Source organism: Mytilus edulis, chromosome 8 (assembly GCF_963676685.1).
Source record: "Mytilus edulis chromosome 8, xbMytEdul2.2, whole genome shotgun sequence".
Taxonomy (NCBI): domain Eukaryota; kingdom Metazoa; phylum Mollusca; class Bivalvia; order Mytilida; family Mytilidae; genus Mytilus; species Mytilus edulis.
Window position 1 is genome coordinate 44,287,185 of NC_092351.1, and position 68,481 is coordinate 44,355,665.

Consider the following 68,481-nt stretch of genomic DNA (forward strand, 5'->3'; position numbering starts at 1 on the left):
GTAAAATTATTTCATATTTTTCTACACCTGATTCATCCCTCAGTTTGGGAAAGTATGTTCAGTTGATACTGTATTTTTTGTCCAATCACACTGTTTAGATACATTTACCTAAGTAGGGTACACAAAAGAGCAACCTAAATTCTGGATTGCAAATACTACCGTGCCACCTTAACCAAGACATAACAAACTTGAAACCAGTCATGACACCTATGATTCATAGACTTCTTACTTTGGAACATATTACAATAAGGAATACTAGTCTGCACTCATTTCTTACCAAAAAAAATGAAACATTACATCCCTACCCCATCTGGCAGATTTTCACTTTTTTTTATTTTACCATTTTTACTTAAGGAGTGAACAAAACCCAAATATATTATGTTTCAAATCAACACAGAAGTCAAACATGGTGATTCAGGAGGAATTATTGGATTGCCAACTATGTTTATGGTTAATCTGACAAAAAGAAACAGTTTAAGCACCAAATCATGAAAACTGATATTAAAGTCCATTCCACATTTTACAGCATGCCTTATATTACTTTAAACATTTCCAAATTATGAGGGCAATACAACAAAAGTCTTTAGATTGCAGTTAACTATTATTCCAAAATCTGTTTGACAATACATGTACTAGAATACATCTCTAAGTTGACTGTTTGTCTATTTCTCATGTATGCATTAAGTTAAATTATGTCCCCTTACATAATCAATTTGCCTTTATTGTGCTTTTCACTGTCAGAAAATATTAACAACTAATGGTATTTGCATGGAAAATGAATAAACCATTTAATCTTGCTGATATAGCATCATAAATACATTCTTTGTAAAAAATAGTGTCTAGTTAATGTACAGAAACCCCTATTTCTATCTCTTTTTCAGACCAATATGAGAGATAAATGACTAAGAAAGAACCCCTTAACCACTTACTGGTTCCCCAAAAGCTCCTTCTGGTGTCATTTTACATTAGAACTACAAATTAAACCTCAAGAAAACTAGTATAGCTGTACTTGTGTTGAAAAAAATAAGAAATTATGCAATTTATTTATTTCGGTGAAAATAATAGGATGTACATGCAACCGAAGAATGTCGCGTCTCAAATTTCAGAGGTTGCACATGTGTCAGACACTGCGAAAAGTTAAAGCGAGCATTTATAATTAAAAATATTTTGCAAGTTACATAAAAATAATGAAGTTCTACTTTCTAGGTAAATGTTTACATTATAACCTACACATCAGCCAAAATTTGCTGAATCAGCAATTTTTACTCTCAGGGGTGGAATTTAAGGCTTGTTTTTATCATAGTTGCCCTTAATCAACTTTTTATTGATAAACTTACAAATTGCATGGGTAAAAAAAGTTCCTTTATTGATTTAGTGTAAAAATATATATCCCCCTTAAGGTGGCACGATAGTATTTCCTGGCCCATAAGGGATAATGATAGCCTTTTTAGAATTTTCACCACTTTCTAACACTGCAAAAAATTCTACATTCACAGTTAACTGAAGTACTTTCATTTTACTATTCAGAAATGAATTTGAATATGTATCATGACCGTTTACTTTTTTTGCTATTTTTAAAAACCTAAGGCCACTAGTACTTTTAGGTATTTTATGGTGCAGTGAATACAAAATTTAAAAAAATTTAAAAAAATTCATTTTCATCTGTATGTAAAATTATTTCATATTTTTCTACACCTGATTCATCCCTCAGTTTGGGAAAGTATGTTCAGTTGATACTGTATTTTTTGTCCAATCACACTGTTTAGATACATTTACCTAAGTAGGGTATACAAAAGAGCAACCTAAATTCTGGATTGCAAATACTACCGTGCCACCTGTAGCATATACATGTGCTTAATCAGACAACAAAAGATTTAATCTAAACAAAAATATGCATAATGAAATTATAAGAGAAATGTCTGCATTTCATCTCCATGTTTGGATTTTGATTTAACCTCTCTAGTTGTATTATGTTTTTAAATTTGTTTGACCTTTTATTACTTTCACAATTTTAGAAAAAAAGGGAATTGTCGTTTTTCATAAATTTCAAATCGAATTTATTGTTGAAGCATGATCTAGATAATCCAAAACATCTTATTGAGCTTAAGAATTGTGAAGTTACAAAGTAAGGAGATAGCTGCATTTTATCATACATATATATGTAATTTTGGCTTTTGATAATGTAGTTTTATTTTAAAATATTGGCCGTGTATTATTTCTCTTTTCATTGTTGTATTTCTTTTAAAGAAAATTACGATTTAACCAAAAACTGCTCATGACACAAGGTTTAGAACATGAATTATATTAGGTAATATCAAATTTTCAACCATGTGCTTCTATCTACGTTTTAATTTATAAAAAATGCAATTGCGCTAAAACTGCACAAATGTAAAGTTATTACTATATAAGTGTCCCCTCTTAGCAGGTATGTAACTTACAGATGTTTAAGCAAATCTGTGTAGGAGGATTTGCATTCAGAAGTTTTTATTGGATAACTATTTTACGAAAATAGTATAATAAACGCAACAGTAGTATACCGCTATTCGAAAGTCATAAATTGATTGAGAGAAAACACAACCGGGTTAAAAACTGAAAACTGAGGTAAACACATCAACTATTAAAGGAACACAACAAAACAACAGAAACACTGAAGTGCAATAAAGAACCAAAACGAAAATGCAACACACACAGAAAGATAACAACTCATATTCCTGACTTGGTACTGGACATTTTAAGAAAAAATGGTGGGTTGCACCTGGTTTTATGGCTAGACAAACCTCGCATTTTTATGGCAATGTTGAATATAACACTACAATGATACCATTACATGACAGAAATACAGTACAAATAAATGCAAGAACATCCAGGACAGAGAATCACGCAAATAAACAACACAATAAAGTACATTTAGACAACGGAACAACAGAAACACTGAAGTGAACAAAAAACAAACGACAATGCAACACACACAGAAACAAACTATACGATAACAATTGCCATTTTCTTGACTTGATACAAGACATTTGTTTTTAGAAGAAATGGTGAATTGAACCTGGTTTTGCGGCTAGGAAACAATGGTCAATATTTTAGATCGATAAAGAACAAACAATCAGGGTACAAAATCATAAACAAAAGGAATCGCGTGAACGTAAAAAGGAGCGAGACCAGTTGTAACATAAAATATTGTCCCCCATAAAATATTGTCTTTCAGACAAAATATCATATAAAATATTGTCCACTGACAGTATTTCATAATAAAATATTGTCCCTGACAATATTTCATTATGAAATAGTGTCCTTGTCCATGAAATTTTGTCACCTCCTTCTGGACAATATTTCACTATGAAATTCTGTTCTTGACAATACTACACTATGAAATACTGGCTTTGAAAATACTTTTTAATCAAATTAATACACAATTAGAAATAGTACACAAGCATGCAGCATGCACATTTTTAGATTTATAACTGAAATTGTTTTGAATAGCAAGGAATTTATATTATTACTAATAGTGAGTTTCAAATTTGCATATATATATAGATACATTACAAATGGTTTGCATGTATTAAAGATTTAAGAATTGTCTAACGTATGTTTAATTTTATTACAGTATACTGTACAAATATAAGTAATGAACTGACAATCACTTATTTTGTAAATATATATACACAGGCACGTGTCGAAGGGAAAAAAATCCTATATACCTTCTCTAACATGAATATATATTGATAACCTCCCCTTCTTGAAACAAAAATCCATAACAATCTGTCTATGAAATATAGTCTCAATACCCACAAAATATAACCAAAATATAACCTTCCTTTAATAGGACATAATTTCATAGTTATTTGTATTTATCTGTGAAATATTGCCTCAATTCACACAAAATATAACCTCTCTTATAAATAACAAAACAAAATTCCATAACATTCATCTGTGAAATATTGTCTTTATACAGACAAAATTTCGCTATGAACATTTGTCCTTCTCTGGACATTTTTCCATAGACGAGCACAATATTTCATGCTACATAGTTATGAAATATTGTCTTGTGGTACAATATTTCATAGGACAATATTTTGCTTTACACAGTTCCATCACAGAGTAAGCATCTACTGTTATGCATATATTGTCCTCCATTTTAATTTATACTCAGTCAAAATGTTATAAGCGCCATTAAGGTAAAAATACACAGTGAACGACTATTATTATATCTAAAGATATGAACACTAAAACATATAGCTAGTGAATTAAGATACAATAAGTATTGTACCGTTCAATAGATGCAAAAGAAACGTGTCAACTCGGCCAATATCGACTTTTTTCTGTATTGCCATTGGCCGAGTTCTGATTCGGCCAATACAGAATTTCGGAATGTCTGTAGTTTTTTGTCTAAAAGTCCTGATAAACACAAACTTAATGTAAACTGTCGTTTAGATAACTAAGAAGACTCTGTCTGTTTTAATTTATGTACTCGCCAGAAACATGCCACAACCTTCAGTGTTGCAAATGTTTTAGACTGTAGACGATCACACATCCATTTAAAAGAGCATTTTGTAAGCAGTCACTTGGATTATTTCAAGTTCGGTAATCGAGAACATTTGTAGATTATCACAACTATAAACAAGAAGATGTGGTATGACTAACAATGAGACAAGTATAAGCAGGAGACCAAATGACATGAAATTAACAACTATTGGTCACCGTACGGCCTACAACTATGATTAAAGCCCAAACCGCATAGTCAGCTATAAAAGGCCCCGAAATGACAAATGTAAAACAATAGACAACTTTCGAGTTCGATGCATTTCTGTCAAAAACTCTGGTTTTAGTGAACGTCATTTGTGCGTTTAGGGGCGTCGTCACTTCCATTCCAATGTTGAGCGAGTGGTTTGAAGAACGTAAATAGCTATAGTGCAGGGATAAAGGCGACCCCCTTTATCTGGTAAATGACGTCATAAAGGCGCGTTTAATTGACGAGTTTTTTCCGGTGACGGATGAACTCGAAAGTGGTCTATTCAAAGGAGAAAACTAACGGTATAATTTATGCAAAGCTCTTTTTTGTCGACCTCATATATAAAGTGCATTTCAAATTACTGTTTCCTTTCGCTTCTCATTCATTAGTTTTCTATTTAGTATTTTGTGAAGTTGTTTGTCTTTTCGTATTTAGTTTTTTGTTTTGCCATGGCATTATTGTCGGTTTTTGATTGATGCGTTATAAGATATACTGTTTACAAAATTACGAATTATTCTAAATAATAAAGATGTTCTTATCCCAGGCAGAAAACCTTAGCCGTATTGGTCTTTTTAACTTCTTTTGGCTTCCGAGCTTTTTTCATCTGAGCGTCACTGGTTAGTCTCGTGTGGACGAAACGCACGTATGGTGTATTAGAAATTAAACCTGCAGACACCTTTTGTTAGCTATTATTCGTGTGTTTCTCTCTCCTATATTTTATATCATTTATTTGTATTGTAGTCCGGTCATATAATGTTGTCATTTTAATCTGTTATATTTAACATTGTCATTAAAGCGAGACTGAGGTTTGGCATGCCACAAAACCAGGTTCAACCCACCATTTTTTCTTAAAATGTCCTGTACCAAGTCAGGAAAATGGAAATTGTTATATTATAGTTCGTTTCAGTGTGTGTTACATTTTAATGTTGTCTTTCTGTTGTGTCGTTGTTCTCCTCTTATATTTGATGCGTTTCCCTCAGTTGTACTTTGGAACCCGGATTTGGCCGGTTTTTTTCTCAATCGAGTAGATACTGTTGCCTTTATTTGATTGACTCTCTGAGTTTTTGAATGTTTCCTCGGTATCTCCTGTCTCTTAAAGACTCTTGAAAAAATAAATCATTACTTGGTGTAAAAATAAAGAAACGGTCGATTCTTATGAAAGATTTCATATGAAAATATTTATAAGAAAAGTATTGTAATTCATTTATCTATTTAAAGTATAAAAAGAACTAAATTAAAAAGGTCAAAAATATACTTTCTTCAGTTTACACTGATCTAATTATATACAAAATAGAAATTGGTGTAGAAATAATAGTATAATACACTGACTATCCGGCTATTGCCGGCAGATTAGAAAAACGAATGGTAGAAAAAAAAGCTCATTAAAAAAATAAACTCACGCGAAAATGTTAACCTGTAAATCGTTATAACGAATTTTTTTTTTCACAAATTTTGGAGTATTAACGGTTGAACCCTAACCTGTCTATATTAATGATGGCCTTTATATATAAGGAAGTTTGTTATTTGTGACGAAAGAATGGATGTTGGTTATTTGTGACGAAAGATTGTTGTCTCATTGACAAATACCCCACTTTTAATTCGTTTAATATACAGTGATTACAAACTATTATCAGTATCCTTTAAATATTTTATCGTCCTCAATTTTCGCGAAATATTTGTCACTGAACTTTAAGTGAACAAATCAAATCAAATCAAATAATTTTATTGGACAGGTGTAAATTCCTATACAGAAATGATACCAGCCGACATTTACATAATACAAATACAAAAAAAAATACAAAATAAACAAACAAACAAACAAAAACAAAAAACAACCAAACATATTTTCTCAATGATCATGATAAGAGATGCATATTTTATATTTACATTGCGTGCATGGAGGTGTTATTCATACAATATTATTAATTCAAGCTATAAAAGCTCTTAACAACATTATGAGGGGGGGCAAGGGGTTTAACTGTTATGCTGTTATGGGGCAATTTAATTCTTTGTTATCTGTTATTTTGAAAATATATTTGCTGTTAGCTGTTATTGTCTTATTCTTTGTTAGCTGTTATTGGGCTTTTAGTTTTTTTGTTATCTGTTATTGTGATATTTTATTTGCTGTTAACTGTTATTGAAAATTGGAATGTTAGCATTTTTTTGACAGTCAATTTTCGGTATAAATTGAAGATCATTGGCCATTGGGGTCTACCACTACTAATATGTTTGTCCCGTATTCAGAGAAGGATTCCATTAGCATATACCCATCACAGAAGTGAGGTCCAGGACAATTCAAGTATATCTTATGATTATCCTTTGTAATAAATTCCATTTTTTTTATGAATGTGTATTTAGAATTATCTTAATTTTTTGTATGAGAATAATGTTCCTTGTTTTCCGTACGAACATATTAAATTAAAACAATTCTTAATATGACAAAAAGGAAAACATATGGCCAGGAATATCTGACAAGGATCTCAATTAAGGACTAGGTTCTAACAACTACTTAACCTTTTATATAATATGGTACATAGACTCAGCTCTGAAATTCTTTTCAAAGCAGAACCGAATGCATTGTACAATGAAAGTTCCAACCATGTACTTGGGTCCGAAGCTGCACATAACTCATTACAAACAAAGATTTATTTCGTTTCAAGCCATTGTTTCCCTACTAAACTATGTATTCTACTTACTAGTACACTTGGTACAATCAAAAACCTCAGCTGATAAAAAATTGTTCAAATAAGGCCTTTGAAAATAGTGGAATAAATTGCTTTTAGAGTGTCAAAATTCGTTCGAAGTACTTGATAAATTGCTTATAATTGGTTCTTTTGATTTTTCTACCCTATATACCACTTTGCCTCATAGTTTTATTAAGAAAAATTCACACACCTCATTAAATGGTCATTTAGAAAAAGTCAGAATATTCAAACTCTTTTAGGTCACTTTTTTGATTAGCAACAAAGAGAGCTTCAGTCAATATATATAAACAATACACCAACGTTTCATGAGAACTGCTGAAAACATTTTTGTGTTAATGTCTGAAAACTGGAAAATCACCCCTTTTTAATTAATAAAATCCGTTAACTCGGAAACGTAAAATCTAAAATTTATAAAAATTGAAAGTTACCTCATGTTTATAGATATAAACAATTCACCAAAATTCCTTGCTTTGTGAAAGCATTTTTGAGATATTATCAGAAAACTGAAAAAAAAAACACCAATTTTATTGAATAAAAACCTATTACCCAGAAACTTAAAATCTAAAATTTATAAAAAAAAAAAGAAAAAAAAAAGGGAGAGCTCACGTCAATAGATATAAACAATTTCCCAAAGTTTAATGCAAATGGTTAAAGAGTTTTTGAGTTAATGTCCGACATGTTGACAACAGTATACCATAATACGTTCCGTACACGAGCGTATAAAAAATATTATAATATATTGAGTAGTAATTTAAACACATTCTAGATACATAAATTAATACTAAAAACATAGTCATAAAAAATGGAATGCATTACAAAGGATTATATCCGTAATAAGAAATACTGATTTGTCAAAGACCGAATTATTTTAATATTTCATTTACTGTTATCTGTTTTTGTCCATTTTCATTCCTTGTTATCTGTTATGAGCCAAATCAATTTGCTGTTTTGCTGTTATTGGGACCCCCCTTGCCCCCCTCATTATGTTTGCTTTAAATAAATGTTCAAATCTCCCAGCTACACTTACAGTACTAATGTCCGTATCATTACTTTTCAAAATGAAACTAAACTTATCTTGTTCACACATATTAACAAAAGATGGAACTATATCACTTAAATTACAAAAGAGTACATTTCTATTACGTTCTAATGCTTTACATTGAATGAGGAAATGGAACTCATCTTCAATTCCATCCTTACAAATTGGACAAATTCTCTGTTCTAAAGGTGTTTTAGTATATCTACCAACTTCTATTAGTAATTTACTATTACTAATTCTGATTTTTACCATTTTAGAAATAACACTTTTGTGAAGGTCCAGTAGAAGATATTTTTCTAATTCAAAATTATTTTTAACTTTGCGATATGTTCTTAGTTTATTACCATGACTATTACCATTATTAGAGTCACAAAAAAGAGCTTGTTTCCAGTATTTTATGAATTCCTCTTCTAATTTCGTTTGAAATGAAAAAAGTAATTTTTTCTTTGACATAGTGTTTTTATTTTCCCAGACATGCTGAAAACCAAGTTTACCTAATAACACTTTTAATTTACTACAAAAACCATTAGGAAAGTTTAAGTTTTCATTGTATGCTTTCTTTACCATACTCTCACTGTCCATATTAATGATATGAAGCCAGAAGTTAATTGTATTTTTAAGGGCTGACAATGAAAGTGGGAATAAACCTAATTCAGAAAGTACAGCATTATTAACAGCACCTTTATTTACACCCAATAAAAATTTAGCAAATCTTATTTGAATTTTATTTGGACTGAAGTTTGCATAGTTTGACTCGATGGTAGTATTTTGTTTCACTAAACTAATAGTAGCCCAAACTTCACTCTATATAACAGAATAGGTTTAACGCATTCATGAATCAAATTTTGCTTTAAATGTGGTAGTAAATTCATCTTTTCAGAAAATAACAGTTTTCAAATACAAAATAAAGCTTTGCTAGCCTTTTTAAATAACTGATCAATTGCTGTAGTAAAAGATCCAGATGGTTTAAAAATTATACCTAGATACTTGTATTTATTAGTTAACTCTAGTAATTTTCCATCATTATAATAGAATTTGTGCTTTTTAATAATTTTCCCTGCTTTATTGAATATTATAATTTTGGTTTTATCAGGTCTATATATATATGTTGTACAATTGATTTAAATATTAATATTGTATATTCAGGTCTCAGACAGGGTACAAACTGTGACATTCCCAGCGAAAGTCATGTATTGATTCTGTAAAGCTTGAACCAGTGGAAGTATAATACGGATATTCGGGACAATCCGGGAAGTTGTAACTTTTTACACCATTTAATCACTTCCGGTTTCATTTTCGAAAAGGGGAAGCTCGTCATCTAAATACTTTTTTAATTTAATCTTATATTATGCCAGATTTTCCCAGGAAGAATCTGTCATCAATATGAACGTTAAGCAACTGCATGCATTAACTTATATTTTCATTTTCCTCACAACTTGTCAAGCAATAGAACCTATCTCTGGTGTCGCTACAGTTGCAGCTGGAGTTGCAGCAGTTTTTTTTTCTAGCTTTAGGGCAATTAAATGTCAATTTAAAGAGTGCTGTACAAAGAGATGGATAAATTTAAATTCTACAGGTAACGATCAAAAGAATGAAAAAAAAACATCTGATCACATGCAGCATATACATAATTAATCCAAAATACTTTAACCGGAGAGCATGTATCTCTACAAAATTATATCGTCACGACAGAGATACAAACCCCAGTAGCCTGCGTGACAGTCAGTGCATAAACCCACTGAGCCAAAGAATCAATTCCCTAGCTCAGTTGATTAAGACTGGCTTTACATGTCCTACCTGTAGGTTGCAATTCTGTAAATATTGACAATGCAATTTCCCATAGGAACTCCTTTTACGGCTAAAACTGTACCACTTTTACTATGAAGTTTTGAAAAAAATCTAATCCTAGAATTGACATGATTGAAAGTTCATATGCACTATAATTTTTTTCAAAAGTCAAAATATAGGGCTGTGCGGCATATTTTCAACGTATTTATGCCCTGAACTTCTCATAGTTTAAACTAACACTAAATTTCTTAACTACCCCTACCTCGAATGAAAGGTTACCACAGATTTCAATGTAAACAATATGCACATGTATATTTACTGGTAACATTCCCAAGTTATGTCTCTGTGAGATGGAACACAGAGAGCATAACTGGGAACCAGTATGTAAACAAAATTAATTTTCTATGAATATTCAAGATCTCCCCAAAAGAGGCATGTTTTGAGAAACAGCTGTATTAACAAAGTGCAACCTGTACTAAGGAGGGGAAGCAACCCCGCTACACTATTCCCCCACCAAAAGAATCATCATATCTTTATATATATATGCTCTTACCAACACAAACCCTGCCTATACTCCAGATAACCATTGTGGATTTTTTTCGCCAGGCACCAAATGTAATAATTAAGAAAGCATGTATCTACTGTACAAATAAATTTTGTCACCTCTGGGATTCGAACCCCGGTCGCCTGTGTGACAGTTAGTGCTTAAACCCACTGAGCCAAAGAATCGCAGCTCAGTTGATTAAGACTGGCTTTATATGTTCTACCTGTACTTATGAGGAGAAGCATCCCCACTACGATACCCTCATTTTCATGTTGCAGTCCAAATTTTTCCTACCTTCTGGATTTCATCCTGGACACCTTCTATGTGTCTATTGAGTATTGTAAGACCAACCTATTTTTTACATAAATAAGGCCGTTAGTTTTCTCGTTTGAATTGTTTTACATTGTCTTATCAAGGCCTTTTATAGCTGACTATGCGGTATGGGCTTTACTCATTGTTGAAGGCTGTACGGTGACCTATAGTTGTTAATGTCTGTGTCATTTTGGTCTATTGTGGATAGTTGTCTCATTGGCAATCATACCACATCTTCTTTTTTATATACTATTGAAATTATTGTGAACTTGTTCTCGTCCTGAACATGCTTAAAATATTTGCTACTGGACACTCAGAATGCTCAGTAACCAACAATCTATTGGGACTATCAGTATGAAATGTTTTTTTCTTGGTCAATCAGTCAATTGAAATGAATTCTGATAAATTGATGTAAGAAACAAGTCTTTGTTTTCAATTTTAAAATATCTGATGGAACAAATTAGATTTCTGGAGCAATTATCCTTGTTCATGTTGATTATAAACAATAACATGAATATATACCACATCTCTATAACAATTATAGAAGCTAGGTTTAAAGCGAGAATCATTGCACAAATGATCAGAACAGGTAAACATGGATTTTAACCTTTTTGGGGGGCATCATTCAGTGGTGGATCCAGAAATTTTTAAAAGTGGGGCCCACTCCGGTCAAGCTTCATTGATTCCCTATATAATCAACCAAATTTTTCCCACAAAAGGGGTGGACCAGGCCCCCCGAAAAAACATCTAAATTCCCCCTAGAGCTGTTATTTGACTATTATCATGATCAGAGTTTGCAACAACTTTTTTGACCCATCGGTTCAGGAACCGACAAAGCATGATTATTTGTCAGTCCTAGTTACAAAATTTTAGTCAGTCCTACAAAATCTGTCAATTTTATCCTGAAATAATATTAATAACAGCAAATTAACAATGAAGGACCAGTTCAGGTCTTCTGATTGTTCTTATTTAGAGTCATCTTCACTATCCATTACATCATCTGAATTTCTTTCTCAGTTGTTACGGTATTTATTTACTCTATTGAAGGTGCCAGGGATGGCTCCATGAGCAAATTATACCAAGTGTAGATCGCTGCTTTGGTTTGTTTATGATAAATCAGTAAACCAGTACCAGAAATTGGCAGCCGGTACATCTGATAACCGATGTGAACACTTATTGGAAACAATTGCGGTACATCTAATAACCAATGTAAAAAAGTGCCGAAATATGCACTACAACGGCAGATTTTACATCAGTCATTAGGACCGACACTAGCCTTAAAAGTACTGGTCGCAGCCTCATTTTGACCGACATGACCAACCATTTTTCACAAACTCTGCATGATTAACTTATTATACAGCTATGACACTATATACATGTACATGATGTATGTGGTGTCATATAATCATGATTTTAAATGCAGAAGTCTGCATCTTTTACTAATATGAATAATATGTTTGTGTGTAGCAAAAAAATTGTAGCAAATAATGATTTTCTTTTTTCAGAACTGTCTTCAAGTCTTAGAGATCAAGTTTATGGACAACATCTGGTTATAAAAGCTGTAGTACGTCACATCAAAGCTCATTTATCAAACAACGATCCTTCCAAAGCTCTAGCTCTGTCATTCCACGGAGGAACGGGGACAGGGAAGAATTACGTCAGCAAAATTATCGCTGATCATTTATACAAGGAGGGAATGAAGAGTGGATTTGTTCATATGATTGCCTCAACTAAAGAATTTCCACATCGTGATATGGTTCCTCTTTATAAGGTAAACACTAAATGTAGTGTATTATTAAACTGAGTTAAATTTGAGTTGCCAACGGACCATTGAAATGACTTTTATTTTTCAAGCAGAATGTATTGAAAATCATGAAAGTCTATTGTATATATACATGACTTTTTTGTATAAATATATTATTTTTATTTCATCCCTACCATGCTTACCTGAGTATATAACATGACATGCTTTTTTATATTTGGTTTGAAATCTATTTTGTTTTGGTTTTCTTCAAATTTTCTGACATTTCTGTAAAAATCTAACGGAAATATTATGATTTATCCAGGACTTTTCTGTTTTCAGCATTATAATTCAATATTTTTTACATACCCTTCTAACACTTTTCAATGTCAACTTTCTTTAATGTATATCATGTTATTTATCCCTTTGGATAATATTTTGTAAGGATGACACATAATGTATTGCAATATATAGAAGTAATTCACCAATTACACTTTACTTTCAATATTTTTCAGGATAAGCTAAGAGAACTTATAGAGACAAGTGTGAAGAACTGTGATAGGTCTATGTTTATATTTGATGAGATAGATAAGATGCCACCAGGCCTGATTGATACTATAAAACCATACCTGGATTATTATGATAATCTAAGTGGTATAAACTATAGAAAAGCTATCTTCATTTTCCTAAGGTAAGCATTTGAATGATACAGATAGAACCAGAGAAACATTTTATGTTCCAAATAATTCATCTTTCTATATTGGTTTAAAATATATTTTTTAAATGAGAAATTGTATGATTCCAATGGAGACAGCTATCCATCAAGGATAAAAGGACAAAAATGTATAAGTTTGAACCCTGTTTGTTGCAAGTAACTTCAACTCCAATCTTAACATGCTTAATTTACTAGGATTGCCAGGTTGGTGGTTTTCCCAAGGCAACCTGACCTAATATGCCAATAAGATTTGACCATGAAAAACAACAAAGAGTGTTGAAAGTGGAATTAAACACAAGCATTCAATCACTGAAACCTGGACATTAAGCAAACAACAATCAATAATAAACATTTGAAATTGATTTTGGAAAAGAAGAAATGTATGTAAAATAGGAAAATTATTTTTTCTAAGTTGAAGAAATCATAACACTCTAAATGTATAATCATAGGCACTTAAATATATTAAAAAAAGGTGATAATTGCCAATGAGACCCAAACTTTACACAGATTCAAAATGTGGAACTGTAGGTCATCATATGGCCTTCAACAATGGGAAACATGAGAAGGCTAGCTCTAAAAGAAGGTGAAACATTTCAAACCAAAACAAAAAAGATAGCCTGATTTATAATAAAACAAATGACAACCACTGAATTAATAACAGGTACATATTTGATAGTTCCAAAGCCAAAAACTGAACTGTTTAAAAAATCTTTTGATTATTCTGGATCAGTTTTATGGTACGGACTACCATATGAAATGCATAAAGTGCAAAACACTTACTCTTTTAAACAAATTATAAAACAATACTTGAGACAGTCCCAATATTCAGTCTGAAATGATTGCAAATATTACTCTTTTTTTTTAGAATGTATGATTTTAATGTCAGATTTGTATATTATATCTATTTACTACTTGCAATCTGTTACACTGAAAACATCATGGCTAAACAAAAACAGACAAACACCAGTTCACAACACATTACGCAGAATCTTTATATTGATCATAAACAGCACATAACTGTTGATGAATCCTGATACACAACAAGTGGCACTTATATTGGTATGACTTTTTACAAGAATAACCTAAAACACCTTTAAGATAGAAATCACGATACAATATACACTTCATATAAAAGTTATACACAACAATAAAAATCATTTATCCAAAGTGCTTTTCTGGATTAAGCTTGATTGGGAACAGTCAAACCAAAATAAAATTGAAAGCCAGGTATGTTTAAATTTTTTGTATCTTTAAGAGCTACAATGCTAAAATGGACCTACAATCTGATAGTTTATATTTTTAGGTGAAAAAGCACAAAATTATAGATAATTCATTTCAAATTTTGACATATATATTGAAATAAAAAAGTTTCATAATGTACAATGTTCTAAATAGTAACACAGCAGGAACAGAGATACTACATCAAACATTACGTTTCTGGCATGAAGGGAAAGAAAGGGACACCATAGAACTAAAGGATATGGAAAAGTTAGTGACCACATCAGCTGTGAATACAAAAACAAGTATGTATAAGTGTTGTAATTCAGAAAACAAAATCTTGTCTAAACATGCTCAACAACTCTTTTTATGACTTCATAATCCTTGATTTCAGATATAGGGACCATAACAACAATAAGTATTTGTATAAAAATGGGGAATGTGTCAAAGAGACAACAACCTGACAAAAGAGCAGAAAACAGCCGAAGACCACCAATGGGTCTTCAATGCAGCGAGAAACTCCTGCACCCAGCATGCTTTACCTGGCCCCTAAACACAAATTTGTACGAGTTCAGTGGATGTCATACTAAACTTTGAAATATATAAATGAACTAAAATTAGAAATCATACATAACTAATAAAGACCAGAGGCTCCTGGCTTGGGACAGGCACAAAAATGTGGCAGGGTTAAACATTTTTTGTGTGATCTCAACCCTTGCACTATACCTCTAGGGTACAAAATTTGAACTTAAATAAATTAGCGGTACCTTTATTATACGATTGCAAAAGTTAAAATAATTTGGTCGTATATTGGTATCACGTTGTCATCGTCGTCGTCCGAAGACTGATCGTTTCCAGATACAAATGTAATAACTTTAGTATAAGTAAAAAGAAATCAATAAAATTAACACAAGGTTTATAACCACTAAAGGAAGGTTGGGATTGATTTTGGAGGTTTTAGTCCCAACAGTTTAGGAATTAGGGGTAAAAAAAGGACACAAACAAGCATTTTTCTTGGTTTTTGCACAAAAACTTTATTATAAGTATATAGAAATCTATAAAATTCAAACACAAGGTTAATGACCACAAAAGGAAGGTTGGGATTGATTTTGAGAGTTTTGGTCCCAACAGGTTAGGAATTAGGGGCCAGAAGGGTCCAAAATTAAACTTTGTTTGATTTCATCAAAAATTGAATTATTGGGATTATTTGAGAAGCTGAATCTAACTGTGTATTTCGATTCTAAATTTTGGTCCCGTTTTCAAATTTGTCTACATTAAGGTCCAAAGGGTCCAAAATTAAACTTAGTTTGATTTTAACAAAAATTGAATTATTAGGGTTCTTTGATATGCTGAATCTAAACATGTACTTAGATTTTTGATTTTGGACCCAGTTTTCAAGTTGGTCCAAATCGGGGTCCAAATTAAACTTTGTTTGATTTCTACAAAAATTGAATATATATATATCATGTATATGGGGTTATTTGATATGCTGAATCTAACCATGTATTTATATTTTTGATATTTGGGCCCCTTTATCAAATTGGTCCACATTGAGTTCTAAAGTGTCCAAAATTAAACTTTGTTTGATTTCATCAAAAATTGAATTCTTGGGGTTCTTTGAAATGCTGAATCTAACCATGTATTTAGGTTTTGGATATTGGACCATAATAGGTAAATGTCCAATTTAAATTTTTTAAGTTCTTAGACCACATTTATTCTGTGTCAGAAACCTATTCTGTGTCAACTGCAGTACGGGTAGGGACTTATTTTTATGGATGTCTTAATCCGTCTAGTCGGATATGAATAATCCGACATTTTTATGGTAGGTAGTATGGTCATTAATCAACAGGTCCAGGTGTGAATGGTCCTTTCATCTTAATCCGTGTTGCTAGAATTAAGGTTCACTGATTTCAGAATCAGGTTACCTGTAATTTTAACCTCTCAGTCACTTTATTGATTATACATTGTATTAGTTCTACATCGTATTTGACATAAAATATTTTTACAGGTGAAGTACTGGAGAAAACTTTGTTTTAATAAAAATAGCCTTTTTTTGTTAATTATGGTTTTTATATTTCAACTGCTATTTATTTTCTTTGTTCCTCAAAATTATTTTTATTTTATGTTCCTTTTCGTTTGTTTTTTTTGTGTATCTTTTTCTTATTTGTTTGCATAAATTTTTTAAACATATATATTGTTACATGTATTCTATTTCTTGAAGCTTACGGTTATTTTTGTTTTACCGATTTATTTTCCACGTAAACCCATTGATCAGACGAATGCTGTCTCAAGTGCTGCTGCATACGTTTTAGTTTGACGCGGTCACATGCAAAATATTTCTATAATTTGTATTTAATATTCAGTCTGTCACACAGTGTGTTGGGTCAGTTCCGAGATGAAAATAATTACTTTTTACTGTAAACAAATATTGTCCGAAAGTTGGAGATGTGTAACTAAAATATAACGCAAATAATAACACGAGAAGACAATATTGATTCTTCCCGGGCATAAGTTTATTTTAAGATTTCCGTGTTTGTTCATTATGCTAAATTAATATAATTGATCTGCATTTGGGGTAGGTGGTAAAAGGGGTCTGGATCTCGAAATCCCGGGCTTAAAAACACAAAGTCCCAAGGTCCGAATTTAAATAAATTTAAATCCCGACATCACGAAAAAGAATTCCCAGATCCCGAAAGGGTTAATCCCGAAATCCCGAACTTAATTGCATAATATTAATTTACGCACAATCCATGTAAAAAAGGAAACTTGTATGTTATATTTTTTTATAGCAATCTAAAAGAAAAAATTGCTGTGAAAAGACAATTCCATGATACACATATCAGTGATCAACAGCGTGTGCATGTGTTTGAACTTTAACTTGACTCCACTGACAATAATATTGAATGCTAATAAAAGATATAAAAGATAGATTTTGTCCACTGCACAAGATTTTTATATAGTGGGAAATGTCGTCACAGTAAACACAGGTGACCTTACTGAACGACCGTGGAGAAATCCATTCATGATTAAATTTGATGTGGAATGATTGACAGTATTGTGCTTTAGTTTTGAGGCTCTTGATCGATTTACCAGAATAGAAATTTAATCGATTTTACATACATGTATAATCAAAACAAGATTTAGTCTTCTTTAACTATTTTTTGTTTTATTTTTATCAGTCATTTCCCGGATTCCCATTTAAATAATCTATTTGGAGACCTCCTTTAAACTTCGGAAATAATACAACATCGATTTAAAAAATCTAACAGACTGCATGAGTTTAGAATGACAAGAAGTACGACGAAAAAGATCACGACTAGTACGAAGTCCTAGCCTTCAACCCCATTGGGGTATAAATGTGCATTTATTCAAAAACTATATAAGGTTAAACTTTGATTTTCGTGTATCGATTGATACAATTTGTAAAATATTATATTTATAACACCGGCGATTTTCATAAAAAATTTCAGACATGAAAATAGAAAGGCATTATCTCCGATCCAGTGTCAACAATTTAAAAAAAATTAAAAAATAGGAATCGAAATATGATCTCGGCGTTATAAATATTGTAGTTATATAAAACACATGTTGTGTTAGGCTCTGATCCTGTCCATAATGTTATAGTATGCTATTAGTTTTCTGTTTTGCTTTTTCTAATCATATTGTGTCAGGGGCGGATGCAGGAATTTTCGAAAGGGGGGGGTGCTAACCCAGGGCAAAGGGGGGGTGCAAAACATATGTCCCGATACAAATGCATTGATCGGCAAAAATAAAGGGGGGTGCGCACCCCCGGAACCCCCCCCCCTGGATCCGCCACTGTGTGTTGTAAAATGTTGCCCTTTATGGGTTCTTGATTAGATTAATAAAATTCTTCTTCTTCTATTGTATTAAAAAGAAACCAATTGTTTGACTTTCAAATAGATTAACGGGAAATATGTCAAAATAGAAAGCACGAGTGATCTGTCTGACCAAAATGTTTCACTTGCGAGAAATGATTGACAGGTGTAAATAGATGTAGAGGCTCCAACGGGGAAAGTTATATCAAAAGGAAAATAACTTAATTCACAATGCCTATACATATTTTATAAATACGATATGTTGGCCTTATACTTAAAATTGAGTTTCTAATAATAACATATGAAGGAAAAGGACGTAAAAAGGGGGAAATAATATAACCATCAACGAAAACTCGTATAATTTACGGGATTGAAGTCTCAACAATTTGATTTAAACTTCTATTGAAAACAGTCTTGGTTGTTATTAGGCTTATTATTGTGAATTAGATGAAATATTTACGGTTTACAAATACAAATACAAAATGGTTTATTGGCACAAAACTATTGAAATAATTGGCAACACAATATATTGTTAAAAATCGTCTTTATTTCATTTTCAAATTATAAAAAAAATAAAATTATATTTAATTTTAATTTTAATTCTTATATTTAATTTTAATTTTAATTCTTTAATATATTTAATTTCAATTTTAATTCTTTCTCTTTGAATACAAAACAATATTTTACATGTATCTATCCTCCATAAATACTAATAATTATATCTGTACAGGTAAAATGTAATTCTAATCAAGCTGGTACAGATTGATTTACGACCTTCCACTTGGATATTGCACAGCAGGTGATTATTACACTTGGACAACTGTCCGACCAGTCTGACATCTAGACGGATTAAGACATCCATAAAAATAAGTCCCTACCCGTACTGTATTTAATCACAATCCAAATTCAGAGCTGTATCAAGCTTGAATGTTGTGTCCATACTTGCCCAACTGTTCAGGGTTCGACCTCTGCATTCGTATAAAGCTGCACCTGTCAGAGCATCTGGTTGTAAGTCTATGAGAGAGTGCCATCTAAGTAACTAGTTGAAATATATATGTTAAAATATCAATTTGTTTCAACCACTCATAAATTTTGAATGGCATCAAAGAGCTTACTAAGAAAAAACATTTCAGAACTATGTCTGCCTAAAGAAACTCCTATTATATGGTTTCTTTTCATAGAGTCTGAAGTATTTTTCCGGAAATAATTTCATGCGGATCTCTCAAGCCTTAATTTCGGAAAGCCAAAATTGTAGTTAAAAGGAAAAAGTTTGGGGTTTGAATGACAAAAAAGACATATATTGAAAAGCCTAAATCATATAATGTCAACTTTGGGAAGGACTATGAATATAACCTTAATTTGTTGATAATTTCTTAATTTATCAAGGGGAAGTTAGGTTTCAAATCAGGTAAAATAAGTAATGAATTATAAACTTTTTATATTCAGGTGGCTTTTATCACAGTGATGTATTACTACGCCACATGATTACTGCCTATATTCCATTCCTACCATTAGAGAGGAAGCATGTCCGTCAGTGTATTAAAGACTATTTACTGGCAAAGAAATATTACACTAATTATGGGGATATTAAGGAGGAAAAAGTGCGAGAGATTGCAGAACAATTACAGTATTCTCCTGAGGAAGAACAACTGTTTTCTACAACAGGGTGTAAAAGAGTGCCAGAAAAGACTGGTTATGTTATGGAAGAGGACTGATGAACATGATTAACACAAAAACTGGTTGTGCATAATACTCTAATTGTTGATATCTGTTAGATTAGTGCTTTATGTAACTATTTATAAGTGCTAAAATTTTGTGTGTTTGAAACTTTAACAAGGAACATGATGCATTGGTATTGTGCAACTGTTTAAATTTGTTTTTGAACTTGCAACAAAAATATAAGTATTTTATGATGATGGCAAGAATTTTGTCCCATCTATTTCTTTTTTTGTCATTCTTTCATTGAATTTTTATATATATTAACTTCCTAGGATTAAATGAGATTAACAGTGGAAAAAAAGAAAAGTTCAGCATTGTTCAATAAATTTTTAATCACAGAATTATTGAATGTATTTCCAAATTTCCATTGTAAAAAATGCTAAGTTATTGTTTGTTTTATAATGAGCCCGTCCATGCTAAAAAGTACTCAACAGTAAAATTTGGGAAAGGTTTAAAAAATATGTTACTTATTCATGTTATTGGTAGCAGACCTGTGATCATTTTTCCTCATACGATATAAAAACTGTAAGAAGACTGTCCCTAGTTACTACCATGACTACAAACAACTGTTTAATACTTTAAATTGACAGAATATATATGTTATTGTGTTTCTGTATATCCCAGTGCATGTTATAATATGGTATAAGGGCTAGTAAATGTTTATTGAATAATGTTTCTACTATTCTTTTTTATTATCTGATTATATTTCAAATATATTTCTGATTAATTTTGATCAAGCATGTAATTAAAAATTTAATTGAAGAAATAAGAGCACATAAGATACTCTCCACCTCTGATGTCTATTTCAGTAGTCCTAGGCATTCAAAATCTCAAAACTTTTAGGCTTTTTAAAAATATTTAAGGATGTTAGCTTTTCATGTTTTGGAATTTTTGTCAGGTTTTGGAATCCTCTGGTTTTATCCATTTGAAATTGACCCCCTATTTTCTTTTTATTAATCTTTTACATGTACAATGATAAGCCATCTGTTGATGTCTTATAAAATTTTAATTATTTTTGATAGTTTTTGAGAACTTAAACTTGTCAATGATAAAGCTATGAAAAGTCAAGAGAAAACATTTTTCCACTAAAATTTCAATGGCTTATATCTAGAAAACAAGCACATTGGACCTATACATTTTTTGCTCTTTTGATTCCTTTATTAATCCTTATCAATATAAACTAGTGTTTTAAAAAGCTTATTATTTTGAAACTGAAAAGTGAACTCCCTTAAGCTAAGAGAAAATAATGAATTTTTTGCTTTATTTTTTATAAGATAAAATAAATGACTACTATGTCCACTCTGAAGTTCGGTCAAAGAGGACCATCTAGAGTAATGGCCAGTCTCTGTTCATTCATCAATGATGTGTATGCGGACATTGAGCTGTATTGAACAATATTGTATCATTGTGTTACATTTTATATTTGTATGAAGTTGTGTATAATTATTTACTTTGCTATGATCTCATTGATGTGTATTTCTACTAGTTTTGTTTTCATGATGATTTTGTGTATCATTTGGTTAATATACACAAAATCATCATGAAAACAAAACTAGTAGAAATACATTGATGAATGAACAGAGACTGGCCATTACTCTAGATGGTCCTCTTTGACCGAACTTCAGAGTGGACATAGTAGTCATTTATTTTATCTTATATATTTATATATACATGTATAATAGAAGGGTTGCACCTAAACATGTTAAAATTGATGTTGTAAAGGTTACCTCTTTTCATTTACTTCTAAAGTTATTGAGGTACAATATTGAAAAAATCAGTGCTTTCTATTATTATATGATTAATAAAATACACTTTTTAAAAATTAGAAAATCATGTTTCAACTCAATTAGCAAAGTTGACCTAAGATGTATTCCGCTATTCTGTTTTATGTCTTTTTATGCCCCTGTCATAGCGAAGGGGGTATTAAGTTTTACCATTGTAGCCACATACATTCTAGAGATGTCAATGAGTACTTGAATACTCAAGTATCTTCGGTAGTACCAAGTATTGATTAACAAAATGATACCCAACTAATCAGTTTCCATGTTGTTGCTTTCTTAAGTTTTAACAAAAAATATTTTTATTAAGAGCAATTCCTGGTAAATAATATATTATTGAAAATTAATAAAAATTAAAATATGATTCGAATGTTTGCTTTTAACTGTAAAATCCTCCATACAGATGTACATGTAGGATGTATGAACAAGATCACTTTTCAAAGTCTTATACTTTCAGCTAGTAACCTTAGTCACTACCCAACCTCTACCTTCAGAGCATATATTTTTCAGGACTCTTAAGTTTTGTTACAAATTTGATAAATCACCAAGGCCCAGAAAAAGTTGACTCCTTTGATAATCATTAAATGTGTTTTTTAACGGTTCCCAAAAACTGTTGATTGAATAATGAGTTTTCTATAGATATAAGTTAATTTCTTGATTAGAATAAAACCAGTTTACATAATAAGTACATGGAGTAATTGGGCTATTAATTATGGTATAAAATTCCTTGAACTATGATCTAGTCTGACATAATAATGTAGAGGTTTTATGATTACAAGACAAGTCCCCAAAATTCGTAAAATGGGTATAATGTTGTGTTTCTATTTTATAAACGTTTTACTGAACAAGTACTTTAGTATGGCTTGATTAATCAAACGAGTAATTGATTAGTAAATATGCACCGAGTTGACATTCCTAATTGGTTTAACTGTAGTTTGCCTCCACCAAATACTATGAAACGTAAACAAAATGTTTATTACCACATAAGGTGTAATACCACCATTGATTTTCCCCTATTAGTCTTTGTTAAATTGGCACTTTTAAAAAAAATTGTAAAGTATTTACCTTTATTTCAACCAAAGAAATACTTTGCATGTATAAAATTTAATCCTTTCCAGTGCTACAGTGAAAATTTCACACTACATTTCATTGCATATAAGAAAGTAACCATCACCGGAAGTAAACAACCCAATTTTTACACTGTTATTTACTGGGTACCTGCTTTGGTAACTATGTAACCTTAACTTTCCAAAATATTTTATAAGACCATCAAATCAAAAAGGAATGATGCTTTCAGACACTCAACATACATGTTTATGACTCAGAAAAATTTGAAATTGCAGGGTTAATTTTCTACTACTGTCAAATTCAAGGGAATATTTTTTTAGACCTACTTTCGTATACAATCGGATGTGACGTACCATGATTTGGTGGTATTACACCATAACACAGATCAAGATAGAATTTTGGTGATGTCACTTTTACCGTTAGATATATAGTTACAGCCCTGTTGAAATGGAAAAATTGCTGAATTTTTGTCACCATTCTCCAACTTTAGTTTTCCTCTACCAAATGTTATGAAACTCATACTCAATATTAATTACCCCATATCTCAGATCTCAGATCGAGTACAAATTTGGTAAGAATTATTTTTACCATTCTTCAGTTATGTCCCTTTATAACTTTATATGATACACAAGTGGGACATCATCTTTGTCTCATGGACACACTGCTAATTTATTTAATTCATATACCTCCTTATGTTCTGCTGGTTTATGCATCCCTGGCTTCAACATTTGAACATTTGGCCTGAAGTGTTCTGATGAAGGAAAATTCATGAAAGTGATTCATGTTCACGAACCTTTAAAAAAAATTATTTCAATCTTTAACTGCAAATGAAAACAACAAATGTGAACTTTTGTTATAAAAGCTTAAAGAAATGGTACACTTGAAATATTGATTGATTGGTTATTTGTTTGTGTTTCAACTCCACTTTCAGTATTAATGGCTTCAGTTGAAATGAATATGTTTTAAAATTGTAAAATGTCCCTAATAATTGAGAGATCTTTTTTAGATTTTCTGTGGTATATGCCACTTCGACATATTCTGTCATATATTGTTCCTTTTCAAGGTAATTGCACTAGAATTTTGAATGAAAGATTACACAAAAAAGAACATAAAAAAAATCATCCTTTAGAAATATATGCACTATACACAACAAACAACACATGGCACAGGCACAACATGGTTTGTGGTTTAATCAGTTGTACGTGTGCACAAACCTCCATCTTTGTCTTTTTAAGTCATGTGTTTTAATCTTTCAGTGATAACAAGGAATTGTATGTCTAAATATACAATTCCTTGGTGATATGCATGAAAATGCCAGCTACCAACAGAATGTTAAATGTCTAGGTAAGGGAAATAAAAGACAGCATTTATAAATTTTGAAAGCAGGTTCATATTACATTTTGTTGTTGGAATCATGTGGTGGACTGTTTTTAGCTCTCCTGATCTAAAAGGCCAAGTGATCTTTTTTCATTACTTTGTGTCTGTCGTCCGTCGTCGTCGCTAATTTTCTTTAAATCTTGAACTCCTTCTACAAAACAACTAAATGAAATAAAACCAAATATTACATGAGTATTCCTTACATATGAGGTGCTGAACAAGTTGTGTTACTAGGAAGCTGTTCCATCATCCAAGATAGCCGCCAGAGAGGGACTGAGTTTAACATACAACCCTGTATGAAATACGTACAAATGTCTATTTTTTTAGAGAACAACTTAATGGATAGATATTAAACATCACATGGATGTTCCTTCATATGAGTTGCTAAACAAGTGTTGAAATTTTGTAGGCGATCAGTCATCAAAGAATGCCGCCAGAGGGGCCTTGGTTTAACATATAAGACCCTATAGGAAATAAAGACAAATGTTTTCTTTGAGATAAAAGCTTAAAGAGATGGTACACTTGAAATATTGATTGATTGGTTAATTGTTTGTGTTTCAACTCCACTTTCAGTATTATTGGCTTCAGTTGAAATGAATATGTTTTAACATTGTAAAATGTCCCTAATAATCAAGAGATATCTTTTATATGGTCTGTGCTATATGCCACTTTAACAAATTCTATCATATATTGTTCCTTTTCAAGGTAGTTGCACTAGAATTTTGAATGAAAGATTACACAAAAAAGAACATAAAAAAATCATCCTTTAGAAATATATGCACTATACACAACAAACAACACATGGCACAGGCACAACATGGGTTGTGGTTTAATCAGTTGTACGTGTGCACAAACCTCCACCTTTGTTTTTTTAAGTCATGTATTTTAATCTTTCAGTGATAACAAGGAATTGTATGTTTAAATATTCAATTCCTTGGTGATATGCATGACCATGCCAGCTACCAATAGCATGTTGACTGTCTAAGTAAGGGAAATAAAAGACAGCATATATAAATTCGAAAGCAGGGTCAAATTACATTTTGTTGTTGGAATCATGTGGTGGACTGTTTTTAGCTCTCCTGATCTAAAAGGCCAAGTGATCTTTTTTCATTACTTTGTGTCTTTCGTCCGTCGTCCTCACTATTTTTTTTTAATTTTGAACTCCTTCTAGAAAACCACTAAATGGAATTAAACCAAATATTACATGAGAATTCCTTACATATGAGGTGCTGAACAAGTTGTGTTACTAGGAAGCCGTTCCATCATCCAAGATAGCGGCCAGAGAGGGACTGAGTTTAACATACGACCCTGTATGAAATACGTACAAATGTCTATTTTTTAGAGAACAACTTAATGGATAGATATTTAACATCACATAAATGTTCCTTCATATGAATTGCCGAACAAGTGTTGAAATTTTGTAGGCGATCAGTCATCAAAGAATGCCGCCAGATGGGACTTGGTTTAATATAGGACCCTATAGGAAATACAGACAGATGTTTTCTTTGAGAGAACCACTAAATAGAATGGACCAGACATGACATGAATGTTCCTAATGATGTGCGGACAGTGTTGTTACTCTATCATTCAAGATGGCTGCCAGCAGGGCACTTATTTTACCAAAAAAAAAACAACGAAACTACCGAATTTCGAGTAAAATTCTGAACGGAAAGTCCCCATGATATGGCAAATTCGAAAGCTCAAACACATTTACAACTGTTATTTTCCTGACTTGGTACGGGCATTTTCTTATGAAGAAAATGGTGGATGAAACCTGGTTTGTATGAAAGTCGCATAACATTGCATTATATTGACAATGATAGGTGAATAACACAAACAGGCCTGATAAGTAAAAATGTAACTTTTTGTTGTTGACATTTTTATTGCGACGTTTTTACCCTACACTAGATTATAAATGCACAACTATTTTGAAATATCATATTTTATGACTGATAAATATGTATGAAAAATGCGTTAGAATATGAAATCATATCAGATGATGTTTGAAATTGTAGCTGCATTTCGACATCATATATCTCTTACTGAACATTTTCTCTTGACAGTTACAAAATGCCAGTTCGTTATATTAACGAACACACGTTCACTTTTAATCTTTATACGACAGCTTTGTTTATTTTATTTTTCTATTTTGTGTAAAACGAGAAATGCGTTTGTAGATTTGCCTCTATATTTAATAGATATTTCCACCAGGTAAATTTATCCAGACGCTTTATCTTTATGTGTCCTCGATGCTCTTACAGAAAGGGGAGTATATATATTGACATCAAAGATAACAAATGTAAACACTATAATCTTTCATGGTGATCAAAACGAAACCAAAAAAGTTGAAATTAGTGAAAACCACCAGTATTTCATTGTTTATGTGCATCATGGCTGTAATGAAAGGTTTTTAATATACTATTTCTCCGACAAAACCGAAACATGTGTCTAATATGGTTTTGTTTTATTTTAATCGCCACATCTACTGTTAACGTGGACGCAAACTTGATATTGCCACATCTATGTTGGTTTTAAGAAGATTGGATTGCCGGAAAATCCAATGGTGAAGCAATGCAAATATGTACTTTATTTTGTAAAATGGTTGTTTTAAATGCATTTTTTATGTTTTTTGTTATACCCGCCATTGTTTTGTATTGTTTGTATATATGTAAATTTACACAAAAGGGGCACTATAGCTACGAGATATATACAAATTCTTCAATAGGATTTTTTTTGTTCAATCATTAAAGAAAAAATATCGTATTATAGTCATCTTTTTTTCTCTCTGTCTGTTAGGAAGTAAAAATATGGTAGATCATCAAATGTCGTGTTTTGAAGCCGTAGTTTGTCAATTTATAGTTAACAATCAACAAAAAAACATGGATATTGGGCACGTGTATAACATGTACTATCAGATAATAGTTTATTTCAGTGACATATCCATGCGTATTGCGATCACCGGATTTTTACGTGTAGAGTCACGCTAATGTCACTTTGTTATGAAACACATATGCATCATTTTTTTTTATTTGAGGTTTCATATGACTTTAATCCATAATAATTTGGAAAAATAGTTTACCTTGTTATGAATCAAATTCGAGAATTTGAGTCAAATCGGTGAATATAAATTTGACAGCTAGGTCACCCCTTTAAGCAAGGACTAAACCAATAATAACACTGTAAGAAAAAATCTAAAATCTTAAAAAGTCTTTTAAATAACCAACTGCTACCAACTTTTAATTTATGATCCTCTTTAACCTTTATATTCAATGATCTCACTACCTTTCAAAAAAAGTACAAACAAATTATCGAACTCCAAGTTAAATGCAAAATTTGACAAATATCTGTTTTGTTTGAAGAATCGCGGGAACGATTAATATCTACGAATCTTATGTTATGTTAGCTTCGGCCCTTATCATTTTCATTAAAACTTATTGTTAATGGCCTAGTTCGTTTCCAAACATGTCTGTCATTCTACAGCTTCAGGATTGTCAAAAGGTTTGCAAGATAAGATATACGGGCAACATATTGTTCTGAAAGCTGTCAGACGTCACATTAAGGCCAATATGACGAACGAGGATCCGTCCAAGGCAGTATCTTTATCATTACATGGTGGAACAGGCACTGGAAAGACTAACACAAGTTATATCATTGCACAAAGTATATATAAAAAAGGAATGCAAAGTAAATTTGTTCACCTCCTTTCATCAACGAAAGCATCTCCACACGAGATACACATAGACCAATATAAGGTAAATTAGTAATATTAAAACATAATTTTCACATTGTTAATTACCTTCAAATGGTCCTATAGGCTCCGTGTTGAAGGCCGTACATTGACCTATAATGGTTTACTTTTATAAATTGTTATTTGGATGGAGAGTTGTCTCATTGGCACTCACACCACATCTTCCTATATATCTATTCATTATGAAATGATATCAACTTTCCATTGAACCTAATTTCTTGGCTTTCCATTTCCATTTTTTGTTCAGTTCATAACACTTTTGTTAAATGATTACAAGAAATTAAAAACTGGAAGTGAACGTCATGTATTAGCCCATAATGCATTGGCCAGTACAGCTTTTTTCCCAACTAATTGGCCCTGTCTTTTTTCGTTTCAAAACTTTAAGACGTTACAAAACATTGCACATTATTTACTTAATGATCTTGATTTTAAAAGAAATAATACAAATGTTGTTTTATGCATAACGATACTTCCAAAGTTGAGTAATGGCGTAAGAAAATTGAAAACCGGAAGTGAACCATGGGCCAATACGGCTTTTTTCCCGATTTTGTACGTACTGGCCCTGTTTGTGCTGCATTCTCCCTTTAGAAGAGCAATATCAAATCTTGATTTATATCGACAGTGGAAAGTTTTCAGCATTGTACATGCTGAATGATCCGTATTAGGGCTTATTTGCTCATATCATTTTATAACAATATATATTTATCGCATTTTCTATTTTGATACTATACATGAACTTATCATTATAATCGTACAATTATCAATGTAGGTCAAAGTCCTAAACTGACATGAACTATTGCAATGAGATGAAGTCAATTGTCAAACAATGAAATATAATTAGTAACCGAGAACCATATTAGACGTTTTTATATTATAATTCTTACATGAATTGCATAAAAGGGCATACGTTGATATTGTTTGCCGAGAGAACTTCCGGTAGTTGGTCTTGACGTTGATTATGTTTCGATAGACGAAGTTGACCGAACTTGTTTTCGTAACCAATGTAAACAAGATGGCGGCGTTAATAACACTGACGTTAACAAAGTTTATTTTCACTGTACCATAATTATTAAATTAAATAATACACAAAAACGTTCGTTTTTATGATAGAAAGAGATTTGCAGTTTACTTTTTATCAGCCTTGCAAATTCATTCAGTACACATTTTGGCGTTAAACAACATATTTATTCATGTTCCAGACCTATTCAATGAAATAAATATACAAATTACGTGTGATAGAGGTAACGAGTGAGGAAAATATATTCCTTATCTCTAATTTTAAAGAATTATAAGAATAAAAACGCCTTTTTAAAAGAATTTATTGCTGTATAAAATGGAGCAAGTCACTCACAAACATATCATAAAAGTTCTTCGGAGTTTCTGAGTGCATAGGTCGAGTTTATACACCAATTAATTCCTTTAAAAAGGCGTATCATCCTGTGATAACCATGTGACGTTTCTTTTATTTATCAAATTTGTCTTTACCTTAAGCTTTGTGTCACTTTCTTAAAATTCTTGATTGATACTCTTAAAATCTTCTTAAAAACTTTTAAATAGTTTAAAACGTAACTCATTTTGCAGCCCATCTAATTCAGATCTTATTCTTAAAACATATCTCATATTACGTCTAGGTTATTTCAATATTCCGAATTATATATATCATATATTTTCTTTTTATTGGTGTACTCACATATTTGTTCCACCAAACAGAAGTTCCCCCTAACCATGTAGAAACCTTTTTTTACAAACAATGTCATAATATCTGTTCCTGATGGGACACATATTCTATATCCTTTATTCTGTAAAGAACAAATACTGTAACATGTGTTCTAATGGAAATTATATAACAGAATATTTCTACCGCATTGAATTTATATTATGAAGGAACTTCTATTGGTTGCTCAGTTACTTTGAATCACGATGTCACTACCTTGCAAAAGATGATTTGAATGAAATTATCAAGCGTGTAACCAGGACAACTATATATATACTTGTCTGGCGCAATTTTAAAATTCAATCGTAGTATCTATGATGAGCTAATTCACAACCACTGGGTCGTTGACAATGATGGTGGAGTTTTATTTCCCCGAGGGTATCACCAGCCCAGTGGTCATCCGTTCTGTGTTGCCAAGAATTATAATTGCCCTGGTTAAAATTATTAATCATCTGTTTACAAATCCTTTGAATATTTTAAATACTATGGCTTTTCTACCTCAGAATTAGTTGCCTTTGGCAAAACTTTAAGGAATTGTAGGTCCTCAATGCTTTTCAACTTTCAACTTTATTTGGCCCTTGTAACATTTGTTTTTTATTCGAGCGTCACTGCTCAGTCTTTTTTTAGACGAAACGCGCGTCTGACTCAAATACAAAATATTTCGTTGTTGCCTGTAAATCTGCAAAAAATGCTATGGTATTTATGTTCCCCGTTTCTATTCTCAATTTGATAAGTAGCTTACCAATCACTCTTTGGTTTCTTATTTTTTTAGGACGAACTGAAAGAACTTATAGAGACAAGTGTGAAGAACTGTGAGAGATCTATGTTTATATTTGATAAGTTTGATATGATACCTTCAGACCTGATCGATGCTATAATACCATACCTGGATGATCACGATAATCTTAATGGAATAAACTATAGAAAGCCTATCTTCATTTTCATAAGGTGAGAGGTAGAAATGAAAGAGCCAGATGAACTTAGTATTGTTACAGATTATATATATATATAAACTATATGGCACCCACAACTTTGCTGTGGGGCCATAAAAAATAAGTACGGTATATAAAGCTGATAAGTTTTTATTGTCGTATAGAACACATTGGGAGTCCGCATTACATACAGAAAGACCTCCCTACGATCTATCATTTATCTTGATAGGTGTGTTGTACAACAACCATAAAAAATACATATTGATATGTATTTCTTATGGTTGTTGTACAACAAATATGTATTTCTTATTGGAGGTCTTTCTGTAGGTAATGCTGACTCCCAATGTGTTCTATACGACATAAAAAAACTTATGAGCTTTATATACCGTACTTATTTTTAATGGCCCCACAGTAAAGTTGTGGATGCCGTATAGTTTTACCCTTTTCCGTCATTCCGTTATTCTGTCATTCCGTCATTCCCCAACAAATCATTATACGGACTTTTTTTTCTAAACGCCTTCAGATATTGAGCTGATGTTTGGTATGTGGGTTTACCATGAGGAGTTACAGATCAAGTTTAAATTTCGTTCCGCTCTGTTAATTTTTGTCGAAATAATGCTTTGGCCTGTTGGAAATTTCAGTTGAAGTTTTGATATGTGTGACTACAATTATGCTTGTGTCCGCATGTATTGTGGAAACTGCAGATTTTTCAACTTTTTGCGACGGGGCCATTCGTGTCGTTTCGACACATCTTGTTTTTGTAAAGATTGAAAGGATGTGTATCCTATTTTGATAAGGACAGTAAAGTGGTATATTCTCTTCTTATGCTTTAGCTTTTAATACGCTCTATATATATATATATATAGCTCATATATGTAATGTGTTATTATGAATCTGGAGTTGTCTCATTGGGGATCATACCACGTATTCTTATGTTCACATTTAGAAACCACTGTCCAGTTATGCTTAAAATATTTCTGGAATTCCAAGACGCAAGAACAAATGAATTGTTACAATGTATGAAATAGTTATATTTATAATAACGTCATAACAATAAAAAAAAAAAGAATACGTGGCTGTTTCCCTTTGGAAGTAAGAAATTTTTAAAATCATTTGAGAGAGTAAAATGTGTATGCAAATGAAGAAAATCACTTATACTACATGTGTTTCTCGAGTCTGTGTTAACTATTCGTTGAAAGTATGCAATAAAACATAAAAGTAAACTAGCAGGGAAATTTTCACTAAATAAACATTTTTTTGTCGATTATTTGTTATGGATTCGTAATAAGTCCATTATAGGGGACATACGTGGGAATTACTACATTTATTGTTTAACTTCTATAATATCATAGTTTCACGAAACTCGTTTCATAGGACTTCACCAAGTCAGGAGTATGGCAGTTGTGATCAAATATAGTCCGTGTTTATGAATGTTTGTGTTTGTTTTTTGTTTCATTTCAGTGTTTCTGTTGTTCTATTGTTTTCTCTTTTATCTTTCAATTGAATGTCCTACTATACAGATAAAGCCCTACCGATATCGCTATGCTATATCTGTATACTGTACAGATATCGCTTTAAAGCTCCGCCCACTGCCGGACTGAGTATGTATGAACATGTTTGACCTCAGAATGTGTATTGCAGTCGCATTCCAATGACGTATTATTTGATCTTATTCGAACTAACGATTACTTTTATACGGTCTGTTTGTTTTCAAACATTTCTTTAGAGCAATAAGAATAACACCTATTTTCTGACAACATACATACATGAACAGCAGTCTTTTCTACGATGACAATTGTCGATTTCAAAACTTGAATGTGTATAATTGAGTAACGAAATCAATCATGTCAATTGCAGCATGCATGTTTAGTCAATGTCAAGTCTGAAGCGTAGGACAACTCGTACACTTCTGTTTCAAATTGGACAACGTTTTGTTATTTGTTTTTACTATTGAAATAAGTTGTTATGTTGAAATAGATAATTATTCACCTTGTGCGATGTAAAATTATTGACCAATCGAGATTCTTTTTTTGCGAACCCGTCTTCAGCTGAATATGTGATTTTAATATTACTGCGTGGGCCTCAAAGGATTTCAAATCGAAAATAAATGAGTTTTTGTGTCTTTCAAAACACAAACAATATGCAGGACTAATTACATGATAAAGACAATATCTGAACAGTGTCTTTAGATATCAGCTGTATGTGTACTCAGCTCGAAACAGGAGTAATAGATCGCTATAGCTCGCATAACACCTGTTTCTTAGCATTGTACAAATACAGCTGATATTTAAAGACACTAAACAGTTATTGTCTATATAATGGATTTGTTTCCCTCGGTTTTCGTTTGTATTCCTGATTAGTTTTTCCTAAATCGATATATGACTTTTGAACAGCGATATACTTTTGTTGCCTTAATTAAGATGGGTATTAACGTTTACGATATTTCTTTGAACGATTTGTTTCTTCTAAAACCTATTGAAAATGAAAATAATGAAAAGCAAAACCGATATTTGCGACTACACAAACACAACTAATAATTTGAACTTTTAAGTATTAAACATTAGTTGGTATTTTAGTTAGGGAAAATGAAGACCTTACACATATCATATGGGTATGTCTTGAAGTGCATTTTAGTTAAACTTGGTATCGCTTGGGGTGTTTTCAACAGAAATAACTATCATTCTGAAAGAAATTTACTTCATATAGCTTTATAAGGAGATAACTGTATCAAAAATGTTTTGATATCAAAAACTAATAAATGAAGTATGAATGAAACGGTGACCAAAAATTGCAGAAATTGATAAATATAGTTTGTACCCTGCTACATTTGTATTTGCAAGATGTGTTCGTTTTAAATCGTAACTGACCAATTTTCACTGGGTACACTTGCGTCCTCTACTGTGAAAAATCATGCTGTAGGAAAAATACTCAAACTGAAAGTAGCACGAATACCAACAAGTATACGTGGTCTATGTCGTTGAAAGATAATTACTAGTATTGCTAATCAAAATTTGATGTCTGGCTCAATTTTACTGTGGATTCATTTATTTTCGTGAGTATGCATTTTCGTTGACCGAGAAAAATTGTCGTGGATATTTGATTTCGTGGTTTTGCCAATCTCTGCATACTAAGCCTTTAGAAAATGTGTAATTCGAGGAACAAATGAATTTATTGGTTCACTTTACCCATGAAACCAATGAAAAATAATGAACACACAGTATACATGTATACGGTAAATTCAGTCATGAAAAAGACAAATTTTATAAGTTTGCCAAAAGTTGATAGCATAATTATTTAAATGAGTAGTATCAAAGTAACCGTTTTGGGTTTTGGCAAAGGTTTAGATGAGTGCAGACATTTTTGTATACAGTTACTTTTCACGAAAACGATTAATAAGATTCTTCGTAAATTGATCCCTAAAGAATAACAGAATTCTCATAAAAAAATCAGATTCTCAAAAAAATAGCTCATACCAATTTTTTGTCTTTTATGTATTTTTTTTATTTGAAATATTTCCCTTGTATATAGTTTAATACAGTTAACGTGTATCCCAAAAAGAGGCGACATGTTTAACCCTTCTCATTGATGTGCTTGTCCAAAGTAAGGATCATCTTGCTTTTGTTATTCCTGTTTTTATTTTTTATTATTTTGGTCAATTTATATCTTTCGGAGGCTGAAGAGACGTCCATTTTCGCTGAATAATCACACTTCTTTGATACCTGAAGCCCGTCTCCGGTTACGATATTTTCTCTTTGTGTTGAGCTGTTTTCTGCTCTTTGGTCTGGTTGTTGTCTCTTTTGAAGATTTTCCGTTTTCCATTCTCAATATTATCATAAATAATTGGTGGCTTGTTTCATCGTTTAAAGGGTCACATACGTTTGAATTAATGTTAAAGTATAATGACAAATATAGTTAATATCAATTTAAAAAAGAGTTAATGTCTTCTTTAATCACGTCTGAAACAATTATTTGCAACATTTTCTTTTAAGAAGAACAAAATTTTGTTTTCTCCTTTTGCAATAAATTAAACTATTAAAATTAAGGAAGACAGGAAAATTAGATGGTAAACTGGAGGAAATTTCCGCAGTTCATTAAACTAGTTCTTTTTAAGGAAACTTCACATTTACGAGTGTTTCTTGATTTGCATCGACAAAGTCCATAACGCTATAATATTCATAGTAGAGTCATGACGTAACAACATAAAGCCTTCCGGAATGACTAAAACCCATACCAATAAACATGTTGATAATACCAGAGTTGATAAATTTAAAACATGTCAACAAAAACCTATAAACAGCCTGATAAATCAATATAGAATGATATACAAAAAATATGGGCCGCAAGCAAATTTAAACCATAAATTACTGGCTCCCATTTTGAGACAGGCAACATATAGAATAAACTATTTTATCTTGAAAATGTCATTTTAGTTTCTATTGTGGTATGAACCTATATTGAAATTACACTTCACGTACGAAGAATAAATACAGACAGTTTATATAAAGATACAATAAACATCATGTAACATATATTGTGAAACATTGATTTTTCTTTTTGTAGTAGTACAGCAGCAACAGAGATACAACATCAAACAATAAGTTTCTTGCATTAAGGGAAAGAAAGGGACTCTATAAAACTAAGGGATATGGAAGTGTTAGTTACAAAAGCAGCAGCTAATTTAAAAGCTAGTAAGTCAATTTGTAGTAGTTGAGAAGAATTATAGTGCACCCTTTCTTAAAGAGGCACTATCTACGAGATATGAAAACAAAGAATATGATTTTGTTTTAATCATTGATATAAGTGAAATGATAGAAAAATCATTCGTATTTAGCAACCGATTAGGTTAAATTTTGTCAAAATAAGCAAAGAATCATTGCTGGTGAATTATTTACTTGCAAGGGAATAATTTGCCCTCATTGAAACCGTATTTATGTGACCATCAATTTAACCCTATATTTAAATATTGGTTTATACGCATGTATAATTTGTGTTTAAAAGAATGTCAACATTGAAATTTAGACAAAGGCGAATCACATCGATCGTTGACTGATTCAATCCACAAAAAAAGTCATTATATACAGGTGAAAACGATAATTTTCTTTTCATTTAACTTAAAATATGAAATCAAACAGACCTAGAAAAACCAAAATGCACGAAGTCGATCGATATTTGTTTATATGTATGTTAATTATGTTCACTCATGATAATATATCGGATAATATGACACTCAATAGTCTCCGATGGTCATCTTAAAAGTTGATAAGATGGCGTCTATACTAAACTACACGAGAAATTATAATAAATTGTATCGACTACATCCCATCTAAGCTACTTATGTCAGACGTACTGTAATTTAAATATACGTTTTAGCATGTTATAGATCAAATATGAGAATTCTTAGTGAAATCGAGGAAAATAATTTGACAGCTAGTACCCCTTTACACAAACGAATGTTAAGACTGTATAGTGGTATTTAAATTTCAATAGAAGTATATGACTGAAACTGTGTTGTTTGACAAAAATAAGATTACCAAGTTGCATTCAATTCCTATCTTTGTGATTGAGATCAGTTAATTGATTGCCTGATTGCTTGACGTCCTTATCTCTTTTCAGCACTGAAGGCTAATTTTGTTGCGTGAAGGAAGCTATAGTGCGCGGAGACAATCATCAATCGTTGCATTACCGTAAAAATCTTTAGTTTTAATCAACATAATTATAATTAAAATAGTTCGTTTAAAATCAGGTAATTATAAGTTATTAATTGTATATTTTTTTACATTCAGGTGGTTTTTTATCACAGTGATGTATTACTAAGTCTAATGATTACTGCATCTATCTAAGACTATTTACTGCTGAAGAAATATTACACTAATTATGGAGATATTCCGGAGGAAAAAGAGCGAAAGATTACAGAACAATTAACGTATTTTTCTGAAAAATAACAACTGTTTTCTACAACGGGGTGTAATAGAGTGCCAGAAAAGACTGGTTATATTATGGAAGAGTGTTTGAATTCCAAAGATGTATAAATATGCCAGAACCTAAGAATTTATATGACCAGAAGGGACCGAGGTAAGGTAAATTTTGTCTGAAGTTATTGGAACTTATTTTCTTAATAATTTCATATTATATCCTAAATGAGTGCACATGTTAGCATATAAATTACAGCTGATATGAACTTGTTAATGTCCACCTGCCAATCATACTAGTCTAATGTTTGATAGTAGACACACATTTCACATAAATTACAGGCAGGCAGTGTTTAAAAAAGAGTTATCCAACTAAGGAAATTAGGTTTTGTTCTGAAAAAATTTTAAATTTCAGATTTGTTAACTTTTCATCAAATAAGGGCCAGGTGAGCTTTTCTCATCACTTGACGGTCGTCGTCCGTTGTCCGTGAACTTTTACAAAAATCTTCTCCTCTGAAACTACTGGGCTTATATCTCTGAAACCAAAGCATTTAGAGCAAATCTGACATGGGGGGGGGGGGGGGTGAAATTGTTTATCAGGCCAAGATCTATTTGTACTGAAATTTTCAGAAAAATCGGACAACCTGGTTTTGGGTTGCTGCCCCTGAAGAAGTTATTTTTGGTTATTATTTTGAATATCATAAAAGATAGAGATAAACTGTAAACAGCAATCATGTTTATCAAAGTAAGATCTACAAATATGTCAAATGACCAAAATTGTCAATTGACCCCTCAAGGAGTTATTGCCCTTCATAGTAAATTTTAAACCATTTTCTAAATTTTAAGTAATCTTTTTAAAAAATCTTCTCCTCTGAAACTACTAAGCCGAATTTCACCAAATTTGGCCACAATTATCATTGGGGTATCTTGTTTAAACAATTGTGTCCGATGACCCAGCCAACCAACAAGATGGCCGTCATGGTTAAAAATAGTACATAGGGGTAAAATGTAGATTTTGGCTTATATCTTTGAAACTAAAGTATTTAGAGCAAATCTGACGGAGTAGATTTGTTTATCCGGTTAATATCTGTCCGCCATGAAATTTTCAGATAAATCGGACAAACCGTTTTTGGGTTGCTGCCCCTGAATTGGTAATTTTGAGGATTTTTTTTTCGGTCTTTGGTTATTATCTGGACTATTATTATAGAAAGAGATAAACTGTTAACAGTAATAATGTTCAGCAAAGTAAGATCTACAAATAAGACAACCAAAATTATCAGTTGACCTTTTAAGGAGTTATTGCCCTTTGTAGTAAATATTTAACCTTTTTTTTCAAATTTTCTTTTAAATCTGTAAAAAAAATCTTTTCTCTGAAACTACTGGGACAAAAACAAAACTTGGCACTCATCATCTTAAGGGTGTGTAGTTTTTAAAATGTGTCCAATGACCCCGTCGACGAACCAAGATTAACGACATGGCTAAAAATAGTACATAAGGGTAAAATGCAACTTTTGGCTATTATCACTGAATTTAAAGTATTTAGAGCAAATTTCATTCATTAAAATATGTTCATTAAGTGAAGATCTAACTGCCCTGAAATTCTCAGACAAATCAGGCAACATGCACATAGACCAACGTCACCAAGGTGAGCGACACATGTTCTTTAGAGCCTCTCGTTTGAACTATATACCCCAATGATGATTGTGGCCAAGTTTGGTTAAATTTGGCCCAGTAGTTTCAGAGAAGAAGATTTAAGTAAAAGTTAACGGACGACGACGGACGACGGACGCTAAGTAATTAGAAAAGCTCCGAAAAATGAGAGGTTTTGCATCACTTGGTCTCTTTGGTCATCATCCGTTATGTGAAAACTATTTCAAACATCTACTACTTAGAAACTAACAAGAACACACCCGTGATATTGCGGGTCCGTGACTGAATTAAAGTATGAATTAAACTTAGCGTAAGCCTTATTTTAGTATTGGTATTGTGATATTATAAACTCATCCGATTATAAGATACACAGTTTTTCTGCTTTCAAAATCTTTCTGTGTGAACCCGTCGACCTGGAAATTATTGGTAATATTAGTTATTTGGTAAAGAAAAGGTCTTGGAATGGAGTATTTTTTAATCAACAGCATTGTCCAATATCAGTTATAAATATAGTTGAATTCTTTGATTTGCTGTTTTACGTCATGCCCCCTCACAAATTGAACACTGTACCTGTACGCTCCATTTTAAGTCCAGATTTTTAGTATTCGTATGGTCATCTTAGAAAGTCTTACTGATTAAAATACTACAATAGTGAAACATTTGACAATGATTGAATTAAGTAGTGTCAACCCAGTGATAATGACCCGTGTATATAGCAAAATTTTAAATACACCGTTTGGTGGTGCGCCTGTCAGATGCGGAACGTACAGATAAGATAATAGGTAACAGGTGAATATACTATTGGTATCGGTTTGGATTCGACCCGGAACTTGTTACTTATTTGCAATATTAATTATGTGGAAAACAAAAGGGTCTGGGGTGGTGCAATTTTAATCTATACAATTGTCCTACATAAGCCATATATACAATTGAATTCTTTGATTTGTCGTTTTTACCCCGTGACGGCTGCACATTGGACCTCGTTATTGTAGTATTATAGAGAGTGTCAACCCTGTGATTATGACCCGTGTATATAGCCAAATCCTAAATACACCGTTTGGTGGTGCGCCAGTAAGTTGCGGAACTTACAGATAAGATAATAGGTAACAGGTGAATATACTATTGGTAATGGTATCGCATTTGACCTGGAACTTGTTAATTATTGGCAATAATAATTATGAAGAAAACAAAAGGGTCTGGAGTGGTGTAATCGTTACTCTACACAATTGTCCTATATAAGCTATATATAAAGTTGAATTCTTTGATTTGTCGTTTTTACCTCGTGACTGCTGACAAATTGGACCTCGTTATTTTAGTATAATAGATTTTCCAACCCTAACCAAACTTAAGCTGAATGATCCTTTGGGTGTCTAGATTATATATATAGTTTGTGTTTAATTTTCTGTTTAGTCAAAAACAACTTTGGGACGGACAATGGTTAAACGTAATGTCCCTTCCGCTCTGACAGGGGCATATAAATTAACGTACCGAACTCCGACTCCAAGTATGAACGGAAAATCCCTAATTCAATGGCAAAATTAAAAGCGCAAACACATCAGACGAATGGATTACAACTGTCATATTTCTGACTTGGTACAGACACTTTATTATGTAGAAAAATGGTGGATTAAACTTGGTTAAATGATAGCTGAACCTCTCGCTTGTATTACAGTCGCATACAAATTCATTTCAATGTGCACAAAACTAACAGACTTTTTGTTGTTGACTTTTTAAATGGCACGTTCTGACCCTAATTAGTTTGTAAATGCACAACTATTTAGAAATATCATTGTATGACAGATATAAAGGAAAAATCGGTTAAAATATGAATTCACATCAAATGGAAGTTCGCTATACTAACGTAAAACACTTTTGCTTTTAATCTGTATACGGCAGCTATGTTTTATTGCATTTTTCTATTTTGGTTAAAACGTGAAATACGTTTGTAGATTTGTTTCCATATTTAAAAGTATAAGTACGTACCCTTTATCAATATGTCCACCAGGTAATTCAACCAGACGCTTTATTTTTATATGCGTCTAGGTAATCGGTACTCTTTTTTGCAGGGGTGTATATAAATATTGACGTCAAGGATAACAAATAAACACTATCTTTCATATTGATTTAAACGAAACAAAAAACCAGGTTGAAATTAGTGACAATAACAAGTATATCATTGTATGTGTGCATTATCGCTGTAAAGAAAGGACGTTAATATACTGTAGCTCCGAAAAGCCGACGCATGTGTCTAAAATGGATTTGTTTTATTTCAATCGCCATATCTACTGTGAATGGATACACAAGGATATTGCCACTATATGAACGATTATCCTGGTTTTATGGAGAATGTTGTCCCGAAACGTGGTTTCCCGGAAAATCAAATGGTAAATCAATTTACATGATATATTATTTATAGATATTTACAATCAGTACATCAAACCTGCCACAAATGTTTCTGAAAACATCAATTGTGTGAAACAATACAAAAATAGATTACCATAAACAAAGGTTGCTTTCCAATACGGTAATCAATAAAACGGAATCATTTTATAAATCCTGGATAATTTTAAAGATGTCAAAGCAAAGTTCATGAGCGCATTTTTCTACATTGAGATTTCATTAAGTCCTGCTCAAGACGGATATCTTGATCGTTTTAAACCCTTATGAATATTTTGTGTATCCAAACAAAAAGAAATCGTTAATGGTATTGACAGCGGAATATATAAGAGAAGAGTAGGATGCAATATGGCTGTCCTTTTCAAACGATGACTGTATTTCCATCACTCACTACCCTTTTTATGACACCACTGTGCCGATAAGACAATAAACTCATCATTAAATTTCAGTATAAAAATTGTAAGTCGAATGTGTGTTACGTCTTCAAAAGACACAAGAGTTGTATTGCAAAATTAAAAGTTCAAAAGACAATATATATAGATATAGGAAGATGTGGTGTGAGTGCCAATGAGACAACTCTTCATCCAAATAACAATTAAAAAAAAGTAAACCATTATAGGTCAATGTACGGCCTTCAACATGGAGCATTGGCTCACACCGAACAACAGGCTATAAAGGGCCATAGTTTGATAAGCCCGTTGTCAAGACATCGTTGACCTATCGTGCAAAAAGAGAAAAGTGGAAAAAAATAGATGTCTCAATGTTGGAGTTTCAGGAAGGATCCATTGCTATCAAACCAAAAATTGAAATATTTTAGATTTGGGATTTCATGGTGCTGTAGAGAATAATGACATTTACATGAAACAAGGACTACGCCGTTTAAACCAATACTCACTCTGAAAGAAATATATTTAAAAACTAAAATATCCTTTGAATAACCAATTGCCACCAACTTGTAATCAATTAGCCAATAAATGTATGGTCCTCTTTAAAAAATTTAAAGTCAATGCTCTCACTACTTAGCGGTCACAGTAGTTACTACTGGAATCACAGGCCAGTCAACACTGAAGTTTTGAGATCGAACCCCACTCATGGGAGTGATCTTAATTGATTTCTTTCCAAACTTTACTTATAGATGGACGTTTTTTCGGCCAGTTAACATTACTTTCACTCTGTGATTATAGTTTTTAATAACTTTCTTTAACTATCCTGGCTTTGTACCAAACTTAGACAGAAGCATGTTTGTGATTAAAAACTAATATGTAGAGGAAATTTTGTTAACATTTTGGACCTGTTTTTTTGCTTTTTACTTATAAATGGATTTTTTTTTAAGTTAACATTGCATACAGTCTGCAGTAAAAGTTTTTAAAACATTTATTAGATTCAATAACTATCCTGGATATTTACCAAAGAGAAGCTTCTTACAATCAAAAGATAGTATCGAGAGAAATATTTTTATCAATTTTTTCCCTCATTTTTGTTGAGCCTGTGATTAACAGCAAAAGAAGGCGAGACACTGGGTTCCGCGGATCCCTTACAAATTTGTTCAACCATCGCGTGAACGAGCAATAACTGCGAATCTTATACTAGCTCCGACACTTATTATTATCATTAAAACTAATTGTAAATAGCTGCGTTTGTTTCAAAACTGTTTGTCGTTTTACAGTTTCAGGTCTATCCAGAAGTTTACAAGATAAGATATATGGGCAACATATTGCTCTGAAAGCTGTTAGAAGGCACATAAAGGCCCATATGGTCGACGAAAATCCGTCAAAGGCATTATCTTTATCATTACATGGTGGTGCAGGCACAGGAAAGACTACCACTAGTTCTATTATTGCAGAAAGTATATACGAAAAAGGAATTAAAAGTCAATTTGTTCACTTTCTTTTTTCATCAACAGTTTTTTCCCACAAGATAGATATAAGGCAATATAAGGTAAAATAGGATTTTCCTTTGGATAATTTCTATTTATTTATGTTTGGGTTTGTAATTTAGTGTTTCTATTTCTTGTAAGTCGACCGAATATTTAATGCAGAGGAGCGTAAATCTGTTGAAACCCCACTCAAATCCCCACTTTACACACACTATATTATGGCTTTATTTCTTTTACCCAATCCAAACTACATTTGTTTTCTCTAAATTTATCTTCAAACCAGACCATTCAGCTTATAATTCTAAAACACACAGAGATGCATCTAAGGTTTCTGGTGAACCATCTGAAATTTGTTTTGTGTTATCAGCATATATCTTCAATAGTAATACCTTTAATATTTTCGTTTTTTCTAAGTAGTATTATCAAACATTTTACCACATAACAGGGGAAAAGAAGGACATTTTTGCAACCGGAGAAAGGTTTCAGCTGACCCTTTATTAAAAATGTATAATAGTCAAATGAAAATGGACGTCACACTTAACTCAAAAACATAAAAATGAACTTAAACAAAAAACATACAATACAAACAAAATGATGATTTGTATATTCTGAATAATCATTCAGTAATTTTTTTTATTCGAGCGTCACTGATGAGTCTTTTGTAGACGAAACGCGTGCTGATGAGTCTTTTGTAGACGAAACGCGTGTCTGGCGTATATTCAAAATTTAGTCCTGGTATCTATGATAAGTTTATTTATTAGAAAACATAAAGATCAAGAACATTTTATTTACTATTGAGTTCTACCTAACTCACCCATCTCAAGTCTGTTGTATATCTTATATTTTATAACATATCGCACTGTTTCCTTTCCTTTTATTTTGTTTTGTGATGCATGCATTCGCATTATGTGTTCTTCTTTATCAAATGTTGTTGTGTTTATTTTTGCATTGAGAGAGGATATCCCTGATACACATATACACTCTTCAAACTTTACATTGCTGCCTTTCTGCAAAATATTCTATGGTATTCATACCTTTGTATGTGGTTTAGAATGTAGTCAAGTATAATGTTAATGCATTCATTGGTAGGGTTGTTATCTCTTTGACACATTCCCTGTTTCCATTCTTAATTTAATAAGAAGTTATATAATAACTCTTTGGTTCCTTATTTTGAAGCAAGAACTGAAAGAACTTATAGAGACAAGTGTCAATAACTGTGAGAGGTCTATGTTTATATTTGATGAGGTAGATGCGATGCCACCAGGTCTGATAGATACAATAAAGCCATACCTGGATTATTATGATAATCTTAGTGGTATAAACTATAGAAAAGCTATCTTCATTTTCATAAGGTGAGAGATTGTATTGAAGGAGCCCGATAAACTTTACAAGTATTTAAAATGGTATATTCTTTTCTCATGAATTTAGTTTAAGTACGCCCTATTGCTTGCTCATATTGAATGTGTAATAAAACTCACTAATTAATCTAGAGTTGTCTCAATGGCAATCATACCACGTATGTTTATTTTTGTATTTAAAAAACCAATGTCAAGTACCTCTTACAATATTATTGTAATTCCAAGAAATATAAACAATTGAAATGTTAATATGTTCGTTTCTGTGTGTGTTACATTTTAACGTTGCTTCGTTTTTTTTTGTTTTTTTTTTTGAGTGTAAATTCACATTGCGATAAGACGTGTCACGGTACGTAACTATCCCAAATTCATGTATTTGGTTTTGATGTTATATTTGTTATTCTCGTGGGATTTTGTCTGATGCTTGGTCCGTTTCTGTGTGTGTTACATCGCAGTGTTGTGTCGTTGTTCTCCTCTTATATTTAATGCGTTTCCCTCAGTTTTAGTTTGTTACCCCGATTTTGTTTTTTGTCCATGGAATTTATGAGTTTGAACAGCGGTATACTACTGTTGCCTTTATTTATAATAACTTTATAAAAAGGGATGCTATGGTTTTTTTACGGGACATAAAACATTAAATTTTAGTATGCTATTCTTGTTTAATGACATAGTTTCAATAAAACAAAACAAAAAGAAAAAAAAAAAACTAACTAACGTAAGGGTACCCAAATTGCACCGAGTACCCAAATTACACCTATTTAGAAAAAATAGCAACGGAAATCTTACAAGATTTCCTAGAGACTAAACAATGTGAATTTTTATGATTTGATACTATGCACGTCTTTCAACATAGGTAAACATATTTAGATATACACAAAACGTTCACAGTATTTATCAACACATGGACTGTTTACTGAAAAAGCAAAATGTACGAAAACGTCATCATGCGACGTCATCAAAACGTCATCTTTTTAAAATTAGCAAATACAATATATTATAAGTATCCATTTCGTAAAATATGGAGAGTAAGCATGGACTAATATCCAATTGTTCAAAATATTTGAAGAAATTAAACAAAAGCTCGGTTATTAGACTTTTGACGATGTGAATTTAAGCATGGATGCAATTTGGGTACTCCTCATTAAAGAATCATGGATAGTTTGGAGGTTGATTCAAACCCATTTTTTTATGACTCAATATGGATTAAAAATCAAATTGGTGTACCTATACAATAAAGAAGGTTAGGGCTACAAAATAAACACATTAAGGACATTTATTTCTTGATCATAAAAAAACGTAGGTGAAAAAACTGTCAAAATAGGTGCAATTTGGGTACCGTCACGTTATACAGAATAACTGTTTTCTCTCTCTTTTTTTGCAATAAGTTTTTTTTTAAATAATATAGAATAAGGATAACATGTTATAACATCTTATTATAAAATACAAGGATGTGTGCCCCTTTGGAAATAAGAATGTTTAGTCGTTTGATCGAGTGGATAGTTATCAAAGGTCCCAGTCATATAAATTCCATTATAAATTGATAATGTTCAGTAAATGTAGAAAATCAAGAACTTTTAAACTATTGTAATAAACATATAACACGAAAAACTGTACACGGAAGGTCAAAGTAAGATTTCGAATAAAGTTTGAATCAATGAGATTGCATAATTGTATAATTCTATTTGTAAAAATCCTACACTCGAATCATAAAACATTCGGGTTGTTGAATAGTGTCATGATAAGTTTTGTTTTATAAAAACATATACTCCTTCAGTGTAGTGATATGTTAACGAAGCTTAACAATATTTGTTTCGAAAGTAATATAAATGATACTTTCAAATTAAAAAAAAGTTGAATACGTTTTATATATATACTTGATTAAAGTTTTTTTTAAACATGTGAACAAGAATTTTCTTTTAAATAACATTCTTTATCTTATATTTTTTTGGGGTTAAATTTGCTGCTATTGAATCATTGTTAGATAGCTTTTCCGTATGAAGCGACCTTAACCACTGGACCTCTCAATAGACCTTCGGCAACCGCACTGCACGAATGCTAGTGGAACAGTAATGATTAAAATAATGTAAACGAACATGCTCTGGAAGGTGAACAGTGTAAATTGGTTTCAAAAGCACAATTTAATACACCAACTTATTTAATTGTTAAAAAAAAAGTTAGAAATGCATTGAAAAATATTGAAAGAAAACATCGCTTTTGCATGTCTATCGTCTATCATTTTACTTAATTGTCACGTGCTCCACGAGTCTGTCTTCATTAAGATCGAGTTTAGTAATAATAGGTAATAAAACATGCAAGTTAACTAGCAGGGAAAGTTTTCGCTGAATGAAATAATTTATTCGATCATATGTTATGGATTCGTGAGTGTTAACAAAATCGTCCATTTTAAAGGACTAAGTTTAGAATATACACATGCATTGTTAAATTTCCATAATATCATAACTTTAAGTAATTCGTTTCATATGACATTGCCAAGTCAGGAATATGGCATTTGTAACAAATATTCCATGGCTATGTATGTGGGAGATTGTTTTTGTTGCAGTTCAGTGTTTCTATCGATCCGTTATTTTCCTCTTATGCTAGCAGTTGATGCGTTTTCATCGGTTTTAGTTTACAACCCGGATTTGTTTTGCCTGAATTTATTTTTGACTTTTGAACAACAGCGGTATGCTACTGTTGCTTTTAGTTAAAATGGGCGTATACGACGTTTTGTGATATTTCTTTGACAAAATTGTTATGCATATAACATATTCAAGATAAAAAAAAATTAAGCTGTAAAACCCAAATTGGCAGTAACGCACAAAACAACTTTCAATTGAATTTGAATTTTCAAGTAACTTTAAGTTGGTATTTTAATCAGGGAAAATAAAGACCTTACACAGATCATATGTTTATGTCTTAAGGCACATTTCACTGAAACTTCGAAGTGCTAACTATATTGAGCTGGTGTAACCCACGGGGACGAAACGTCCGCCAGCAGTGGAATCGACACTGTGTTGTTTATCGTTATCAAATGTACCAGGCTTATGATTTGATATGCCAGCTGCGCGTTTCATCTACATAATATTCATTAGTGATGCTCAGATCAAAAAAGTGTTTTGAAATGATAAAATGAAAGGATGAAGTATGATTTCAAATAAGACGGTTATCCACCAAAAAACAAAAGAAAAACGTTTATAGCTGATTGAAATATTCTTGACGATCCAGAGTAACGAATTGAGACCAATAACCAATATGGATAGTATCAAAATAACCGTTTTGGGTTTTTCAAAACATTTAGATGAGTGCAGTCAACTTTTTGTGTGCAGTTACTTTTCAGGAAAATAATTAACACATTTTTAAGTAAATTAATGTCTTCCAAAACTACCGTCTTCCGCGTGTTCAATCTCATAAAAACTTAGAAACTCAGAAAAGTTGCTAACACTTAATGATTGTCTTTTATGTACAATCTTTGCTTTGAAATATTTTCCTTAAAATCTAAACTAAAGTACGTAGTTTAGCACAGTAAATGTGTATACCCATCAGATTACATGTTTCACCCACTGCATTGTTTTGCTTTCATTAAGTCAGGATCATCTGTCTTTTGTTATTTTTGTGTTTTTATTTTTTTTTTATTTTGGTTCATTTCTACGTTTCGGGGTTAGATTGATTTTTATTTTTGCTGAACTAGTACACTTCTTTGTGTTTTGTGTAGTTGCTCATCTCCAGGTGCGATATTTTCTCGTTGTGTCGAGCTGTTTTCTGCCATTTGCTCGGGTTGTTGTCTCTTTGGCAGATCCTACGTTTCCATTCTTAATGTTATCATACAAAATTTTGGTGGATTGTTAAACTGTTTGATGGGTCACATTCTTTTGAATTAATGTTTACGTATGATGACAAATACAATTATATCAAATCCAAAAAAAAATATTAATGTTAATCGCATTGACCGAATTATTTTCTATATTTTGCTTTCAGAGGAACACACAATTTTTTAATTCATTTAATTTAGTTAAACTATTACTATTATGGAAGACAAATTTTGTTGATGTCTTTCTTGAATTCCTTCTAAAAATTTCAAAAAGATAGAATAACCACACCAGAGTCATTACATAACAATATAAGGCCTTCCAGAACAAAAACCTATACAGAGAAGACCCCCAGTTGACAAATCTGAAAAAATACCAAACAAACTCCAAAAAAAAAAACCATCCTGATTAATTAATATAAAATGATATAAATAAAATATAGACAACAACCAACATCCAACACTGAGTAAGTGGCTTCATACTTGAGGCAGGCTCATAAAGAATAATTTATTTTATATTAAAAATGTCCATTTAGTTGCCATCGTGGTATGAGCCATTATTGAAATTACTCTACACGTACAAAGAATAAACACATGTACATCTATCTTATACAAAGATACAATACACAACATGTAAACATATTGTGATTAAACATTAATTATTTTTTTATAGTAATACAGCAGGAACAGAGATACTGCACCAAACACTACATTTCTACCATGAAGGGAAAGACAGAGATTCAATAGAACTAAAGGATGTGGAAAAGTTAGTCACAACCGCAGCTGCTAATTCAGAAACAAGTAAGTAAAAGTGTTCAGAAGAATTATAGTACAGCCTTTCTCAAACTGAAGTCATCTAATAAAATCAACACTGTAAAGTGGTATCTAAATTTAAAATGTAAGCATATGGCTGGTACATGTAAGGTGAAAATGTGTGTTTTTAAACAAATAAGATAACTAAGTTGCATTCAATGCCTATCCTCATGATGGAGATCAAATAATTGATTGCCCGATCGCTTGTAGCCCTTAGCTTTTTTCCACACTTTAGGCTAACTTTATTGCGTAGAGAAAGCTGGAGTTTACGAAAATGATCATCGATCGTTGCATCCAACAAAAACTTTAGTTTTAGTTAACATAATTCGAGCGTTAAGGAGCATCGCCACTTCCTTCCCATGCTGAGTGAGCGGTTGAACAAATGTGATGCTATGTTGAACAATTTGTTTGGCAATCTAAATTATTAATTGATAATCAGCAGTGCTGTTCTTAGCAAATAGTGTTTTTTTAATTTTCTATTAAAAAAACATCATTAAATCTAGATGAGCCTGCATGTTGACGAACAAGAGGTTGCTTTATGCTCATTAATAGAGCGGAGATACTGGCGGTCCCTTCTATCTGGTAAATGACGTCATAAATATGTGCATAATTAACGAACATTTCTGGTAAGAGACATAACTCGTACTGATCTTTGAAGACAAGTTTCAGTTTTAGCAAATGTATACTTTATACAAACTTTAAAATTCGTGTTCTTTAATCTTAAGTTATCTGTTTCGTGTTTTGTGTACTGTTATTTGTCTGTTTGCTTCTCCTTAAATCATGCATTTGTCAGTTTATGTTCAATTTATATATTTGAATGTCTATTTGGTATCTTTACTTCTTTCGTGCTTTGATTCTATTATTTTTATAATAATTGTTTTTGTGTATTGTATCAATTGTTGATTTAGGAAAATTATTACTGAGTTTGACATTTAGTTCCTATGGTGTGCTTTTACAGCACTGTCCCCTGTAAATGGAGCGTTCAGAATAAAATTGAGAATGGAAATGGGGGAATGTGTCAAAACGACAACAACCCGACCATAGAAAAGACAACAACAGAAGGTCACCAACAGGTCTTCAATGCAGCGAGAAATTTCCGCACCCGGAGGCGTCCATCAGCTGGCCCCTTAACAAATCTATATACTAGTTCAGTGATAATGAACGCCATACTAAACTCCAAATTGTACACAAGAAACTAGAATTAAAAATAATACAAGACTAACAAAGGCCAGAGGCTCCTGACTTGGGACAGGCACAAAAATGGGGCGGGGTTAAACATGTTTATGAGATCTCAACCCTCCCCTATACCTCTAGCCAATGTAGAAAAGTAAACGCATATAGAAACATTTCTAATCTCGTCACATTCTTAATTTGCTTGTCCAAAGTAAAGAGACGGTCGATCAGTAGTTGGCATTGCTGCATGTCTATCATTTTTGTTTTTTGTAAATTGTTTTGCTATAAATAAGGCCGTTGGTTTGGATTTAATTGTCTCACAAATTTTATGTCGGAGCCTTTTATAGCTGATTATTAGTTATGAGTTCATATCATTGTTGTAGACCGTATCGTTGCCTTTGATGCTTCCATTAACGTCATTTGATCTCTGGTGGATAATTGTCTCATTAATATTGGCAATCGTACCGCATCTGCTTATTTCTCTACAGAAATATTTTTTAAAGGAGTAATCCACCTACTGATTTTGATCATTTAGTATTATGAAAAAGAGAGCATATGGTGCATATCATCATGCCAGAAATGGCTATAGGCCATAATAAAACCAAAAAAAAACCAAAAACGATATTATTACTGTCGTTTCAAGACTATCACACCTATGCACCAAAACTCTAAACATGCTCAAGTGAATGCATGTTAATAATGTGTATGTTTAATAAAAGGTGAGAAATCTAGATCTGCCATTAATTCATATTTTTGATTATGAGTATGTTTAATACAGATATTTAATCCTGGTATCTATGATGAGTTAATTAACAATACAGAATACATATCTCGATCACTGACTGTATTGAAGATTTGAACAATTTGCCCATTATTCATTTAAGGATCTCCTTACAACGTTGTTAAGTGGTGACAGACATCTGTAATCTGGAATATAAAAATTAAAAAGCATGAACATTAAGATTTTGTACAATTCTATTGTTTACGAAACAGATATTTTTTTGCATTTAAGATTGGTCAAAGCAATAGCTATTTATGTAATGTTGCATTCTTGTTAACGTCTTCGTTAATGCGATTCACATAGTTGTTTTTACTCGAATTGGAATTCGAAATAGCTCCTTGAAGTTAAAACATCAATTAACCAAAAATAAAATTCAAATTTTTAACATGTATAAAGAAATGAAATAAACCAAGGGGACATAAAAAACTCAGGAGTGAGAGGAACTCTATGGCCAAAAGCAAAAGACGCCGATATTACAATCAATTTAAAAAAAGTCCTATTTAGAAAACTAAAACCTGCGCAAAATGATCTGCGACAAAAACTTGGGTAATATCAGGAGCTCAAGTCAATTATTTAAAAGCAAACCCATGTAATATTGTCAGTTTGAATAAGGAAATTTTGTTCTGTTATCAAAAGTGACGCTATAAATCGATCTATTTTTTAAGAATTGTATACTGTAATCATTTTATATTCAGGTGGATTTTATCAAAGTGAGATAATCCTACGCCACATGATTTCAGCCTATGTTCCATTCCTACCTTTAGAGAAAAAACATATCCGTCAGTGTATTAAAGACTTTTTATTGAAAAAGAAATATTACACTAATTATAGTAAAGTTAAGAAGAAAAAAGTGCGAGAAATTGCAGCTCAATTACAGTATTTTCCTGAGGATGAACAAATTTTTTCTACAACAGGATGTAAAAGGATACCAGACAGGGCCGTGTTTGTTATGGAAGAAGACTGATAAGAACAATACACAAAATACCTAAGTACAGGATGGGATATCTTTATTGCTTGCATTGCTTACTTGTTTTTTAATTTTGACATCAGATAGAAGAGATTTTTTGTTTTTAAATCTTACTGCATTTAGTATATATTCATATACTTCTGGGTTCGTGTTGCTCAGTCTTTAGTTATCATGTTGTGTCTTGTGTGTTATTATTTGTCTGTTTGTCGTTTTCTTTTTCAAGCCATGGCGTTTTAACTGTATTGTCGATCTATGAGTTTGACTGTTCCTCGGTTATCTTTCGCCACTCTTTCAAAGGGTCAAGAACAAAGTTATGATTTTTTATTCAATCATAAAAGAAGGACCATATATATGATATATTTGTTAGTGCACACATATCCCAAATCGACATCGTACTCATAATAGGAATGTCAAAAATGATCAGCGCTTGTTTTGTCTTCATAGCATTGCCATATCAATTCAGTTTTTTAAATGCAGTTTAATAACAAAACTGAATATGAATATCTAACCTTTAAGCCGTGTATGACATTGTACCGTGTTTAAAAATGACGACAACAATCAGAATTATGTAATAAAAAAGACATCTCCGGTAAAAGCATTAGTCGGCACTACCCTGCACACAACTTAGACTGTGCACGTTTAACCTTGCCAATATGTGTGTTAAAAGATACTATTATATGTAAGTAATTCCTACAAGTCTCACGGAGAATTTGATCAATCTGGAAATATAAATTATTTTAGAATTGAATGTTTCTTTTTGTAACTTCATTGGGATGTAAAAGCGTTGACTGAATAGGTATATGAAGATGTGGTATGAGTGCCAATGAGACAATTCTCCATCCAATTAATAATTTATAAAAGTAAATTATAGGTCTAGGTACGGCCTTCAACATAGAGCCTTGGCTCATACCGAACAACAAGCTATAAAGGGTCCCACAATTACAAGGTTTAAACCATTCAAACGGGAAAAACCAGCGATCTGATCTATATAAAAAAACGAGAAACGAGAAACATGTATACATTGCATAAATATGTGCAAACATTTGCAGCGGGATTAAACGTTTTAATGGTACCAAACCTTTTCCCATTTACTGAGACAATAGTATAACATCACAACATAGAAAAACACAAGATGAAATATCACTTGGAAGTCTTAACTCACTAGATATGAACGATTAGATTTGATATGCGATACCTGAATCCTTATGCATAGTTAATAAAGTTGTTAGGGATAAATATTTAAGGTCAAAAGTAAATAAACAAGTGTAAACAAAGCTATGGTAAGATATCACTGTGAAATATTAAACAAGGTATACAAAATCCTCACTTTTGAATAAAACGGTTTTTAAATTCTACACAGGTAAATAAAAATAATTGTGTCGTTAAGTATACTAAATCTTCCTATTAGAAATACCAAGAAAGTTCTGTAATATAAATAGATATAACCTTAAATTTGGTACATATGAGGTGAATATCAACAATAAAGCTATACAATAAGATCTAGATAAAATTTCCGGATTTAAAGTGAAATGGAATAATTTTGAATATACATTTTGAAATGGAATAATTTTGGACTACATTTTGTATGCAGCGCGGAAGCGCTTCATTCTAAAAATGTGCACACGGAAACACTTTAACACCCCTATGAAGTTACAGAAAGAAGCATTCAATACTTGTAATTTCATTTTTTTAAGCAGGAATATGAAAACACGTTTTTTAAAAGTTTTAGTTTACCTGGCACTCTATGTTGGGACCTCGTATATCATGAATGATAAATTTTATTGTGTAATGAAGTTGATAAAGAAATAACACGATGTTGCAGTGCATCCAATTGGAATAACGTATTATTACCTTAACATTTCCCCCCTAAATACATAGGCTTTTTGCCGATAACCCAGACAGCTAGCTGATAACCCAGACAGCTTGAAGGACATCGGATTTTAAGTTAAAAATACAATTCATAAGCATAAATTCATAAGAATTTATGGGGAACTTCGTAGAAAGTGAAGGCTTTCGAAATATTTTCCCGCACATTAAAGTTTTCACGGTACTAAATTAGAAAAATCATACACATCAATAATACAAAAGTTTCCTGCTATTCGTTGAAATGCTGGAAAATGTAAGTATTACCTTAACCGTTTTCCCCTACATAAATAGGATATGATAAAACAAAACAATATATTCATATTGCCGATAACAAAGACAGCTGGAAAACGTACAAAGAAAGGGTTGCAATATGGGTACAAAAGTCTAAAATCCAAGACTCTGAGATACAGAAAGTCTGTTTTCTAAAGTGTCAGCAGTAAAGCCGTCTTTGCTATTGTCAGACTTCCATCTGCCATGCCTTTTAATGCATCGCTCATTAACTTCTGAACTAGTAGTAGCGGTTGCATGGAATGTAAACCCAAACTCAACGTAGACTAATTTGAGTCTTTTCAATATATTTTTTCTAGCTGCTATGTAACTTATTTTCTTATTTTTGTAAATATAGGTCGAAATACAATGTATGTAAAAATCTGAATTCAGGTTCAATTTAGCCAACTTAATATAATTTTTGAAAATACTGACTGGACATGCTATAGTTTTCCCTTTTGCAATCAACATTTCATTACCCTGTCTTTACTGGTCGTTTTGCTTTGAGAAATAAATAATTTCAAAAATTCATCATACACAGTTACGTCTTTACATTTTAAAGAACTAAGCTCGTCGAAACAGAGAAAAACCTTGAAAACTTAACAATATCGTTGCTAAATCTCTAAATAATAATCAGAATCTTTGAATTTTGTACATAGTTCAATAATAATGTCGATACTAACAGATTCTTTCTTGTTGACAGGTTTTCCGTTTAACCTCTTCGCTGATTCTTGTAATGATTTAACGAAAGAATTAGCAAAGGGTCAGCAAAACCATTCAGCTCATGTTCCAATTTTAAAGAATAAATAGCACCATTAATAACATTTGGATAACAGTTTTTGTCTATCAATTTAGTTATGTATAATGCGACGTGAATAGGAGCAGCCGATAAATTATTAAAACTATGAACTTTGATGAATGTGCTCCATCTGTTGCAATTTGAAAGGTACTTCTTGTTCGTATTGTTACTTCTTGAGTCGAGAAGAAATGATGACATCTTTCCGGTTAAATCATTCAAAATATGGTCTCTAGGAACTCCGCTTGCTTCCACAGCTATTCCGACATTCTACCTCAATCTTATTCCTGCAAAATAGAATTACCAAATCAAAACGCTAGCCTCATAGCTATCAATCTGAAATTTAACAACCCTGTCTTGAAAACACCATTTTCCCTGCCCCCTTGACAATACAATTATTCTGAGTTAAATAATAAATATTTATCACAAATCGTAATATTCACCATTTCTATGTAAAATAGGCCAATAAGGAGCAGAAGTCCACTCGGGGTAGCAAATCTGTCTACCGTACATTTGTCCCATAAATGTCACAAATAATGATAAATCGAAGATTATATGCCCCAATCGTCATGATCCATGACTCTGCTGAAATAATCTGCATCATTATTTTCAGTTCTTGGTATCCAATTAGGTGTTAAGTTAATCTTTTGAACTTTGCAAAAATCACGAATAGAGGTAGAAATTGATTGTAATTTCAATTTTTTGCTACCTACTTTCAAAATATGCTCAGCATTCTTGTTATCTGAATTAATTCTAATTTATTTGTTTTCAGTGATATTTTTAAATGTCTTTAATACCCTTGTTACACATTTTAACTCTATTCATGTAGAACTTTCACCCATTTCGGATTTGGTCCAATTACCAAATGTTTCAAAATTCTCAAATTGAGACTCAGCAATGGTGTAGTGTTACCACCGAAGCCCGCGTCACAAAAAAATTTCACAGTCAAACAAAGTATTGACTATTACCATGCTTATCTTTGCACCTACTGTATTTATATTTTTACAGTGAAGATTCCAGTACATCAATTCACTTAAAGCTTTGTGCGATATTCTCATACAAGATTGGCTTTAGACAGAACACAATCATAAAGAAATCTAGTATATCTACGTACGACATGGCCAAAAAGCGGCTAGCATGGAAATAAGCTGACCAACAATACTGGCTATAAATCTAGCTCTAAATAAAATAAGAATGTTCTCGATTATGTCGAAAATATATTGATTATCAGTTACCAATTTTCATTTATCTAACCTGGTCTGTAATCTACCTACAGGTGTACCAGGTAAGTATAAAACAGTATCAGATGACAACTGTTGAGGCAGAAGGTAAAATAGTAAATGTATGTTTGAAACGAACATTATTTATCTTTGTTTCTAATGATAACAAATCGTTATTCATGTTATTCAAAGGGAATAAATTGAATGTACTTTATTTGACTTCTTGTTTTGTGGACAATTGTCACTCCAATGGCCTCTGTTTCCACAAGTGAAACATTTACCAGGCTTGTAGGTTGACCTTTTTGTCATCAGAGCTCCTGTCTATGTAATATGAAACTGGTCATGGACGCTTTTTTGCCTTTTCCGTTTTAACTTTTCTTTCAGCTCTAGATTTGGGCTCTATTCATACGTTTCTCGTTCTCAGAATTGTCTGCTATAGGATTTGTTATGTATTTCTGCACTACAAGCCATCCAAATTCGGAAGAATCCTCTAACTTAATAAGCTGTTGACGCTCTTGAACTAAGTCTATACCTTCCGATATATTGTCCTTTGCCGCGGCTACTTTGTAGAGGCTGACATCAGGAGTATCAAACAAGGAACGGGCCTCCGTTGACTTGGAAATAATGTTCATACTTTGTCGAAACTAGTTTTCATTTCCTTTCTCTATGCAACTTAAAATGGTGAGATACACTTTCCTCTATCTTGGTGATCGGTGCGTTGGAAATATCAAATTCCGACTGTTGAATGTTGGATTGTAAATGTTTGAATCTGGAGTCCATCATTGCGCTCATAATGTTCAACATGCCCTGCTTAGAACTAGCGATGACACTTTTTACCTCGTTTGCAATGACTTTTCGAATCGGAGAATCGATCTTGACACTGCGACTGTCGGGTAGAAAGTGTAGGCTTTCAAAATATTTTCCCGAACATGAAATTTTCACGTGACTAAATTAGAAATTTCATACGCATTGTTCATGTTAATACAAATGTGTCCCGCTATTCGTTGGAACGCGGGATAATATAATTACAATAAAACATGCATCTAATGTAATTATTGAAATCTAATATACAGTACGGTAAAGGAAGATTTTGTTGAATTCCAAAGAAACCATATACAGATATATACTATAGTTCGGGATATCTCATTGATGGTTGTTGCTTTTTGTAAAAATTGATTTGGGTTAGGGGACAACACAACTGTCAACAAATTTGATATAGATGCAATAATAACATAAAACAACATTTTGTTTTGGAACTTTCAAATAGATGAGCATGTGGATTATTTCTCGACTATCATAACTAGTCAACCTTGCCTACTGTGGATGCACTATTATTCCTTGGATACCACTTTTCGCGGATATCGTGGGTACAGATGAACCATAAAATTAAATGTTCAACGAATAAGTTTTCTATAGGCTTATTTGCAGACTTCTGCAAAACAACGAAATTAAACATCCACGAACATGCAAGTTTTCCTTAAGGATTATGTGCTTTTCTTAACAAGCAAAATACAAATCATTGTTTTTTCAATATTTCAATTCAAATAATTATATACTTATGATACACCAAAATGTTCCTCATAAAATGTTCTACCCATTGGCATGGGTAATTTCTTTAGTTTCATCAGCAAAAGATCATATTATCATAAAAAGTCACCAATTTTTGCAGAAAATTCACCATTGTCATTTCTTCACCAATTTATACAAAAAAACAGTGAAACATTAACAATATCATGCTAGTGTTTATTTGTGATAAATAAGTTTCATGAACTGACAAATTCAAATCATATAAAGGGTCTCTTGAAAAAAAAATGGAGTACAAATTTTATTGGAACTACTTTTTTAATACTAAAGTATGGAGTGTCATATTGATAAAATAAAAAGAAAATAATTTTAAATTCCTTAAACATGTTTATTTATGTCTATTATACATATGTTTTATGTTAAATTGTTTTTAAAATATAGTTTTCCATAATTTTGGCTATTGAAATTACTGAAAACCACAAAACAATATTTTAAATACAAAAAGGGAGATAATGCACCTTAATGATATAACAAAGACTGATGGAATTCATAAAGTGTTGTGTGATAATTAAAATCTTATATTTTTTTTGGCTAACTTTGATATTGTAAAATGGTTTTGAAATCCTTCCCTTTAAATTGTTTTTTCTTTTATATCATAATTAAATCTACTGTTTGTGATAAATTTATGGAAATAAATATATAATAGTCTTGTTTTACAGGAGTTCAATAAGCGACAGGTGTAAGGTTCTTGGCATCACTTTATTACACAAATAAACATAGCGATAAAAATAACCCAATTCGTGGAACCAGTTTATATATCTAACATCTACAGTACAAAAAATATGTTATAGGAACATCATTATTTATGTGTTCCGATATAAAGAATGTATTTCAAATTATTACATTTGTTCTAAAGTATGGAAACTTCAGTGAGTAATAAGGAACACAAAATATGATGTCTCTATAGAAGTTTCATCACTATATATGGTTTAAATAAGAAGTATGTATTAAAATATGTATGTGGCTAATTTCTAATAGTAAACATCATTACTTCTTTTCCAAAATCTTAAAAATGTATGTATTTACAAAGTCATATATAATATATATACATATCAATTATGTGTCTGTTTATTTAACGCATCAATGTAAAAATATCGGAAATTGATGAGACTGTCATTAAAGTGAGAGGGTTAGCGCTATAGAACCAGGTTTAATCCACCATTTTCTTCATTTGAAAATGCCTGTACCAAGTCAGGAATATGACAGTTTTTGTCCATTCGTTTTTTATGCGTTTTGTTATTTGATTTTGCCATGTGATTATGGACTTTCCAAATTAATCTTCCTCTAAGTTCAGTATTTTTGTGATTTTACTTTTTACAAACCGTAGACTACTAGTAACTCTTTACTCTTTTACCTTCATGTGTCACACTTTTAAAAATCTCTAATGCAAGTACACTAATGTATTCGAAATCTAATAACATTATCGAATTCTAAGTGTAATTTCAACAAAATTTTAAAACAAAAAATTAAATCCATATATAGCTTATATGTAATAAATAATTTTAGATGATTTCCCCAAAAAAAATCAGAAAGTTTTTGAAAACAAAATTCAAGTGACACAATCAATGTGTGTCTTACAATTCCTGACCAATAAAAACAATACATTCAATGTCGATCAACTAATCAGTATATATCAAAAGTTTTACTAAATGATGTTTCATTATTAAGTAAAAATACACACCTGTATATAAATACAACTCATGTTAAAAGTAACATATATTGTCAAGTGGTAAACACTCAGGTGTATCGACATCTTTGAGTATCTTATATTGCCAAAATAAAATCAATTCTTCATAGTCTTCTTTATTCATCAAAAACTTCTGATATACCAGAAAAACAATGTTTGGTGCCATTATAAAAGTATTGGTTTACAGGAGTTCCATAAAGAATAAATAAACATGCAATAACAATAGCATATGATAAAATCTAAAATACGAATAAATAATTTGTGAGACTTTTCTTAATGTTAATATGTTTATAGTTCTCGTTTATTTGTTTGTTAAATATTGTACTAACATACCTTATGTTTCAAGAATTAAGTGAAATAAAAAAAAGTCTGAAAACTCTCAAGAGTAATACATGTGTCAAAAGAAAAATATGAAGGGTACAAAAGGAACCTATATCTCTCTAGTTAGAAAAGCATAATCAAATAATTGTAGTCACATTATATCAAAATCATATAATGACTGAATAAAGGATGTAGAGATTTTAAAATAATTTACAAAACTCCACTGATGTTAATTTCTAGCAGATAGGTACATCTACATATTATATTTACTTTCATTTAAGAATTGAATGCTTTTTTTTGTAACTATTTTGGGGTGTAAAAGCGTTGACCAAAGTACATTTTATATTTCCGCGCTTCATTCTAAATATGTGCGCACGTTAAACGCTTTTACAACCCTATGAAGTTACAAAAAGAAGCTTTCAATACTTAGAATTACATTTTTAAGCTAGTATGATCATAAAAACACGAATTTTATAATTGTTTTTTTTTAATTCACCTGTGCACTTTATTGTGGGACCGCATGTTATCATGAATGAAAAGTTTTATTGAGTAATGCAATTGCTTAAGGAATAACATGTGGTGTGCAGTTAGCCAATCAGAGTAAAGTATCATAATGAAACATACATTTAATGTAATTATGTGTCCTTATAACTACAAAGTTTCATGTGGTTTCACAGGAGTGTCACTGACAAACTTTTTAAATTATATATCCTGAACAAAATTTAAAATTCAAAGCGGGATAACTCCTAAAAGTTTGAATCAGTAGTTCGTGTTGATATGAACATTTACATAATATGTCCATATAATCTTCAAATCATAATAAAATTCTGTTGTGTGGTATACTCTTTAGAATTGATTTTGATGAATTGATTGAATGGGTATTTAAAGGTATATAATATATGCATATATTTTATACAGAAAATATGCTTTGGTGAAATTTTTTAGTTAATTTTGGGTTAGAGAGCAAGCACTGGATTCTCAAGGGAGTATACAAAATAAATTTTCTAAAGAGAATATATGCTTAAAATGAAAATTACATGTTTGAAAAAACAAAAACAAAAATTTGTTGTAAATACAAAAAAGTGTAAACCAAACAAATATATTCTATTAAAAGAAAGAAAAGACAGCATTTCAACAATTTGTTTATCTTCAGTAGTATAAAATTATAAATTCTTGGTATGCTTGGTATGAAGTTAGTGTCAGATTCAGCGGTTTTACTTTTTGGCTGCTGTATTTTCATTAATTTTTGTACATTCTATGCCTGTTAGTTTTCTTGTTTGTTTTTTTTACATTTGTAATTTTGGGGCCTTTTATAGATTATAGACAGGTATGGTGTATGAGGTTTGCTCATTGTTGATGGCTGAACAGTGACTTAAAGCTGTTAAGTTCTGTATCGTTTGGTGTCTTGTGGAGAGTTGTCTCATTAACAATCATACCAAATCTTCTTTTGTATACACTCCTATTTGATAAAAAAAAATAAAATCATTACATGAATAAATAATTTAAAACTGACTAAAGCTTGGAAATAGTTTTACATTATAGACACTTACATACTTAATAATTGCAATTCAAAACGCTATACACTTTTAGAAGGGATCTGAAACTAAATGTTAGAAAGAGTTGAATCGCAACAGTCTTAAAAAACATCTAAACAATTCTTAGAAGGAAGTGAATGGAGAAGAAGCCAGGATATATAAATCAAAATGTGCTTTTGATAAACAACAAATAAATATTTTTTGCATTATTTACAGCTGATTTCCTAATGCTTGCAAAGTAAAACTTTGGTTGGCTTACTTGCTTTGTGTGTATAGTTGTTTATGCAAGCTTTGAAAATAAGATTGACATCTTCAAACAATATACATGTGTATAGGTATAAGTTTAACTTGTATATTTTATACTTGAATTTAATTGGTTGTTATCCTAAAATGATTGTACAATATACAATCAAAGCAAGCAAGTGAACCAAAGTTTTGCTCTACATGCATTAGGAAATAAGCTGTAAAAAAAGAAGGTTTTTTTTGTTTTAAGGTTAAAAATGACAGGGAACAAATCCTCCTAGTATGCTAAATTGAATTTGTTGTTAAAGATTAGGTCAATTCAAGTTAAAATATAGGTCTTGATAAATGTTAACTAAATTGATTGAATAATCTTTGGTGAATTTCATAAATATTTAGAAATACACAGTAGCAAATAATTAAAAAGTTGATTGTATACAGTTGAACAATCATAAAACTAAATTCACCTCAATGATTTTTTTTCTTTTACCAGTGGATTGTTAAGTTGTACTTGTAGATGGCTTTATAGCTGTTTTGCTGTTACTTGCATTCCTAGATGTAAAAAAGAAATCTCATATTGTAAAAAGCTGATGCGTTTAATATTTAACAATTAAATGTGCAATACATATTTTTTTATGCCAAAGTTTATAAAGTTGGGCCATTAACAGCTTTGTGATATAATTTGCTTCATTATTCACATTGTTCATTGAAATCTTAATGTGAACTTTGGCCTTTTTGTCAGAAAACCTTACCAATACTTGAAGTTCTTAATTTGTAGTCCAAACATTAATCTCAGTACAATTTTTTTTCTTTTTTTATCAATGAATGTGAGGCCATGATTCATACTTGATATCTTTATGACTGTACGCCCCAGCATGCATGAATTTTGTCTGCATACATGTATATATTCAAAGTCTCATTCATTGTCTCTTTGACATATCTACATTTTATTCCAGATTTTGAGTGCTATACATCTTATTATAATTTCATTTTTGATTTTAACGCCTCTTCTATGTCATTTATGTGTATTAAAATGGAAATCATCCCAAACCCAATTAAAGCTGTCAGTTCTAATTTATATGAGGAGTTTATACTGTATCTTAATGATATCATTACTGATAAGGGAAATATCTGTTACAATCATTATCTTATTGCTGGGGCATGTGAACTATTTTCCACTTCAAAAATATTGCTGGTTTCAAATTGTATGCAGTATGGCTGCAAAAAAAATGTGATGTTTGCAATATATATACAAAACATTAAAATGTTTCACCTAAATCCTTTTTTTTTGTCAACATTATTAAATAATAAATTTGAATGGTACAAAAAGGTGTAAGACCAGACCAATATTTTGTGGAATAATATTTTCTCAGATAGACTGTTATACCACAAGAACTATTGATAACTACATGTTGTTTGATACATGTGTCATGGTCAACTCTTGGTTTATATTGAATTACCATAACAATAATAAACTGGTTCATTTAGTATTATGTATATCAAACTGCTTACATATCAAGCATTTGCCAATTATAAGTCCTTGTGAACTCTATAAGCATGATAAGTATTGATTATAAATATATCTGAATACAAATATATACATTTCTTACTTAGAACTCTGGTTTTTGTTGGTTGTTGAATTGTCACTATCCTTTCTTATTGTTGTTTTTTTCTTGGCTACAGCTATTTTACTTGGATTTCTTCTGTTTCTTGTAGTTGTTTTTTTCTTGGAAGTGTTGACTAAAAACTGCAAATAAATAAGATAACAAATTAAAATGATATTGAAATTAGTATCCTAAGTATGGAAAATATTAAGTTATTATCATAGATTTACTAGTGTAACTCAAATTGAAACACTTTGTAATTCTAGGGCAGCCAAATAAAAAAAATACAAATGTCAAATTACACATTTGCAGCATTTTGTTTTCTCTTTTACACATTACTGAAGAGTTTCCATATTTTTTTATTTTTTTCTGCTTACACAGGATATTCTATGTATTTAACTGCTCAGAGGGGTAACTATATTCACATCATGTGTTTTACAAAAGATAAGAACCATTAGGACTGTACTGCAATTTTAAAAAAAATATGTTTGAGTACATGTATAACATGTACATTTACTGACTAGATATAGATAATTAAAAGTTCAATAAAACACACACAATGTGATACATTTTCTCATGAGTAAAATTACTGTACCATGTCATGTCAAGTCCCTTTTTAAGTTGATCATTTTAATAAATGAACATAATCGTGATTATTTATAAAGGATTTTCATAACTGGTTACTTTTTTATGTTACATGTATATTTTTGTTGTTCAGTTTAATATTTTTAATATATATATACTGAAACTCTTTCCTATCAATTGATTAAGATCTGAGCCTATTTGATAAGAACCATTAGGAAATTAGCATGTAATTTATAAATTTGATAATTGTCATAGCAATCAATTAATTCCAATTTTAGCAAACAACATGAATAAGCAATATATGCCGTACCCAATCACCAGGTTCTCTTATTCCTGGACTTTTGTTGTAACGTGGTGCAGCTAATTCCGGAAATAATGGCAGAAAATAGAAAGCTTCTAATTTTGGAAGCATTGTATTATTCCAAAGAACCTCATCTCTGTATATCCTCTCTATGTGAATCTGATAAGGGCTAGTAGACCTTGCAATGAAGTCAAGCCAGGGTAGACCAGATATATTCAAACGTCCTTGACACTGAAAGTAATAGTTTTTTTAACTGGACTTTTTCATCGGTATATTGTAAACAGAAATTTGACACTTTTTGCGTTGCTTGAATGAATGACATATTCTTTTTTTTGCAGAATATTTTTAATTTCTATAACGCCTATTTCTCCATTTTCATTGACAAGTCCATCTGGACTGCAGGCTAGGAATTTATGATTTTTGTCGATAATAAGTCCTATTACTGTATAAGCATTTCCTTTAAAACCTGGATATAACAATTCTGAAACAAGTGGTTTAATTTTAAGTTTGGTATTTCGTTTTACAATTTTGCCAAAGTTAGAAGCTGTGAGTCTTTTTTTTTCTTTCTGTTTTCCAAACTTGAGAGTTAGATTGGGAATCAGGAATATGACAGTTCTTGTCCATTCGTTTTTGATGCGTTTTGTTATTTGATTTTGCCATGTGATTATGGACTTTCCGAATTGATTTTCCTCTGAGTTCAGTATTTTTGTGATTTTACTTTTTACTACAACCAAGTCGATGTCAAGTTTCTTCACAGAAGAAACGTTACTGCTGGTGGATTATTCCCCGAGGGCATCATTAACTTGGTAGCTTTATGCAAGATGTATACAAAAAATACGAATAACAAACCGGCTGGGACGTCGCCCGGGTTACCAAGGTCCTCTTTTGCTGCACGGAACACTGTAGCATTTGATTTGTGTGTTCCATGAAATATCCTCCGGGATACCCCTGATTTGACATATGTTCAGCCAGAAGGTAATTACTATTTCAAAAATTCAGATACCTTTCATAAATTAAAGCCATGTTGTGTCAATATTTTCGACTGTTTAAAGACACCTGCTACAAGTAAATCAACACCTATCATTTCTTCTTGTAAACATAAAAGAGGAAAAAGGAGCACATGTAAGACATGTGATATGTTAATCACGACTCCTGATTTCACTAGTAATTTAACATCTAAAACATATTATACTAAATCTTTCGAACCTCTGGACTGTTCCACGGACAATGTCGTGTACGGAATCGAATGTACTTTGTGTGAACTACTTTATGTTGGTGAAACTCTTCAAACTTTACGTAAAAGAATGAATCAACACCGGTCTGATAATAAAGATCCTCAATTTAGGGTTCTTTATAACCATTTTAATCAACCGGACCACGATCCTTCTTTATCTATGAAAGTACGCATCATCGAGAAAATTTATCACCACACAAATAGCCCTGTACTAAGTACTCCTTTCCGCAAAGATAGAGAAAATTTCTGGATAAGGGAATTAGGGACTGCAATGCCATATGGTTGCAATGACAATATGAAAGGAGTAGGAAATTTGTCAAGTCCTGCCTGCAGTGATGTTAATGTAATGAGTTTATTTAATACTACCTTACGACAACAACGTAGTCATGGGCAAAAACATTATCATCGGCCTAATGTAAAAGTCTACCAAATCTAGATCACCCTCTGGGAGCTTTGATGACCTTCTTTCACATCTTCATCGTCCACTAGGGTTACATTACATAAGAGCTATTCTCTTTTCACTGCCAGTTAATTTTCTAAAACCTTTGAGAGATTATGCACTTGACAAAAAATACATTTTCTGCAATATACAGACTAGTCAGTATTATTTGTGATGTAGCTCTTTTCCGTCTTTTCAAACCAGTAAGATCGGAATCATTACATGAGGAAAAGAGGAAATTCCTTCCTGTTGATTTTGCCAATAGAGGAATTGATGCAATCAATATCGGCAACGTTCTACATCACAAGGAAGTAACATCTAAAATTCCTATTTATTTTCAAAATCAATCTGTTCTTATTGTATCCTACAGTTACACCAAAACCATTGCACCTGAAATATTTAACTATAAACAAGCATTGCAGGACCTTGACTTAGAACAATACTTAAAAAACCTTCCGACATGTGACTGTTCCCACTCGCCTTATAATTACAGCCCCTCTGGTCATGTTATAACTGGAGATCTAAACATATTTCAACATGAAACTCTCCGAAAGGTGATTTCTCATGGTCCTAAGTTTAGAGAACCCCAACACATCAATTAGAACCATAACTTCAAAATAATTATGGATTCCATTGAGGACTACGCCAGAGCATGGGCTAAGCGAGAAGATGTTGAATTGGACACTTTGTCAGGATGGGTTAAAACTATCAGGTCTCTGATAAAACGTCGCATTCACAAGTTGAAAAACTGTGTGAACGATCGACCAAAGTCCGTTTTCAGAGACAAAGAGGCCATGAAATGTCTATCATCTCTTCATTATAAATATGTTGTTGTTCCTGCGAACAACGCTTCAAATAATATTGTCTTTGTATGTAAATCGTATTACTACGAATGTCTTGTAAAAGAATTGGGTATAAAGGAGCACTCAGGTAATACCACATACAAAGACATATCATTTGACAAGAATGAGATTTTAACAAATCATAAGTCCTTCATGGCTTCAATAAACATTACATTGAACACATAATCGGAGGACTTACCTTGTTTGTATTGGATACCAAAACTTCATAAAATTCCGTACAAACAACGGTATTTTGCTGGCTCATCTTCATGTTCCACTAAAGAATTGTCCATTAGATTGACTAAAATTCTATCCGCAGTGAAAGAGGGTCTTCAGAAATACTGTGAAACTGTTTACTCGCGTAGTGGTATTAACCATATGTGGATTCTTAACAATTCTAAAGAACTTCTAGACAATTTTAAATCTCGGTCTTTTTCTGAAGTTAGTTCTATCAAAACTTTTGATTTTTCAACCCTGTATACCACCATTCCCCATGTGAAATTGAAAAATCGCCTAAAAGAAATAATCCACAATGCCTTTCAACAGAAAAATGGTAGCATACGCCATAAATTTATTACTTTGGGATTTCATAAGGCATATTTCGTTAATAGTGACAAACAAAAAGGTAAAACATGCTACACAAAAGAACAAGTGGTCAGTATGCTGGAGTTTCTTATCGACAACATATTTGTTGAGTTTGGAGGAAGACTTTTTTAACAAATTGTCGGCACGACAATGGGAACGAACTGCGCGCCTCTCCTTGCTGACCTCTTCTTATTTTCATATGAATCGGAGTTCCTTCAGACACTTGTCAAAAACAAGAAGATCAAAGAAGCCAGGTTATTTAATTTCACTTTCAGATATATTGATGATGTTCTTTCCATTAACAATCCGAACTTTTCTGATTGGGTTCCATTAATATATCCACCAGAACTAGAAATTAAAGAGACAACAGTCACGGCTTCCTCCGCCTCATTTTTAGACTTATACCTTGAATTTGACATACGAAATACGAAATTGACTTTCGGGAGACGAAATTGACTTTCGGGAGTTTAAATTGACTTTCGTGAGACAAAATTGATTTTTGTGAGACAAAATTGACTTTTGTGAGACAAAATTCAATTTTGTCTGACAAAAGTCAATTTTGTCTCACAAAAGTCAATTTTGTCTCACAAAAGTCGATTTTGCATGCAAATTAGTTCACAGAATCCAAACTAAACTAATGTGCGTACAAAATTGACTTTTGTCGCCCAATTTTCAAATTAGGTAACAAAAGTCAAGTCTGTGATACAAAATTGACTTTTGTGAGACAAAATTTACTTTTATGAGACAAAATTGACAAAATTGAATTTTGTCTCACACAATTGACTTTTGTGTTTTAATTTCCATATTAGGTAACAAAAATAAATTTTCTCTCACAAAATTGAATCTTGTCTCACACAATTGACTTTTGTGTTTTAATTTTCAGATCAGGTAACACAAGTCAATTTTGTATGCAAATAAGTTTATATTTGCATACCTTTTTGACAAAATTGACTTTTGTCATGACAAAAATGAATTTTGTCATGACAAAATTGAAGTTCTCATCAAACAAGTCTGTATCATATTTTTTTGTAAGACAAAAATGATTTTGTTATAACAGAGTCCCATTCGTTGCCCCGTACATAGCTATCTGAGGGTCGTTATCAAAGGTGTTGAAGAGAGACCTGCATTTCCTTGATTAACACTCAAATTTCCAATAATAAAACAAAGACTGCAAATCGTCGATATTTATAATCGTTAGAATTTTGCGTGGAATGTTCAGATGATCGACCAGATTTATAAAGAAATTTTATCACACAGTTTAAATTCAACCACTCAAAAACATGACTTACACAAAGTAAACAAACGCCAAGGTTTGAGGTCCCAAATATACACAGTTTAAGTTGTGTGCAGGGTAGTGTCGACTAATATTTTTAGTTTTCCCCGGAAATGTGTGTTCATTGCAGTATCCTGATAAATGTCATTTTTAAACACGGTGCAATGTTATAAACGGACCAAAAAGTTTGAAATTCATTGCTAATGAAAGAAATACAAACACGCTTAATGCATCTTTTAATTCATTTACCGTATTATAGAGCTATAATTTTCGGCTTGTGAATTGTTTTCACAACACAGTTAATATTCGTTTTCTTACCACTGGGATGGATTTTTATTTTTTACCTATAATTTTTATTTACATATTACTATTTTAAAGGTAGCGACAATGTTAATTTCGAATAAGTA

The 68,481-nt window shown here is 31.7% G+C and overlaps 3 protein-coding genes across 3 annotated transcripts; all 3 read left to right on the forward strand.

Moving 5' to 3' along the window:
* Positions 1-9,746: 9,746 nt before the first annotated feature.
* On the forward strand, positions 9,747-21,861 carry LOC139485674 (torsin-1A-like). The gene is made up of 5 exons (XM_071270307.1): positions 9,747-10,055; positions 12,629-12,894; positions 13,380-13,555; positions 14,975-15,102; positions 20,080-21,861. The coding sequence occupies exons 1-5, from the start codon at positions 9,863-9,865 to the stop codon at positions 20,346-20,348; spliced, it is 1,032 nt and encodes a 343-aa protein (XP_071126408.1). The 5' UTR covers positions 9,747-9,862; the 3' UTR covers positions 20,349-21,861.
* A 6,280-nt stretch (positions 21,862-28,141) lies between these two features.
* Positions 28,142-30,989, forward strand: LOC139484113 (torsin-1A-like). The gene is made up of 2 exons (XM_071267841.1): positions 28,142-28,327; positions 30,810-30,989. The coding sequence occupies exons 1-2, from the start codon at positions 28,142-28,144 to the stop codon at positions 30,987-30,989; spliced, it is 366 nt and encodes a 121-aa protein (XP_071123942.1).
* An 11,607-nt stretch (positions 30,990-42,596) lies between these two features.
* On the forward strand, positions 42,597-51,835 carry LOC139485675 (torsin-1A-like). Its single transcript, XM_071270308.1, has 4 exons — positions 42,597-42,863; positions 43,978-44,153; positions 48,635-48,762; positions 51,424-51,835. Exons 1-4 carry the CDS (start codon positions 42,678-42,680, stop codon positions 51,690-51,692), a joined length of 759 nt encoding a protein of 252 aa, XP_071126409.1. The 5' UTR covers positions 42,597-42,677; the 3' UTR covers positions 51,693-51,835.
* The last annotated feature ends 16,646 nt before the right edge of the window (positions 51,836-68,481 follow it).

Coding starts and splice junctions, on each gene's coding strand:
- LOC139485674 (XM_071270307.1), top strand. CDS start 9,863: ATGAACGTTAAGCAACTGCATGCATTAACTTATATTTTCATTTTCCTC. Junction 10,056..12,628: donor GATAAATTTAAATTCTACAG/GTAACGATCAAA, acceptor TTCTTTTTTCAG/AACTGTCTTCAAGTCTTAGA. Junction 15,103..20,079: donor AGCTGTGAATACAAAAACAA/GTATGTATAAGT, acceptor TTTTATATTCAG/GTGGCTTTTATCACAGTGAT.
- LOC139484113 (XM_071267841.1), top strand. CDS start 28,142: ATGACGAACGAGGATCCGTCCAAGGCAGTATCTTTATCATTACATGGT. Junction 28,328..30,809: donor TACACATAGACCAATATAAG/GTAAATTAGTAA, acceptor TTATTTTTTTAG/GACGAACTGAAAGAACTTAT.
- LOC139485675 (XM_071270308.1), top strand. CDS start 42,678: ATGGTCGACGAAAATCCGTCAAAGGCATTATCTTTATCATTACATGGT. Junction 44,154..48,634: donor GCTATCTTCATTTTCATAAG/GTGAGAGATTGT, acceptor ATTTTTTTATAG/TAATACAGCAGGAACAGAGA. Junction 48,763..51,423: donor AGCTGCTAATTCAGAAACAA/GTAAGTAAAAGT, acceptor TTTTATATTCAG/GTGGATTTTATCAAAGTGAG.